Source organism: Camellia sinensis, chromosome 7, assembly GCF_055761805.1.
Source record: "Camellia sinensis isolate YWXY chromosome 7, ASM5576180v1, whole genome shotgun sequence".
Lineage (NCBI taxonomy): Eukaryota > Viridiplantae > Streptophyta > Magnoliopsida > Ericales > Theaceae > Camellia > Camellia sinensis.
The window spans coordinates 182,221,649-182,293,737 of NC_138967.1; the positions used below are offsets into that span (position 1 = coordinate 182,221,649).

Consider the following 72,089-nt stretch of genomic DNA (forward strand, 5'->3'; position numbering starts at 1 on the left):
GGAAACGAGGGATGTGCATGCGCATGCTCGGTTTCCACCCAAAAAGACCATCGTTTTGCTTCCGAATGCCTCTATTTGTACATTTGAACATCAATATTGTTGCCCATTTCCAAAACAACTCTGCTCCACCTTACCAACACTCTACTAAGTTTTGCATCAGTGGCTGGCCGGCCACTGGTGAAGGTTGCCGGCCACCAGCCGTCTATGGAAAGTGGTATGCCGGCCACTGATGCAGAGGTTCATCTTGCTACAACAGAGGACAAAAAGAGCATATACAGGGTATTTTCAAGGGTTGTCTACACAACTCACCCCTTCTTTTCATGAGCAAGTCAAAGGAGTAGTGAATTCGGTTCTCAAATCATCAATGGATGCAATTTCATTACATGATGGCTTGTGAAACCAAGTGTGCAAGTTCAATAAATGCAAAATAAGACACGAACCTCCTCCCTTTCATGAATGATCAAGAGAAGTGGTGACTGTGGAACCTTGAATCATTTCATCACTAATGAGTATGAAATGGTTCAAGTTTCCATGTGTTCAAATAACGTCCGATTGAACACAACTAATTATTATCTTGCACCATTTTAATTCCAAGTTTTAGTTACTCATTTTAATTTACCAACTATTCTTTAATTCCATTAAGTCCAATAGTGAGTTTAAGTCCTCTAAATGGAAAGAATGTTCAAACTAAAAGTTGTTTTAGGCATGAAAAAGACATCATGTTGTTGGTAATGAACCCCAAAGGGATTAAACCATTAAGCATGACACCTCAATCTCATACTTTGAACAAACAAATGATTGAACCACTTTCAAAGAAAAACAAAAGCCAAGAAAGGAGGGAGATTGCAGAGATGATTAGGTGCTGAAAATGAGTGAGAAAAGCATAAATAAATGCTATCAACTCAAACAAGATGGTGTCTAAGGCCTAGAACACCAAACTCGTGAGAACTATTACACTATAAGCATGCAAAGCAAAGCTCAAATGCAACTATCAACCAAAAACAGTCCTAAAACAAGTCTAATACAGCCCTAAAACATGCTGAAATTGAGCTTAAAAAGTCTAGATTAACATGCAAAAACATGGCACAAACGAGGCTAGTAAACAAGACACAAGAAAGAGAGGCCAACCCCTCCAAATTTGGACTTCAAAACATGATTTTGGCCACTGAAAAAGCTCTGAAAATCAGTGTTTAAAAGCTCAGAAAAAGATAGTAAAAGGGTGGGAAACACAAGGGCAAAGGCCTCCAAAACAAGGTACAAAGAAGGGCTATCAACCCCTCAACCTTTAATGGCCTTAAACTCAAGCTTCAACCCAAAAAATAGAAGTTTTATAGCCCAAAATCAGTGGAAAACAGTAAGTAAAATAGAAAGAAAAAGCAAGCAAAGAGGCAAGGCCTTGTACCTCTTGAAGAGGAAATGAAGTCCAAGCAACAAAACCAAAGAAACAACACCCTCAAGAACTCCAACAAGGCTCTAGGATACCTTAGCTCAAGTATGGAGAGATTTTCTTAAGGGTGTATAGGCAAAGGTTGAGAGTGTATAGGCTAAAGTGTAGAAATTTACTAAAGAGAGAAGAAAATTTTTGATCTCAAAATTTTCTAACCTTAAAACATGAGAGAGAGGGTCCCTATATATAGAAAACATGAAATTCCCTCAAGGAGATCCAGTCCTACACCTAGGGATAGAGGCATGCATCTGTGCAAACAACTGACACAGCTAGCATAAAATATCTACAAAATACACTGGTGGCTGGCCGACTTTCGATGGTAGCCGGCCGGCCATCACTGGTGCCCGTCAAGCCACATTAGTGGCCAACACCAGGCCATCAACCAAAAGGTGATGGTCTGCAGCCCAAAAACGGCCACCAGAGGCTGCAAACTAGAAAAGCTAGGCTTGGTCCAAAAACTGGGACAACAAAGGTACAAGGTTTTAAAGGCTCAAAGTCGTGGCATTCCGCTAGGGACTTCGAACACTTGGCAAGCAAATACGTTCATCATCGCGTGTGCATGCGAGGACGTCCAAGTCATAAAGGCCGTCAAAAATGGGGTGTCTACACCTCCTCACCGTATGACCTGTCGACAGGCCCAAAAATCCCAAGGTCTTGCCCCCACCAGATAACAACTTCTCTCCTTTGAAAATCTAAAGGTTACCCCCACCCAAGGTATTGAACCTTAAGCTATAATCCTTCACACTCTCCTTCAGCTTGTCAACCAAAATTGCTTGTAATTTTTCCTTCTCAGTTCCACACCTTGAGCACACAAACTTGTCTTCATCTATCACCTTCTTTCCTTTTTCTTGCTTCTCCTTATGGATTCTCTCCAAGTCAGCCAACAACACAGTTGGATTTGGTGCTTTCCTCTTAATGCTAGCTATCACCATATGGATTGGTGCCATCTCTAGGAAAGGATTACTGTCCACTACCATAACTCCTTTCTCCTTTTCTACATATTTCAGTAACCCCTTCTGTATCAAATCCTACACACAATTTCTAAAAATATTATGCCATTTACAATATTCTTTTCCTACTCTATCTTGTTCTTTTGGAATCACATGTCCAAGAGACAATGTTAAAAATTTATTAGCCAATAATTCATCAAAAATGGCATCAGCTTTAGACAAATCAAAAGAATACTATTTATATATGGGGTTTGCATTTCTTTAGGCTGGCTGAGTTGCTGGCATGTTCACTGGTTTGTCCACTTTCATCAAAGTCCCACAAACCATTGGTATTTTGCCAACCACTTGTGCCACATCCATATCAACTTCTGTCTTTACATTAACCTCTTGGAAATAAGTGCCATAAGAGTTTGCATTCCTATGTCTTTCCTCCCAAAGTATTGACTCATATCTGGTTACCCTAGATGACAACTCAAACAAGTCTCTGAACTCCATTCCCTGAAACTTCTTTCTCAACTCAAAATCTAACTCATTCTGGGCCATTATCATAATTTCAACCTCAGACATGTACATTCGACACCTATTCTTTGCCCTCTTAAATCCATCAGTGAACTGCTCTGCACTCTCAAAAAATGTCTTCCTTATTTCAGATAGATCAACTAAATTCACTTCAGGCTTAGTCCTATAGAACTGGGCATGAAACTGGCTTTCCATCTCTACCCAAGTATGAACTGAATTAGAAGGCAAGTTAATAAACCATGTAAAAGTAGTTCTAGACAAGGAATATGGAAACAACCTCATTTTAAGAATGTCAGTATTCCCTACTTCTCTATGTTGTAAGGTGAACCTCCCTATGTGTTCAATTGTTTACTAATTTTCCTCACCATGAAACAAGGAAAACTCTGGTACTCCATAGTTCCTAGGAAAAGGTTCGTCATCTACCCATTGTAAGTAAAGCTTCCCAAACCTAGGCCTTTCAGGCCTTCTCATCCCTAGACCATAAAGGTCTTGGACAATTGGATAATCTGGGCCCTTTGAAAATTATCACCATGATTAAAAGCATTATACCCCCCATACCCATAGTTATTTTCAAAAGGCTCTCGCCTGTCGAAATGTAAAGGGGGTCCTAGACCCCTTGGCCTTAGGCCATTACCAAATGGTTCATGGTACATGTCGGGTCTATGCATCTCAAGATGTGCACCCAAATTCCCAATATTGTTAACTCTTTGATTTTCATAACCCATATTAGGAACTTCTCTATACCTAACATTTTGGTTTTCAAACCCTTGATTATAATTTCAAAAACCACATTATTTCTTGGCCTCATGTTAGGATAATCATTAAATGCTATGTTAAACAAATTCCTGTTTTCTATACCTTTTTTGGCCACAAAGTGGATTAGAGAAGACATTTGGCCCAAGTTGCCCCCCAAGCCAGTCTCTTTGAATTTTAACATTTGGGGTTAGGGTTTGAAATACCTCATGTGTTCTTTCCTCAGTAGTTGGGTCCCTGTAAAAGGACATTAGCTTACCAGCAGACTGATATGGCATACCAGTTGGTGGCATATTAGTTGACGGTAGCATGTGTGCACCCCATGCCTTTGAAGACACCTTATGTCACACCCTAAACCCAGGTATGACCTGCCGTGGCCCACAAGGCCTTAGCCCAAGGCATACGTAAACCAAAACACAAATCCATAATCACATTGAACAACTATACAATAGTCCAATAATAAATAACCAAACTCAATCCAGCGACATGCCACAAGTATAAACGGCAAAACCAACCGTAATCAATACCATCCAAACTTATGGGATATAAATAGCCCACATATCAAAATAATTCTAAATGAACCTCAATAAAAGAATAAAAAAGAAATATGCACAAACTTGACATAACAATCCAGAAATAAATAAATAAATGTCCTAGAGGTCCATGCAATTGGGTCCCCGCTATGCCATGAGTCCACTCTAAGTCCTTCTAACACCTGGAAATGATAAACAACTAAGTCAACTGATAGTTCAGTGAGTAGCAACATGGATAATAACTATAGTTTTGAAAACAGGGTTCGATTCCAAAATAAGATATATATCACAGAAACTAGATTGGCATATAATTTTGATAAAGATAATATATTTCAAAAAGAAGGTTCTACAATTCAACAGTTAAAATACTCATGTCATTTTCCACTTAAAATAGATTACAACATGAACATCAATAATTTTCTGGGTACCGAGAATAACAAGTAACATGCCACACAGTTCTCAAGGCAATAAGCCCGTTGGATCCAATATCGAACCAAAAGTCATCCTCGGGGCAGCAACCCGGGCCTTTTCTCTAAGACGATCCAATTGAAGGTCATCTAGCCTAGCCTAGGTCTTTTCCTTACAATCGTTGAGCACTAAAGTTATCATGGCCCAACCCGGATCTATTCCCTAATGGCCAGAGTCACCACACACAGTGGAATAATTTTCCTAGACTAAAATATACAGATGGTCCCGATAATCAATAAAATTCAGTTTCGCAAAACATGGTAGCTCACCATTATAAACATGAGACCATAACAAATAGTTTACAGTATGCCACGTTTACACATGTTTCAGAAATAATTTAATTCCATTGATAATATAATAATTTATCAAAACAATTTAGTCCTGAAACAACAATTCAATTTTCCAACAGTTCAGGGTAGGGGAACATTTATAAAAATATGTAGCATGAAACTACTCACCTACAAACGAAATAACGTAATCCTCGAATAGAGTATAAAAGTCCAACTAGTGCCCAGAACCAAGTATGAAAACTACACGTCACTACTAATTTAAAAATACTAAAGAATAAGAAACTAAGTAAGCCCAAACTAAAGCGCACTAACACGGCTCAACCCAAATCACCGTTACTCTTATATATTACCTAAGCTTATGTTCTTCAAGGTCTAAAATCACCAAGACATGGATTCAAATCGAAACTTAATTAAAATTAACTTTAAGATAAAACAGAATTTTAAACAAGCTTTCCCAATCTATTCACTAACTTTGAAAATTACAAAACCCACTCCATGCTATTTCAAAAATTCCAAAACCCTTCAGATATCAACTAATATATCCTAAGTTTCAAACCAAAATGGTTTCACTTGATTTTCTTATCAAAATAATTATTTACAATTAATTATATCTAAACAGGTTGTTTTCTGCTGCACTTTAAAGAAATTAATGGTTCTCTTAGTATGCATGAGCAATCAATGCAAGGCCAAAAATTTAAGAAACTAGACTTGTAACCGGTTCTAATGAAACTAACTTGATAATTTTTGGATTTATACTCAAAGAGAACGACACTTCCGAAGCTACTGTTTTACACTAGTTTTCTGGACAGATTTGAACGCATCAGTTTATATGGATTTTGACTCCCAAAAATTATGAGAAAATTCCAATATGCAATTCAATATGTAATTAATCTACTATAAAAATTTCAATTCAAAATTCATCTGTTTGATATGATTCCTCAATTTTTAAAGTTTGTGGTTCTGTGTAGAATTTTTAAACTAAGAATTTCTCCCATTTTTTCCCCAGGTATCTTAACAGTGTATCTATATACAAAATACATAAACCTACAACCTCTCCATCAATGAACTAAATAATAATAGAGTAAGGATAAAGGATAAAAACAAACAGAAGAAGAAAAATAGAGACTTACCACACACCCAAAAATCCTTCCTAGTTTGCAACCCTTTTTTTTTTTTTTCCCTTTTCTCTCAAACTCTCTCTTCTCTCCCATGGCTGCTGCTGCCGCCTTATATTGTATTAGGCTACCTAGGGTTCCTATATATATATATATCTAAACAAAAGGCTCTAAATTGTTATCTTTTGTTTTATTTTATTTTCTCTCTCCATTAATTTAAATAAAATACAACTATTACTAGATTAAAATATACTAACTAATTTGTCCCCTATTTTTTTTTTAATAATAAATCTTACCTCTAAATTAAATACTTTCACCATAAATTTATTTTAGGTTTAAAATTAATTAAAAGACCCTCCAATAATATTTAATTTGTACTTAAAGATTCACAGTAAAATATTTGAGATTTGTAAAATTATTGTTATCTAATTATTTGTTTGATTTGTACATTTGGATTCTCACATTCTCCCCCCCCCCCCCCTAAAAGAAAAGTTTTGTCCTCGAAACTAACCTGCGTAAATCATGAGAATAGATGTGGATACTTCTCACGCATCTCATCCTTGCGTTCCCATGTCGCCTCTTCAACTAGATGATTATGCCACAATACCTTAACCAATTTAATGGCCTTTGTACGCAACATTTTCTCTTTCGAATCCAAAATCTAAATAGGCATCTCCTCATACGAAAAATCCTCTCTAATCTGAAGCGGCTCATAATCTATCACATGCGATGAACTGTGCACATATTTCCTCAGCATAGACATATGAAACACATTATGCACTCCTGCCAGCCTATGGGATAAAGCAACACGGTACGTAACCTCACCAACCTTCTCTAATACCTCAAATGGTCCAATGTACTAGAACTCAACTTTCCTTTCTTTCCAAACCTGATGACTCCTTTCCATGGTGATAGTTTCAAGAATACCATATCCCCTACATGAAACTCTAAATCTCTCCTATGATGATCAGCATAACTTTTTTGTCTACTCTGAGCAGCCAATAATCTCTCTCTGATGGTGATAATTTTCTATGTAGCATCCTCCATCAAATCAAGTCCTAACATTTGCTTCTCACCAACCTCATACCAACACAGAGGAGGCATATACTTCTCATACAAAGCCTCATAAGGAGCTACTTCCAAACTAGAATGATAATTATTATTATACTCAAACTCCATGAGCAGCAAATAATTATCCCAATTACCTCACCACTCCAAAGCACAAGCCCTCAACATATCCTCAAGGGTTTGAATAGTCCTCTTCAATTGCCCATCTGTCTGAGGGTGATAAGCTGAACTAAAATTTAACCGAGTACCCATAGCTGACTGTAACGCACCCAAAAACTTAGACACAAAACGAGGGTCCCAATCTGACACTATTGACACAGGTGCATCATGCAATCTAATAATCTCCTTCACATACAACTATGCAAATCAAGCTAGAGAATAATTCATCCGAACTGCAATAAAATGTGCTGACTTGGTTAATCTATCAACAACTACCCAAACTGCATCGTGATTACTACTAGTACGAGGTAATCTGCACACAAAGTCCATGGTAACATGATCCCACTTCCACTCTGGTATAGGTAAGGGTTGTAGTTTCCCCGCAGGTTTCTGAGGTTCTATTTTAACCTGTTGACACACCAAACACTAAGCCACAAATCCTATAATATCACCCTTCATACCATTCCACCACAAATGTTCATGAAGACCCCGATACATCTTAGTGCTTCCAGGATGAATGCTGTAACTAGAACTATGTGCCTCCATCATAATCTCCTTTCTCAAATCACCACCAGCAAGAACACAAACTCGGCTACGAAATCTAAGCAACCCATCATCACTAACGACAAAGTTTGCATGCTTACCCTATGCCACCTCTCGTTAAATACGCTCACACTGGGAGTCCATCTCCTAAGCTAAACGAATTCGTTCTCTCAAGGTTGGCTGAACTGTCAATTGACTACAATAAGCCCTATAACCAGGCGTAACAACCTCAAACCTCAAATGTCTCATATCTTCCACCAAATAACTCTCAATAGACAAAGCCGCAACATCTCAAACCATGACCTTCCTACTCAAGGCATCTGCCACCACATTTGCCTTCCCCAGATGATACAAAATATTCATATCATAATCTTTTAGCAACTCAAGCCATCTTCTTTGCCTCAAATTTAGCTCATTCTGTATGAAAATATACTTCAAACTCTTATGATTAATGTAAATCTCACATGACTCTCCATACAAATAATGTCACTAGATCTTAAGAGCAAAAATTACTGTTGCTAACTCCAAGTAGTGTGTAAGATAATTTCTCTCATGTACTTTCAAATGTCGTGATGCATAAGTAATCACATTCCCATGCTGCATGGGCACACATCCTATACCCTGTCATGAAGCATCACTATAAATCACAAAGCCACCCCTATCTGCCAGTAAGGCAAGGATTGGAGCTAATGTCAATCTCTGTTTAAACTCTTGGAAGCTACACTCACAATCATCATTCCACTCAAACTTTACCCGTTTCCTAGTGAGATTGTTAAGTGGCAAAGCAATACAAAAGAATCCTTCCACAAACCGTCTGTAATATCCAGCAAACCCTAGAAAGCTGCGTACCTCTATCACAGAAGTATGTGGTGGCCAATCAACAATTGCTACCACCTTCATGCTATCTATAGATACCCCATCTCTACTCACCACATGACCCAAAAAGGATACAATGCTCAACCAAAATTCACACTTCTTAAATTTTGCATACAGTCTCTTCTCCCTAAGGATCTGCAGTACTACCCTCAAATGCTGCTCATGCTCCTCCTTACTCCTTAAATAAATTAGGATTTCATCAATAAACACTACCACAAATTTATCTAGCTAGGGTTTAAATACTCTATTCATCAAATCCATGAATGCGGCTGGTGCTTTTGTGAGACCAAAAGGCATCACCAAGAACTCATAATGCCTATAATGGGTAAAAGCGGTCTTAGGAACACCCCCATCCCTTACCTTCAACTGGTGATAGCCTAACCTAAAGTCAATCTTAGAGAATACTTGAGCTCCCTGCAACTGGTCAAATAGGTCATCAATGCGTGGCAAAGGATATCTATTCTTCACTGTGACTTTGTTCAGTTCCCTATAATCAATACACAATCTCATAGACCCATCCTTCTTCTTCACAAACAACACAGGTGCTCCCCAAGGTAAGACGCTAGGCCTAATAAAACCTTTGTCTAGCAACCCCTATAACTGAGTTTGTAACTCCCTCAACTCCAACGGTGCCATTCTATAGGGTGCTTTAGAGATAGGTGTTGTATTGGGGACCAAGTCAATGGAAATTTCTACCTCACGGTCTAGAGGAAGACCAGGTAGATCCTCTAGAAAAACATAAACAAATTCCCTCACTACAGGCAACTCCTCTAACTTCTACTCTGGCTGTTCGATACTCACCACATAAGCTAAATAACCATGACACCCTTTTCTCAACATTTGGTTAGCCTAAAGGGAAAAAATTAAACAAATGGAAGACCTTTTCCCATCTCCCTGAAAGAAAAACTCATGTTGGCCCGGCATAGCAAAAACTACCGTCTTTCTAAAACAATCAACAGAAGCATGATGCTTCGTCAACCAATCCATTCTCAAAATCACGTCAAAATTCTTCATCTCTAAAGAAATCAAATCCGTTGGAACAAGATCTACAAACATTCCTTAACACTACTGTTTCTCCTAATGGAGTAGACACAACAATACATGCATCCAAAGGCTCACAAGGAATAGACAAACAATGTAGAAACTTAGGTGCAGCAAAAGAATGTGTAGATCCTGAATCAAATAAAACTCTAGCAAGTACAGATGATATAAGGAGTGTACCTTGCACCACAGATGGAGCAACCTCAGCCTCCTCTCTAGTGAGAGCATAAACACGTCCTTGGTTAGCCGCTGACTTCTTCTCCTAAGTCTCATTCCCAAATGCCTGACCTTGGGTAGTCCCACTTTTGCCATTATTCTGCATCTAGTTAAACCCACCTCTATAAAAAAAGGTCGTCCCTACCCTTGCCCCTGAAATGACTGTGTCGCTGACTGACCTCCCAGTCCCTTAGACCTACATTGTGCAGAGAGATGCCCAAGCTTGCCACACTTAAAGCACATTCGAGCTGTGCCATCACAATTATACCCAACAGAATGTGACCTACCACATCTATCAATAATCCTCCGATTCTGCTGCCTCATGCCATTGCCAACCTAACCTTGGGTGTAAGTCTTCTTACTAGGATTGCTACCACCACCACGCTGCTCTACTTGTCTCTCCTCCCTAAGCCTCTTGTTTTGTGGTTCCTTGGCCGTTTGTTCCTCAACTTTCTTTTCCTCTTCTAATCCCTTTTCAGCTAGTAATGCCTTGCCTACCAATGTGGAATATGTCTTCATCTCCAAAATTGCTACTTTTGCATAGATCTCTGACCGCAAGCCATTCTCAAACAACAGCACTCTATCTTTCTCTATGGCTACCTGATGTGGGGCATACATCGACAACTCTGCAAACTTGGCTTTATATTGAGCCACTGTCATGTCATTTTGCTTTAGATTGAGAAAATCCACTTGCTTCTACCTTCGCACTGCTTCAAGGAAGTATTTCTCATTAAACAGTTCCAAAAACTTGCTCCACACTAGCTTTGTTTCTCTACCCTCATATTGACGCTTCACCATGCGCCACCAATGCTTTGTTTGACCCTTGAACCTAAAAGTTGCAAAGGCCACCTTCTAGTCTGCTGAAAATCCTAGAACATCAAATATTTTCTCCATCTCTAGTACCCATGCCTCTGCCTCCGTAGGGTCCACAACTCCGTGAAATTCTAGAGGTTTTGCCTTCATAAACCTCTCAAATAAGGAACCTCAATCCAAACTTAAAGTTGGTGGAACTGCTGGTTGTGGGGCTACATGATTGTTCAATAATCCCAACAGTGACTATAAAACTTGTGCGGCTAGTGCAGCAAGAACAACTCCTGGTGCTTCAAGGACCACTAGAGCAACAGATGGTGCAATATGGGGGAATAGTGCCCACAACTGGAGTAATGGTTGGCACTACTAAAGGAGGAATAGGAGCAGGGGGAACTCTACGATTAGCGACTAGCTGATCAGTTCCAAAAGCATTTACACTTCTTCTCCTAGGTGGCATCTCTTAACCTTCAAACTGAAATCAAGAAAATCACAACACAAGCTTAAACAAAACTAACTTAACCAAACACTACTAAGGACTATAGGGACTCAGACCTTGTCTAAATGATAAAATGAAAAATATGTAACTCGATAAAACTATAGCTCTGATACCATTTCCTTATTCTATTATTATTTAGTTCATTGATGAAGATACCTGGGGGGGAAATGATGTCTAAAGAATGGAAGAAATTCTTAGTTTAAAAATTTTGTACATAACACAAACTTTAAAAATCGAGGAATCATATCAAACGGATGAATTTTGAATTAAAATTTTTACAGTATATTAATTACATATTATCATAATTTTCTCATAATTTTTGGGAGTCAAAATCCATATAAACTGATGTGTTCAAATCTGTCCAAAAAACTAGTGTAAAACAGTAACTTCGGAAGTGTCGTTCTCTTTGAGTATAAATCCGAAAATTATCAAATCAGCGTCATTAGAACCGGTTACGAGTCTAGTTTCTTAAATTTTTGGCCTTGTGTTGATTGCTCATGTATACTAAGAGAACCATTAATTTCTTTAAAGTGCTGCAGAAAACAACCTGTTTGGATATAATTAATTGTAAATAATTATTTTGATACGCAAATCAAGTGAAACCATTTGGGTTTGAAACTTAGGATATTTTAGTTGATATCTGGAGGGTTTTGGAATTTTTCAAACAGCGTGGAGTGGGTTTTGTAATTTTCAAAGTTAGCGAATAGATTGGAAAAGCTTGTTTAAAATTCTATTTTATCTTAAAGTTACTTTTAATTAAGTTTCGATTTGAACCCAGGTCGTGTTAGACCTTGAAGAACATGAGTTTAGGTAATATTTAAGAGTAACGGTGATTTGGGTTGAGCCGTGTTAGTGCGCTTTAGTTTGGGGTTACTTAGTTTCTTATGCTTTAGTATTTTTAAATTAGTAGTGATGTGTAGTTTTCATACTTGGTTCAGGACACTAGTTGGACTTTTATGCTCTATTCGAGGATTACGTTATTCCATTTGCAGGTGAGTAGTTTCATGCTACATATTTTTATAAATGTTTCCCTACTCTAAACTGTTGAAAAATTAAATTGTTGTTTCAGGACTAAACTGTTTTCATAAATTATTATATTATCAATGGAATAAAATTATTTCTGAAACATGTGTAAACTTGGCATGATGTAAACTATTTGTTATGGTCTCATGTTTATAATGGTGAACTACCATGTTTTGTGAAACTAAATTGTATTGATTATCGGGACCATCTGTGTATTTTAGTCTAAGGAAATTATTCCACTATGTAAGGTGACTCTGGCCACTAGGAAACAGATCTGGGTTGGGCCGTGATGAACGATTGTAAGGAAAAGACCTAGGCTAGGCTAGGTGACCTTCAATTGGATCGTCTTAAAAAAAAGGCCCAGGTTGCTACCTCGATGATGACTCTTGGTTCGATATTGGATCCAATGGGCTTATTGCCTTGAGAACTGTGTGGCATGTTACTTGTTATTCTTGGTACCCAGAAAATTATTGGTGTTCATGTAATAATCTGTTTTAAGTGAAAAATGTCATTTATCATGTTCTTGAGAGACATGAGTATTTTAACTGTTGAACTATGGAACCTTCTTTTTTAAACAGATTATCTTTATCAAAATTGTATGTCAATCTAGTTTCTGTGATATATATCTTATTTTGGAATCGAACCCTATTTTCAAAATTGTATTTACTATCCATGTTGCTACTCACTGAGCTATTAGCTAGCTTAGTTGTTTATCATTTCCAGGTGTTAGAAGGACTTTGAGTGAACTCATGGCTGTGGACTTGTCTTTTTCCCCTGCCTTTCGGAAAAGGGTTGAAAAGAAAGGCCTCACAGTTCAAACTCCCGAGGTTTTGAATCTAGTCTCACAAGTGCAATGTGAAACTGATAATCACCAAAGAGTCCAAATCCGGCAAATCTTTTTGGAAAATCGATTTTGAATCAAATAATTCCAAAATTGGACTACTTTGCCAGATTACAGAGTCGCCACCTAAATATTTTATTTTTGGAGAAATTTAGGAAATCCTAACTCGTGCCAAAGGCCACGTGTCCGTCATCACCAAAGTTGCCTCGGCTCGGGAACTTGGGTACGAGAGGGGAAGGTCATGAATTGAGCACCCCCGCTCGCCCGATCAAAGATCGGCCTCTACTAATCATGATATGAGATGTTATAAACATCATGTGTTCTTATTCCGGTTATTAAGCTAGCTTTACTATGTGATGCACATAAGCAAGTATAGACTAAATTGCAAGAATTGGAACATTTCAAGTTATGTTTGTTTTCGAAAATGGTTTGAATTTGCCACCCTCAAGTGAGCTTAAAAGACGCGGATTTGCCACCTCAAGTGGGCTTAAAAGATGATTTGCCACTCAACAAAGTGAGCTTAAAATTTACATTCATTGAATCGTTCCAATTCAAACAACAAGCCTTTATCCACAGGCATTCATGCAATTTAGCATTTAAGCACATAGCCTCATGGCAAGCATGGGAAATATGGCAATATGGAAATCACACTCATGCAAGTATGCTAAAGCATAAGACTTACCAAGTATTCCGAGCCAAGAAAGAAAACAAGGTTAGAAAAAAAAAATGCATGATTCCTAACTATGTTAAATGACTAATGCAACACATGCAATGATGCAACTAAATGGGCTCGGCTATTTAATTATGATATTTGCAACACTTTGATAGCATGCTTTGAAATACGTATTCAAAGAAGTATGAAAATGACAATGCAGCTTGAATGATGCGCCGAGCCTCGGTGCATGCAAGACAAATGAATGGATGCAAGTATAAGGTATGCTAATCGAAATATGCTCCTAATCTAACCATCAAAAGCGATTAAATAAAAGGAAGAAAAACGTGGGGTTGGAAAACATACACACACGCACGTACACTAATTACAACATTACACCCTCACAAAGGAGGGTCCGAATGAATAAAGAAAAAAACTAATTAGCTAAGCTGAGCTAATTTAAAACTAATCTAACTAAGCTAATTAGACTAATTATTACAAAACCCGAATAAATAGCTAAACTAATTAACTAAATATTACAACACTTGAAATGAATAAATAACTAACTATCTAAGCTAATTAATTAAAAATTTAACTAGGCTAAGCTAATTAAATATTACAAAACAATTCATTATGCTAATGAAACAATTAAATGATCAAACACATTCAATGCGAGCACCAAAGGAGATAGATAGAGGTTGCATGCACATCACTTGAAAGCTACTCTATCTGTCCCAGATTGCCTCTGTTTCACCTTCGGCCACTGCCTCTGTTTCTACAAAACTGCACTGCTGGCCACACACCAAGGGTCGGCCGTGTATTACTTATGGCCGGCCAGGCCCACAGAGGGCTAGCCGTGCATTGATTTGGTGCAAACTCTGTTTTTGTGCTCTAAGGTGAAATCAGTGCAGATGGAGCATTTTCAAGCTCTGTTTGTCCTTCCTTCCTTCTCTGTCATAGGAAAACCTCAAGAGAAGGTTGGGATTAACTTCAAAACCATCAATGAGTGATGTAATCGCTTAATGATCTCGGATGTCATTTTGGACCAAAAATCAATGAATGTAAAGCAAAAGACCACCCTTCCCTTTTCATCATGGAATGAACTCAAGAAGAGGAAGTTGAGATGCTTCAAAGACATCAAAAACATCATAAATTGATGCTTGATGACCCTTGACATAAGAAACTTAGCATAACGTCTAGCCAAGTTCAAGCTATTCAAGCCATTTTCTTTAATTGTGTTGATTCAAATTTTAAACCAATTGTTTTAGGTCTAGCCATTCATTAGTCCATTTTTCCAAATATGATGTTTAAAGTCCTCTAACCGAGAAGTGATGTCAAACAAGAGGTCCCTCTAAAACATGAGAAGGAGACTACACCGTTGACGATGAATCTCCGAAGAGATTAAACCATTAAGTGTAGATCCCCTTTACATGCCTTGAGCAACCTCAATTGGTTGAAACTATTCTCATGAATGAAAGATATGGATTCATTGATTGATTAGTGAATTTCAGCCTCAAAGCATGTGAAATGAACCAAGAAAGCATGTTAAGCAAAAGGTGTTTTAACTATGCAACCTCAAAGGTGTCTAACAAGGTGTGAACCAAATGGAAAGGCTTAGATAACCTCAAAATAGTCCCAAATACATGCAAATCAGAGATAAAACATGCATGAAAAGAGGACAAAAAGCTAGGCAACAAAGATAAGAATTGAAGCCTAATAACAAGAAAAAGGATGGGTGGCTAATCTCTCCAATTTTGGAGCTTCAAAGCATGATTTTCAGCCCTTTTAAACCTCTGAAAAACAACATGAATACCAAGGAAAGAGAGTAAAAAAGAGAAGATTTTAGGTTATGAAATAAAGGTGTATTTCTACCCTTTTGGTAACCCTTCAAACTCAACTCCAACACTTCAAACAAGCTCAAAAACAACCAAAACAGCAAGAATGATGGAGTAAAGAACAAAAATGAAAGCAAGGAAAGAGAAAGCAAGCTTATACCTTTCAAGAAGCAAGCTTGCTCTTAGAGTTTCCAACTCAATTTCAATGCACTCTCAACTTGAATTACACTTCATTAAGATCAACCAAGGCTTTAGAATGATCAATCAAGGTTGTATAGGGCATGTAGTGGTGGTGTAAGCAAACAAGGTTAGCTCAAAGTCTGCCTTGCAATGGAAGAATGAGGAGTCAAGGCTCTCAAGGTGTATATCTCTCTTCTAGATATTTTTTCTACCCTTAAAACAATTCCAGAGCTTCAGTTTTATAGAATTCGAGCTAAAAAGGTAACAAATATCTTCAAAAATGGACAGCTGGAAGCCTCCCGCCCAGAACAGTGTTTATCACCATCAAAGGCCGGCCAGCCGTTCATAGCCATGACCGGCCATCACCAATGCATGGCCAGGCCTTGATGGCCTCCCCTGTTTTTTTGGTTCAAACTCAGCTCAGGGTGAGAAATGGTTCAGAAGTGAGACCCAAGGGTTCAAACAAGGTAAATGTTGAAGATGTGAAGCTATTTCGGAAGCCTGATTGATTCCGAATCGCTGCAAATTCGTAATTCAACTTTCATCATTGAGTGCACTAAATTAAGCATCTAAGTCTTGCTGGCAGTTAAAAGTGGGGTGTCTACAATGGCGTAGTGGGGACTTAATTGCATGGACCTCTAGGACATTCATTTATTTTGTTTTAGATTGTTATGTCAAATTTGTGCATATTTCTTTTTTTATTTTTTTTATTGAGGTATATTTAGGATTATTTTGATATGTGGGTTGTTTATATCCCATAAGTTTGGATGGTATTGATTACGGTTGGTTTTGCCATTTATACTTGTGGCATGTCACTAGATTGAGTTTGGTTATTTATTATTGAACTATTGTATAATTGTTTAATGTGATTATGGATTCGTGTTTAGGCTTACGTGTGCCTTGGGCTAAGGCCCTGTGGGCCATGGCCGGTCATACCCGGGTTTGGGGTGTGACAATTGTGGTATCAGAGCCAACCCATGCACACAACCATGTGGGCCACTTATTCTGAGCTGGCCACAAGTTTGTCGTGGTATTCTAATTGATTATTGACCCTCGCGAGGATTTATAAGTGTGGGAGTTTGTAACACCCTGTCCCACATCGGAAGTTTGCATGGGTGATCTTGGGCATATAAAGCACCACTACCTTGCTACTAAGTAACTTGGACTTAAGCTTTTAGGTATTGTTGGTCGACCCATAGGTTACTTGGGCCAGCAAGTAGTGGGGTGTTACACCTTATGTGCCTTTACTTCACTCTGACTTGCATACTCTATCGATGGAGCTTTCAACACACTTCTCATTTCTCCTATAAGGATCTAGTTCTCTTCCAATGATTGATTTGCCAATGCATCCCTAATTTGAGCCACCAAAACTCCTATGGGAATTCTAGCATGGCCATTTGCCTGGCATTCTATACTGTTTGGCTACTCATCTGGCCTTTATGGGCCATTACCTAGCCAACATATTGAGCACCACCATCATTAGCCATGACCAAGTCATGGTCCACCTTTTCTTCTTCAAACTCAACAGGTCTCTTCTCTGAATGCTTATTAACCTGTTTCTTTGCTTTCACCATTTTTTATCCAAATTATGCAAGAAGGTCCCACTGGGCATGCCAAAATTGTTAATAAAAATTATGTTGGGCCTAGATCGATGGCAACCAAACAATAATTCAAGCTAGACAATTAAACAAAAACAATCAAGTAATTGTGGTACGGGTTCGAATGTCTCAAAAGGATGAGGACTTCATTGGATCAACTAATGGTAACAAAGTAAACAAGAAGGAAAAAAAAACTTTTTGTATAACCTGATGGTAACAAAGTAGACAAGATAAACAAGAGTAATTTCAAACTGAAATCACCAATGTTCTCCCAATTACAAAGTTCAAGTTACAAAGGAAAGAAAAACTACTCCTAAATTACAATGAACGAATCCTAAGTCTAAAAAGCTAAGTTGTTATATTGTTGTTGATGTTCATTCCTTCAAATCTCTGGCCTTTATATCCTCTCCCTTTTTTCTTGGCCCATGATCGTATGACCTCCTTGAGCCTTGTAACTGCCACTGCTTAATTGTTTCAATTGCTTCCTGATTTCTAGGCTGTCAAACTTCTCCAATCCTTCATCTCTTATTGTCGAACTGCTTCCCTTCTAAGTTGCCACATACCTCTCAGTCCATCAATAGATAAAAACTCCCACCTGGCACATTCCTCTTTTTACAAGTCACCCATTAAACCCATGACTTAGCCAGTAACTACTCCATCATCTACATTGTTTAATGCACATTATTAATCTCTCTCATGTCGCTTGCCCACTCAAATAAATGTTGAACCCTCACTTGACTTTGCCACATGTCACACTCCAACTGGTCCACCTGTTGACAGACCCAGCAAAAATTGGTGCAAATAGCATCGTACTAGAATATATTTTTTTTGTTCTTAATAACACGATATTCGTAAAGTCAGGATAAATGCTTCTATAGATTAAGACTTTGGAAAGAGCACATCTCCAAATCTTAAACCTTAACCACTAGACCAACTCTTGAAGAGAGCATAGTGTCACACCCCTACGGAATTCTCCAAAATATTCAGAAGGGAGCATGCAAGAAAGAGAGGTTAATGGAAGAATCTAGAACTCCCTAGCAAACTTTAGAAGACTACGAAGAATTCTAGAAAGATCTAGGGAAATCAGGAACCTATACACTTGTACATATAATTAGATATTTGTATAGATAGTCCTAGAAGGCATTCTAGAACATTCTTGTAGCTTGTAAAGAAGGCTTCCATGGGAAGCTTCTACATGATATTCTCTTAAGAGTTCTAGAATGCTCCTAGGGAGCCTATAAATAAGAGAGGAGCTCATTTGCTCCAATCCATCTAAGAGTTGTAAAGCTTTCTCATAGTGAATACAAGGCATTCTCTCAAACTCTCATTGTCCTCTTAACTTGTCTCTCTTCTAAGTTTGTGAGTTAGGCTGATTTAGCTTCATCAAGTGAAGCTTGAGATTGTCTAAGTGCCGTACGGATAGCTTGGAAATAACCAAGGCCATGACACGTGGTATTAGAGCAGGTTTGTGACAAGAGGAGAAAAGGCAACATGTCTTCTGGCGCTGACGACAATACAGTGACCGAGCAAACCCGTGGAAGGGACAACACTAGCAAGGAAAGGAAGGATAAGTCACGAGATGGATATGATGTTGCAGCAACCATGGAGACTCAGCTGGCTAAGGTAGAGCTTGCCATGGGCGATTCGAGAGAACACCTTGATATGTTGGAACAAAGTTTAGAGCAAGAGGTAGAAGGTCTCAAGGGAGAGATCAAAGAACTCCATGATGGCATGCTTTCCACCATCAACTCCGTGGTGTATGATGACCAAGTTGCCAGTGATTTCTTCCAAGCTAAAGTGTTGGAGATGCTTGCGAGCTTTGAAGCCCGCTTGGAGGAGATGCACCAAGATGTGGCAATGTGCAAGAAGGCCATAGCCCATTCAAATTAGCTACTGGACAACAGCCGCTAACACCCCACACAGTTATATCGGGCTATATAGGAATGAGTCCAGCAGCATTCAAACTTGCCAAAGGTTGGCAAGAGCAGGCCAATGTTGCAAGAACCTACTTGGATAAAGCATCTAAGAAGATGAAGAAATGGGCTGACAAATGAAGACGTGCAGTGGAATTTCAAGTCAGGGACTTAGTGCTTGTCAAGCTGCTACCACAACAATTCAAGTCCCTAAGAAAGGTGCACAAAGGGCTCACAAGGAAATATAAAGGCCCTTTCCCTATAACAAAAAATGTAGGCAAAATTTCCTACCAAGTCCAGCTACCCCCACGACTCGAGATCCATCTCGTCTTCCATGTAAGTTACTTAAAGCCCTATCATGCTGACAAGGAATATTCAAGTCGCGAAGAGTCAACAAGGGCACCAATAGCAATCGTAGCCTCATACGACAAAGAAGCTAAATACATGATGACTGACCGAGTGATTAGAAGACGTGGAGTACCTCCTTGTATCGAGTACTTGGTAAAATGGAAAAGACTACCTAAAAGCGAGAATAGCTGGGAACCAGTTGATACTTTGTGGCAGTTCAAGGAACATATACAAAAATTTCAAGAGGAAGACGCGACAGGTGGGGGAGAAATGTCACACCCCTACAGAATTCTCCAAAATATCCAGAAGGGAGCATGCAAGAAAGAGAGGTTAATGGAAGAATCTAGAACTCCCAAGCAAGCTTTAGAACACTATGGAGAATTCTAAAAAAATCTAGGGAAATCAAGAACCTATACACTTGTACATATAATTAGATATTTGTATAGATAGTTCTAGAAGGCATTCTGGAACATTCTTGTAGCTTGTAAAGAAGGCTTCCATGGGAAGCTTCTACATGACATTCTCTTGAGAGTTCTAGAATGCTCCTAGGGAGCCTATAAGTAAGAGGGGAGCTCATTTGTTCCAATCTATTCAAGAGTTGTAAAGTTTTCTCATAGTGAATACAAGGCATTCTCTCAAACTCTCATTGTCCTTTTAACTTGTCTCTCTTCTAAGTTTGTGAGTTAAGCAGACTTAATATCATCAAGTGAAGCTTGAGATTGTCTAAATGCCACACAGATAGCTTGGAAATAACCAAGGTCATGACAATAGTCTCAAACCAAGACTTAATCACCAAACCAACTCTTGTTAGGATTATCATTTGGGTTTATATATCTTATTCTATAATTAGAATATCTTTAGATTAAGAAGAGAGAGCAATAAAATCTTCTCGGTTCTCTTATGGTGTGCACCTCCTTAGGGTGCATATAATATGCATTTCTATCACAAAATGTGTAACTTTACAATAAAATTTTGTAATATTAATCACAAAATGCGTAATATCATCATAAACTGATGTAATAAAATGGTTACAACATTTCTTATTATGCCAATTTTATAGCATGGTTATGCATTTTATAATTGATGTTATAAATTTTTGAAGTAAAATTACACATTTTGTGGTAGGGTGCATATTTCCAATCTTCTCACATCTTATCTTTGTTTAGAATAAATAGACATAAATTACCTTCTATAATGTTTACAATATGAAGATATTTGATATTTTAATTTCCCAATCTGGATCCCTTTTACCTATATATTTCGAAAGAATTTAATCCATGTGTTTACTTTTGTATTTAAATATAAGATTTAAAATTAATCAGAATACATAATTCATTCTTATGATTTAATTCTCCGAGACAAACACAATTATTTAGTATCAACGGTCATTAACACAACTTATCACTACTCATTAGACTTTCTTCCTTTTTTTTTTAATTATGTGAAACATTTTTAAGTTAGATTTTTCTAGACAAACTTCTGTAAAATATTTTTGAATATTTACAAGTACTTGCAAATTATCGGAGAGTTGAATTCAAAATGTTAAATTTTGTTAAGTCACTCAAAAGTTCACTCGCTTAATCATTGGGCTGTCAATTTAGTTATTAAAAATGTATAGATAGAATTTATTGGAAGTACTATACGTGTTATAGTAAAATTAAATTTATAATATATGCTTAATTTTCAAAGTATATACCTGGCTTTTTCGCTTGTTTTAAAAATTTAAATTTACAACAAAATTTGATTTAAGTCAATTAATATATGAGGAATATCTTTTTTCAGTTAACACATTTTAAAATTTATTCAAATTCTAAATTAAATTTAAATAATTTGTTATTCAGCTTGTTTAATGGCTCTAGGTCAATATTCGTCGTTAGATTCATTTCAAACATAAAACATAGGTAGAAAGAGTAGAAAAATTGAAATCATCTAAGCCGCTGTTTGGGAAGATGGGTTAGGTCGGGTTTGAAGTTATTTTAACCACAAAAAGATAAAATAGACTTTTTAGCCCAATAAAGCAAAACATCACATCCAATACATTCATTCTCTCACAAAAAGTCGAAAAGTCAAAAAGCCCTTTCCAAAGGAGACTTTTTAACCTCAAACTAAAATAATCAAAAAGTCAAAAAATCAATCTATTTCCCAAACAAACCCTATATAAATGTTGATCCTTTCCTTTTCATCAATAAAATTCTCTAAATTTGTTCCTTTGTAGATTTTTCTTAATCGATGACCCAAGAATTGAAATCTTGAACTATTGGGTATGAATGTTGAATGGTCTATTATAAGGACAACATTAACGTTCTATTTTTTTAGATAAAAAATATATTTTTAGAAAGTTTTATTTTTTTTTTTATTTTTTTTTTTTTTTTTTTTTTTGACAATTAGACCTTATACAAGAGGTTAATTGACAGTGATATGTCTGAACAAGTCATAATGCAAATATAAATGCGGTATTAAGAATTGACCCTTTTCCCCAACCTACAAAGAAAAAGAAAGAATTGATGCACTTTAACTAGGATTAGAAAGACACGAAATATAAACATAAATAAAATGATTATATAAATCAAACACAAAGAATACAAAGATTTATAATGTTTATCTCAAAATAAAGTTATGTCCATCGTCAATGCGATTTCACTATGATTTGAAAGAATTACAGTACAAGATTGAAAATTGAAAAATGCGACAATTCAACTATAAATACATAGTATTGGATAATATGACAAAACTGTGAAATACCAAATATATCCTTAGTTGTTAGTGTTTAGTGTTTAAGAGGATCCACACTACCTTAAAGATCATTCTTATATAATAATAATAATAATATAGCTTTTATGGAAACACATTTAGATTAGTACTATTTGATAACATTGTTAGTTTTTTTTATTTTTGTAAACGTGAAACAAAACAAGAAGTATTTTTTAAAATAAAAAATAAAAGCAAAAAGCTTGTTTGAAATGCAGAAATATATTCAAAACATATAATAATAATAAGGGTAAATTAGGCAAATAGTCTCTGTAGTTTACACGATATGTCAATTTGGTTCCCGTAGTTTCAATTTGCTCGATTTTGCCCCTTAATTTAACGGATTATGTCATTTTGGTCTAATAAATAACGGTTGTTAAGTTAATTTAACGGAAGGTCAAATAATATGTCAATTTGGTCCCTGTAATTTACACGATGTGTCAATTTGGTTTCTGTAGTTTCGGGACTAAATTGACACATTGTGAAAAATACAGAAACCAAATTAGCACATTGTTTGACTTTCTGTTAAATTAACTTAACAACCGTTATTTATTGGACTAAAATGACACAATCCGTTAAATTAAGAGGTAAAATCGAGCAAATTAAAACTATAGGGACCAAATTGACACATCGTATAAACTACAGGGACTATTTGCATAATTTTCCCTAATAACAACAATAATTCAGTTAAAGTTAAAGTTTGATTAGTTAAAGTTAAAATTAGTCTTAGGAGTAAATTGAGTTAGAGTTAAAGTTTGATTAGTTAAAGTTAAAATTTGATTAATAAAAGCACAATAATTCTGCACAAATATATTAAAGTTAAAGTTTGATTAGTAAACTCTGAAGACTTAATTCTATTCAAATTTAAACAGAAACTACTATGTTAGTTGTCACATGACATAAAAAATATGTAAGTAATATAATTAGTTAATGATTAAAAAGATATGAGAAAGAATGTTACTTAAAATATTTTAATTAATTAATAATATGTCATTAGACTTGATAATTAGATCTAACTTTGTACAGCAGTGTTCTATTGAATATTGTTGTTTATGGCCTGTTATATTTGGATCAGCTTATATGGACAGTTTAATTGGACACGTGGCCATGGGTGAATTTGACAAGACCTCAGTGGGTAACGTGTTCCTCTAATTTTTTTTTTTTTTATTATGTCACACAACATCGTGGACTGGAACAATGCATCCCCTCATTTTTTAGGGATATAAAAATTTGTGCTAAAAGTGATAATGTGTTTTGATGTATTGAATTTAAAGATTTTGATTTGTTATGATTTGTGCTGAAATTAGAAGTTTTAAGATATTTTTAATTATTAAAATTGTGATCAGGTGCGAAACTAAATAAGTGGTTGCTGGATGAATAATGACTTGGTTGTATTGAGATATTTTTTTATCCTATTGACAATGTTATTATCATGAAAAACTTTTAAAAAATAAAAACTCATCGGGATTAGTTGTAAGAGTTTAAATTAAAAATCATCAAGAAAAATTTCAAAGTTATAATTAATAGGTGACATCTCTGAATTAATGAGCATTTCAAAGTTTTTGTGCTTTTCGTTTCACGTTTACAAAAAAAATAAAAAATTAACAATGTTATCAAACACTAATCTAAAAGCGTTGCCATAAATACTATATCATATAAGAGTGAGTTGTTGGGTAGTATTGATCCTTGCAAAGACGAAATGGTAATTGCAAAAGATATTTTTGGTATTTCACAGTTCTCCCACATTACTTCAATACTTTATATTTATAATTGAAGTGTTGCATTTTTCTGTCTTGTATTGTATCTCATAATCTTATTTTAAGAGGAACAAAGTAAATATTTATATTCTATTTATATTTGTATTTTATGTTTTACTTATCCTAATTACATTGTATCGATTATTAATATGGCCTATGTATTTGCATCACGGCTTGTTTTTACCAATCACTATCAATTAATCTCTTGTACAAATTTTAATTGTCAAAATTTAAGAAAAATAATTTTTTTTTTTTTTTAAAAAATCGTCAAAATAAATGGAGTGTTAATGGTGTGCTTATGGTTCCAATTAATCGTTGTACAATAGTAGACTATTCAACATTAGTACTCCATAGTTTATAAGATTCGAGGTCTTGGCTCATCGATTGGACAAATCAACCGAAGGAACAAATTTAAAGATGAAAAAGAAAGGATCAGTCGTATCATTTAGAGGACTTCAATTTTTGTACTATTTCTATATATGTTTTATTTTTGAAATGAATACTAACGACAAATATAGAATTGGGATTATTAGGCAAGTTGAATAGTAAATTGTTTAAATTTAATTTAAAATTCTAATAAGTTTTAAAACGTGTTGATTTGAAAAAAGATATGCCTCACATATGAGTTGGCTAAAATATGATTGTATTGTAAATTCAAACCTTAAAACAAGCAAAAAAAATTGTAAATGTACTTTAAAATAAAGCATATATTATAAATTTAGTTTTACCGTAATATATGTCGTATTTCTAATAATAAATTTAATTCATACATTTTTTATAACTAAATTTATTAATAAGGACAACCCAATGGTTAAGCGAGTGATTTTTTTGATTAACTTACAAAAATCAAACATTTTGATTTCAACTCTGCTATAATTTGCAAATACTTATATATATCCAAAATTTATTTTACCGAAATTTGGCTAGAAAATTTTAACTTAAAAATGTTTCACATTAAAATAAAATAAAATTAATGAGTAGTTACAAAAGTTGTGTTTAACTTTAGACTATTTTAATGAGGAATGAATATAGATAATCAATGATTGTATTTGTCTCGGAGGATCAGATCAAAATATTGGATTATGTATTCTGGTTAATTTTAAATGTCATGTTTAAATAGAAATGTAAACTAATAGACTAATAGTCTTCTGCAGAACATATCGGGGGACTATTGAAGGGGATGGACAACTTAGGTTAAAAGCCATCTTATCAGTTTTTTTGGATTATATCATTTCTTTATTTTTTTTTTGTACGTTTTTTTAGAAAAAGCCAAAAAGTTGACTTTTAATCTACTTCCAAAATAAGCTTTGTTCCTTTTATGTTTGGCCATTTGTTCACTTTGGACCTTAAAGTTTTTTTTTTTTTTTTTTTCCACTTTGGCCCTTCATGTTTTATGTTTTTCTTAATTTGTCCCTAAGACTAACTTATGTAAAAAATTAGACAGAAAATGGCATATTAACAGTCAAGAGACATAAAAATATTTTATTATAACTCACATCTTTGACAAATTCAAATTTTAATATAATAATATTTTTTTTGAGCACTACTATACAAGTCCAAAAATTAGACCTAATTTTCAAACTTAATGATGTGTCAATCAATTAGGATATCTAAGGTAACACTTTTGCTCTCTTATCTTCTCAATCGTCAACCAATCATATCACTTATATGGGTCTAAAAAATGGACTTGTATATCATTTTCTTATTCAATAACGAATTATGTTGGAGGTTGTACAATGATGATCACTCAATGCAAATTAATCAAACTTCCGCAAAAAATGATTTGGTTAGTTTTAGGCTTAAAAAATTCAATTCAACATAAAAAAATATAATTAAAAAAAATGATTCTACCTATAAAAGTACTCTAAAAAATAGACAATCATACTCAAAAAAATTATAATATTCTGCACCTTAACTTTTATAGAATATGTACAGGCACATCAAATTCTTCATATATATGCAATTTTCAATAATATAACAAGTGTAAAAATCTTATAAATATTGAATGGTTCATTTTGTTTCTATTCGATTCTTTTGAATCTTAGTACATGAATCAAACAATATAACTAATGACTTAATTATTTAGAACTAGAACCTAAACGTCCTCTAAAAAAATGGAACCAAATTGTTCATTTGAATTGGTCTGAATCGATTTACAAATTCCACTTGTTTATTTGAAAACCCTACCAACCTTGTGAGTGTTCTAAGATCTCATGGCAAGAACCAACCTTTGTGAGTGTTTTATAAAAAAAAACAATAAGAATATGTTATAACAGTGGAGTGCATCTCTCTTCGTTTCGAGTGGAAATATTTTAATGAAAGTCAAGAAAAAATATTTTTTATAATCAACAGAAAAACAAACTTACTTTGATAGAAAATATTTTCTACTTTTGAAACATGAAAAATGTTTTTTAGATTAAAATGATGTCAACGCCACCTCACTCCCACTAGTCTATTAGTTTCAAGTTACATCCAAATATAAGAAAATATTTTCTGCTAAAACAAATAGTGCATACAATGAGAATACTACAAAATGGAGATACCATAGTTAGGTCTCACCATGTCAATATATATGTATATTCTTCATACTTCTCTAATTTAATTATGTGCATATGAACATGTTGTAACAAGAAACATTTATTATGCTTTCAAATTGTACATGGTAGCAAATTTAACTAAAAGAGCCTGAACTCTAAAAAGAGGAACTAGTTTATAAAACTTAACCCAGTAGATGAAAAGAAATACTGTAGTCTTTTACAAAAGTGAAGATTTTCATTTTTTTTAAATAGGTTTTGGGGCATATAATTTGCATCAATGCAGTGTATGTTTCTATCGAGCATTCAACAAAGTAATGGTGATTTCGTTGACTGAACCTATTGCTTCCTTGCTTGACGAACCAACCACCTCAAGAACATTCCTTTCGGTGAAGAAGCCGGGTTGTTTGGCCTGAGGCAATGTACGTTCACCAACCAACATCAGAACCACAGATGACATGCTTGGCCTATCCTCTGGAGATTGTTGCACACATAAAAGACCCACGTGGATTGATCGCAACACTTCAGTTAGATAGCATGAGTCCCACAAAGCCTCATCAATCAATTCCAATGACCTACCTTCTTTGTAGAGTCTCCATGCCTGAACAAATGCTCACACAATCACACAGTTGTGAATGTTTTGGAATAGGGGAGAAAGCGGGATTTAAGACAGAATATAAGAATACTTCTAAACTAAGTATGCTTACATGGCCAAGGAGGTTGAGATGGTGATCTGGATGATAGAAACCTCTGTTTTTCTTCCCACTCACAATCTCTAGCACCAAAACGCCAAAGCTGAATACATCTGATTTTGCTGAAAATAACCCATCCACTGCATACTCTGGAGACATGTAACCACTGCAGAAAAAAGTTAAATAAAGAACTAGATTTTGAAGCAATAGACTAAACATGCTGTATAGATTCTTACTATGTTCCAACCACTTTGTTTGTATTTGCTTCAGTCTCATTTTCCTGAAAACTTCTAGCCATTCCAAAGTCTGATATTTTTGGGTTCATGTCAATATCCAACAAAATATTGCTTGCTTTAAGATCTCTATGAATAATTCTTAGCCTGGAATCTTGATGAAGATAAAGAAGGCCCCGGGATATTCCATTAATAATGTGGAAGCGCTTTGGCCAATCCAGTAATGTGCTTCGGGTTTGATCTATCAAAATTTTGTTTGGTTTAGTCCATGCTCCTGCTAATCGGGTGCATGAATTTAACAGGATTCCTCAATGGAAAATCCCAAATTTTGGAAGACCCAAGTTCATGCAAATGCACATGTAATACAAACTACATATAATTTTGTTCCCATAATCAAATAAATCAGAAGAGAGCCAAACCGAAAATAGTTGTGGAATGGTATTATAGTTTCAAGAGAGCCAAACCGAAAATAAAGTAATCCAGGCTTTTGTTGAGCATGTATTCATAGATCAACATCTTTTCTTCTCCTTGAATGCAGCATCCTAGAAGCTTCACAAGATTTCGGTGCTGAAGCTTGGCAATACAAATAACTTCATTCTTGAACTCGTCAAGTCCTTGGCTAGAATTCTTTGATAGCCGCTTCACAGCTATTTCTTGTCCTCCTTCCAGCATACCCTGAGAATTACCATTATAATTGTTAGAATGTTCTTTTAAAACTTAAAAGAAAGCACCCTTTTTCTTTACTAATTATTATGACTTTAACCTACCTTTTTTTTAATATGTTGCTCTGGCTGACATTGTTCCAACTCCCAACATGTGCAATTATGACTAGTGATTTATTTTACAACAATACCAAATACATACTCAAAAGACATAATTACACACATTTATGAAGTTTCATATGTGAGAAAAGATGCATCAAACCAATTGACTTTTCTAAAAACTGAAAGAAAAAAATATTGCAACCACCAATAACAACTTCGTCGTGTAATAAAGGATAGTGAATGTTTTACTATGTTTGGGTGAGTGTGGAGAGTGGACAGATGGAGAGGATTTACGGAGTTAGAGCTTCTCTATAAGATTTTAAATAAGATTACCTTTCATTCCCATCACTCCTAATCAAAAGCTTAGTCTTAATCATTTTTCATTACAGCAAACTCAAAAATAAAATTCTAAAGCAGTTGTATTTATCAAAATTTTACATTCAAAATAGTGAGTTCTGTGTTGAAAGGTTTTATCGAACAATAAGTATAGGAACACAAAATTTGTGGGCCCACACACAGAAATGAATGCAGTGGTGTAGCCTGCTGTAGCACAACATTGTATGCACTTTTCCTTGAAAAAAAAAGTGTTTGTAGCCTTACAGAAAAGCAGTGATAAAAAATTTGAATGGTTTTATGGCTTCTACATAGGCTTCATGACTACATAAGAGTGTCTTTACATGGTTACCTTGTAAACAGGTCCGAATCCACCCTCTCCAAGCTTATTGTTGATTGAAAAGTTACTAGTGGAATTAGCTATTATAGCAAAGTCAAACAATGGTAACTCTAGATCTTCCTTCTGGCTTTTGTCAGTGCAACCTTGTTCAAGGTTGTTCATCAAATTTCCTGCAAAGTGAGGATGAAATGGTTGTAAACACAATGAGAAAATTAGTTCTAACAAGTAACATACCATTACAGACTTTACCACAGAATGACACATCGAACATATACCTTCTTTGTTCAGCTGTGAATTCTTCCTTTTCATTTTTTGGAGATACAAGGTTACGCTCATGCCTATCAGAAGAAGTCCAATTAACAATGCCAATGCCACTGCCACTATCTCCCTTTTCTTGCCTTTGATGCCATCTTGTTGGACTATTGAATCCTCAATCCATTAACAAAAATGGTCAAGTCAGTTAGATAATACAACCATGAAAGAACAAACTTAAATGATTTTTTTTTTGCCCATGAAGCTAGACTTTAGATTCCAAACCTTTGAACATTTCCTATATATTGAAGTTGTTATGGAAAAGGCGGTGAGAAAATAGTTGAAACAGAATAAAAACATAACCACACAAGGATTTATGTAGTTTGCCTATAAGCCTATGTCTATGGGCGAAAAATGACGGAAGAGTTTTACACTCGATGTAAAGTCACTCTCTCTCTCTCTCTCTCTCTCTCTCTCAACAGCCTATTTACAGAAGTTCACAAGATAATCCTAGAACCTTGAAATAATCCAATCATGTCAAAATAGACGCAAATACAATACAAATAGGAAGTTGAACCTATAGGATCGATCCATGCAGGCCAAGGATGGGAAATAAGCATCATTTGGATTGAATTCAAGACACACTGACAACAAGAATCAAAGTCCAAGATAAAAACCAAAATGGACACTTCTTTTTGCTAAACTGTAGTTAGATGTATACTACAACATACATTAGAGTTCTAGAGACCACAAATAAAAGTGAAAATTTTGTTACAAAAGACATTTAAGGACCAATTTCTATCATCGTGAAGATAGTCGCTAAAAGGTCGTCTCAAAAAGTAAAAAATAAGGATTTAGTGGCAAAATTTTAAAAATGTCATTAATAAATACATTTTTAGAGATAAGATAATTTGGTCTCAAAATGATTTATTTTTTGAGACAAAAAATTTGGTCCTAAAAAGATAATAATTCATCACTAATATCTAATTTTCGTTACTAAAAATAATAACAATACTTTTCACAATAAAAATATTTGGTCCCTAAAAAATAATTTTATCCCTAAATTTTGGTCTCTAAAACCTTAATTTTTTGTAGTGGTAGAAATGTAACATAGAGGAAGGTTTTGAGGAAGAAATGTTAGTGTTCAACATATTTAACTATGATTCTTACATATGTATAATATAATCTAATTAATCTGTGCTTAGTATGAATTCTTACCCAACTCAGAGGAAGCCAGCCTTATGTAAATATCTTGCCCATTTTCACTGTACTCTTTCATATCAATCAACTCCTCAAACCAAAGCAAGCAACCACTTCCACCGCCTGTTATATCTAAATTTGCGTAAGCCATACAAAAGCAGTTTTTCAAGCACATCATCTCACATTCCCTCAGGGTCATGCTCTTGTCAAACCAGGAGTTCCGTGTGTCTGGCATCTTATATCGCGAATACTTGAGAAACCCATCTCCGTTACGGCAATCTAATGGTGTCCTCCGAACACACCCATTAGACCAATCTCCATTTCCCCATTCCGTTTGGTTCTTGGGCACAAATTTATTCAAACAGCCACATACTGGCGACTTTTCATCATTACACTTACCATTTGGACCACATAGTTTATAATTATCGCAGTTATCGGTTGGTGAAGACAGGTAAAGGACCCATTTCTGCGTTCGATCAATCCATGTAAAGCGCTGCATAACACCATTATGATTCAGAGCAAACCTTGAAACAACTGAACTGATGAGTTGATAACCATAATACACCTCCTCCTTGGTATAAACCAATCCATATGTGTAGATGGAGTTTGGTTTAAGGCTTGGATTCCCACTGAATCCGAGACCATTCCATGGCCCAGTTCGGAACAGCTCAACAGAACCATTACTCAGAATGTTTTGTGGGTATCCTTGAGGATCACACCGGTATGTAAACTCACCTTGAGCTGGATCATCTCTGCTCTTCCAGGAAGAGAGGTGACGCTCAAGGCCCGTTACAAAGTTCTTGCCAAGCTTCATGCCTGGTAAAAGAGTGTCACATGGATAATCAAAGCTTTGCCACAAAATATTATCATTCACATCTTTCACCACAAGATTTCCTGACTCCATAAGTTGTGCAGCAGGGTCTTGTGTGGATCCTGTCACATTGGGAGACCAAATGACACTGCCGGCACCATTGACAAGGGCAAGAATTCCAGGGTCGATTACTGTTAAGATGCCTGACGAATTGACAAGTGGAATTTCTCTGTTGGCAACCCATACAACAGTCTTAACAGAAATTTTCTTGTACCAGATTCCCAAGTATGTATTCTGGGAATTGCCAGGGCTGAAAAAACCCATCTCAAAGCTTCCACCAGATGAAACAATGGTATTACGGCCTGTAATGGATTGGGTTTTGGTTATGGTGTCTACTGCGTTGGAGATTGTTGAGATGGAAAATAAAGAGAAAAACAAGAAAGGTATTTTGAGGCCTTCCATTGATAGTCTAATGTCTAATTCATGAAATTCATTTGTTTTTATAAATGAAAACTCAAGAACTCTTACAGCACAGTAAGTCTTCAGTTAGACTTTTCTATGGTTACTAACCTACCACCGTTCATTTGGACTAGGAAATCAATTAAAAAGACTTGGAATTGAAGTAATTTAATGCTAATTTGGACTATATTCACATCTTAGTCATTGCGTCAAATCAACAACCTGGATTTCCACATGTAGAGATTAATGCACTCTAATGTTCATAACAAGCACAAATGACATAGGAACAGTTATAAATTACACAGACCAGTGTTTCTTTCTCTTTCTTCTCTTTTTTTTTTTTTTTGGTCAATTTGATCAGCGTAGAAACAACTTGTATTAGAAGAAAATGAAGCAGAATATAACAAAAATCATATGCACCACACCACAACCCCACAAAACACCCAACAACACATGCAAAAATCCCAAAATCTACACCAAAGCAATCAACATACTGACCTCTACACAAACATTTTAACAAACAGATGGTAGGCATGGCACAAATTTGACGCCGAGTCCTCCCTCGTGTACATCTTATCTGAGCTCATATAATTTTTCCTTATAATTTTTATTTTTATTTTATTTAGGAAGTCTGAGCAACACTTTTTGGGCAACTTTTATTTATAATTTATTAGACAAAAATAACTTAAATAAACTAATGTAACTAATTGTCTAAAAATTGATAGAGGGATATTTTTTAATTTTACTTTTCAATTACACCTAGCATCCCAAAGATCAAATTTTCAACACGAGCAAAACAATCAAAGTTTTTTGTAATCTTATTGGGTACCCATAAAATTTACCCTAAAAAAACCGCAGAAAAAGCGAAAAAAAATGGTTGAAATTCATTTTACATGTGAGTCTCAATATAAAATAATTAAATTCAAGTTACAAAATAAAATGTTTGGATCATAAAAAGAACATCAAACTGAACCATCTAATTAGATATTCCAAATCCAATCCCTTTTTGAATGTACAACTCTAGGGTTCCAAGTTATAAGTTTGCCACACACACAAGGGTAAATCGAAAAAATAAATAAATTATGGATTTGTAGTTCCAAAATTTCAGAAAAATAAAAAAATGACATCAACTATGAAGCAGTAGGACCCGAACACATGAATTTTTGGCAAAGGATTTTTTTTTGTTTTTTCCAAATGTTATTCTCTTACAGTTTGTCTGCATCTCTGTCAAAATTTTGGATGTAACTGTAATGAATCCAATTATAATGAGAAGATATATTTTGGATTACGGTGCCCGCATATTGAGTTGGGTCGGATGGCCATTCAACTACCATTCTTCTGAACTTAAAGCGGATTGAAAAAAATAATCTGCATCTATCTTTTTAGTTAATGGATGCAGATTGAGCGGGCCGTGCAGGTTTTCTTAGTTAGCAGATGCAAATTGAGTTAGTCGTGCGGGTGAATACGGATTGATTTGACAGTTCGAGTTTTACTATTTTGGGCTTTTTCCAACTATTTTTCAATAATTTTTCACTATTATGTGCCCTAAATTTTCTACTGTTCATTTTTTACAGTAAAAATTTAACTTTCATATTTCATAAATAGTAAATATAATTACTAAATAAAGGTCATTTTTTAACACACAAAACATAACCTTATTTTCTCAGCAGTGTCGGCAAATCAAGTTAGGCCGAGTAACCTCTCATCCGCTATCTGTCCAAACTTATACTGTAGGAAAATCATTTAGCAACGTTTATAGATACAAAAAAACGTCGCTAATTCTTTTTGTGACGTTTAATACCCAATGTCGAAAACGTAACCATCACTATAGCTTTATGGTGTTTTAAAAATGTCATTATTTTAGTATAGGCGGCATTGATAAAAACGCTGCCAAATGTCCTAATGTCACTATGATATTTAGCGATGTTTTTTAAACGTCGTCTAAAATCTAACTATTAGTATTTAGGGTTTAAGTGGCGTAAAAAACGCCGTGATTATCCTTTTTCTTTTTTTTTCGTTTTTTTTAAAAAATTATGCTAATTTTATGTGATTGAACTAAAAAAATACTGTAATAAAACTCAATAGCACTAATATGAAATAATAACTCTTATTCAAATATCAAATGCAACATTAATTCACTTTCCCATTCAATTTAATATTCAATCACCATTATCCACAAATGATGTTTTACTATTACCCACAAAATAATATATCCAAAAATCATGTTTTAACATTAACCACAAAATAACATATCCAAAAATCATGTTTTAGCATAGAAGATATAGTATTCACTGGTCTACATGCATGCATCAGAACATAAACTGCAATCAGATTCACCAAAATAAATACAAATTGAAAAATTTGTACCCAATACTTATAAACAGTACTTAAAACTTGAAGCAGTACTAACAAGAAGATTTTATCACATAACAAGAGCTAATTAATTAGACTTGATTAGAATTAAATTTAATTAAACTTAATTCTAATCAAGTCTAATTAATTTATTCTAATTATTTTGATTCAAATCAAGTTTTAATTAAATTTTCTATATGATTCTAAATATTCAAATTAGCCTATTGAACTAGAAGGAAAGAATCCCAAAGCTAACTTCCAAAATACATACACATGATCAGGGCAACCAGTTACTCTTTGATAGAATTTGCGATGAAACAAACAAGCCATTGAGAAAAATCTACACATCAAATTTCAATGCCTTCCAAAAAATGAAAACATAAGAAACAAAAACAATGTCAAACAATATGCCCAGTATTTCTATCGAAGCCTTCATTCAGATTTAGCGGTATCTGTAGAACTTGACAAGCTTTTGTTTAGGTAAAACAAATGGAAAGATTAATGTATCACAAGTTTTCAAAGATGCACGTTAGAATATACAAGCAAATTTTGTTTTACTGTTTGGGACTTGGAAAGTAAAAAATCATTTTACTTTCCTCTTTTTTTTAATCAAATTCAAGATCCAAGGATAATATTAATGTAATATAATGAATTAAAATAAGCAACCCAATTAATTATCAGGTCGGATTTGGATAAAAATGGATCCATTGGCAGGCACACTTGGCACCCTAGATGCATTAGAAAATATACTGAGCTCCAAAAGCAACCATAAGTTATTTAGCAGTAGTACCAACATAAATGTGCGATGTCATTGAGGTAGTGCAACGGAAAAGGTGATGGTCAAATGCATCTGCACATATCACATATCATTTTCACTCTCCTTCTCCAGCTGAGTCTCTTTTTCAGCCCACTCACATGGATTAAATGATACAATGATCAAGGTTGTTAAAATCGGGATCCTACGTTGGATCGTTGGAGGTGTTTATAGGATCGGATCGTAGAATCGGATCGAGGATCGTAAGATCCTACCGAAAAAGACAAATTACATAATAATTTAATTTAAATAAATATTTCTTATAAAGTATACACAAAATGAACCTATATTTTATTAAAAAGAAGTGAAGATATTGTGAAAAATATAATACTCCATGTAAAATGTACATATAATATTATGCAATAGAAAACTCGATGGTAAAAGTTCTGTATTTTATCAAAAAAGAAGGTGAAGAATAAGAAGAATTCTATAACAAAATACTTTACAATGTAGAATAATGCATAAAAAGTGATGAAAAAATATTTAACAAAATTGGATATGAAAATAGGTTAAGAACTCAAAAGAGTAGCTTAGTCGAATGATAGGGTTTGTCATTAGCATCACTGGTGGAGCGGATTCGAGTCACAAAAATAATTTCTCCAGAAATTGGGATAAAGTTACAATCATCTTACCCTTCTTAGATTCCACTAAAGCTAAGTTTGTTTTTCCGACTATTTAATTTTCTTAAATTACCGCAATATTTGAATGTTTGTTTCCTAGTTTGTTTTTCTTAGTCTATTTGATTCAATACTACTTAATTTTTATTATTTATTTTGACAACATAAATTGATATTTAGACAACAAATATAAAATTTACAACAAAATATGTCATACAATACAAAACAAGGCTTGTAAATTGGATCGGATAGGATCAGATTCGGATCGGGATTCCATGATCCTATAAAATCCCACAACCAGGTTCGAAAGATCCTACCTATAAGGAGTTTTTTACACGATCCGGATCGATTGCACTCAAATGGATCGTAAGATCATAGGATCGTAAGATCCGGATCGGGATTCTGATAACCATGACAATGATCCCATTTCCATGTATTCAGTCACCATGGACAGCCGAGGAGGCTTTGTGCAAGCACCAACGAATAAAATAACTGCAAAAAAATGTATTATTTTCTTCATATCACTACACTATAATTATTTCTGATATGAACATCAAAAGAAAAAAATTGAGTGTCTTTTCCATTCACAAATCCTACAGTGTAAAGTGTAAACATAATATGGCAGAGTTAAGTTGATCAAACAAATGCAGGGCATTACCATTTGGGTGGCATAGACGGCTGTGTATGAAAAGAAGAAAAGAAAAAGCCAATCGCATGGACAAGAACATAGTTTCGGAGGGGAAATATGAGAAGCTACGATTGCAAATAGATCAATTAAAACAAACCTTAGAATAGATATCTCATTGCAGAAGTCTTCGATGTTCTCAACAGTTAAATCTTGTTCAAGAAAAACTTTAATGGCAACATCTGTCCCATTCCAAATGCCACGAAAAACTTGAGAATGAATATGATTTGCAAAAATTATATGATGAAAAAATACATAGCAAAAGAAAATTGAAGAGAGAATGAATATGAATTTGGCAAAGCTAAAATATGCATTTTTGTAAGCTTGCCAAAATTCCTTCAGCGATTTTGAAACTAGTGAACATGATTTTGAAGAGAGAATGAGCTGTAGAAATCAAACAAAAAGAAACATAAATTTCTGAACGATTTGTAGTGATTCAAGGAAATGAAAGTTAACAAAGCTGAGCTAATTTAGAAAGCAATGCCAACTTTTGGTGATAGTTGGAGACTTGGAGGCTGGCTGCAATGGCTGAGGAACAACTTGAGCAAGGAGTATAATCTAAGTTGTAAAAGGTAATGGAACAAGTAGCTGGTAAGGTTGTCGATGAAGGTAGATACAGAGATTTTGGTAATGGATTGTTGAAATGGTAGGTGAAGATTTTGGTGATGTGAGTTTCAGTGATGGTGGTTGTGTTCTGATAGGTCTGATCCGGGAAAGTGACAGCAGTGTTGGGTTGGCAGTTCAGGTGGTGCCTCTAGTGTGCTCAAATTGATCTTATTGCAAGTGTAGCAGGTTACAGAGAGAACAACACATAGAGAAAGTAGATAGAGGAGATGAAGTATCATAAAAATGTGGCCTGGAGAGGCATAGCAATGGTGGGATGGAGAGAGGAAATTAGGAATTATGGAGGTGGTTGGGTGTAAGAGATGGTCAAATAGGGTGGTTTAAAGATTAATAAATTCATATCCTCTTTTAGTACCACATTTCATGTCAAGTTTAGGTCTTCTCTTTCCCCAACATTTCCATTTATGTTGATCATATCACTCTTCCTTACCCTTGCATCCACAAATCTTCATTGTACATTACCAAAGCCACCAGATTTAATCTCATCTGATAACGCTACATTTTCAGCCCGTCATAGGCTTCCCTCAACCTGCTCCTCCTCCAGGCGCCTCCGAACCATATGCTAATGCCTATCAAGCCATTCCAGGTTCCACTCTCTCTCTCTCTGTGTTCAATTTGAGCGAGTCAACCATATATTGACTCCTCCAGATCTAAATGGTTAAAAAGAAATTATAAAATGCTTCATATTTTTTGGCATTCTTTTAATGGTGTCAGATTTTCAGTCAGACTACAAATCAGTCACAATCGCAAAATCTGGAGATGAAAAGCCAGTGAAGTGAATCATGTTGTTCTTTTTTTACATAGAAGCTGTGGTATTAGTTATGCAGGGGACCGGACCATTACTTTTGGAGCAAATTTTTTTCTTACAGCACTTAAAAGCACAAAATATATTGTGATGCATTAGATAAATTACCTACAAAACTTGAGAATTACACTGTTTAGAGCTGAATAAACTTGGAAAATGAATAAATTTACTCGTCCATAACTGGTTAAAAAAGGGTATCCCTAATCAAAGCATGGGAAGAAAGTGAGAAGTCAAAAGCAGAGAACAAGGGACTTTCTTCAAATTTATGAAGTTATTTCAGAGGTAATGAGAAGTTTTCTCAGCAACCAACCAAAGGACCGAAAGCACAATCTAGAGTTCTGAGATTGTAAAACAAAGGACCGAAAGCACTAACCTCTGATTGAAGAGGACGAAGAGTTCCAAATCCACAGAGATAAATCACAAACAGAACACCACCACTGAGATAAATCACCTATTTCTACCACCACAGTCACTGAAATGGAGTGAAACAGAGCATAAACTTGAATCTCAAATGAATGATAGAACTGAAATTACAGCAAAATCAAGTGCATGAAAGAAGAAAACAATCCAGATTTATATTCTTTAATAATTTTTTCCCAGTTTTCTCAGCAACCAAACAAAGGACCGAAAGCACAATCTAGAGTTCTGAGATTGTAAAACAAAGGACCAAAAGCACTAACCTCTGATCGAAGGAGACGAAGAGTTCCAAATCCACAGAGATAAATCACAAACAGAACACCACCATTGAGATAAATCACGGAGCTGAAACACATTTTGAAGGATTCGATTGGTTTTTCTGAGATTGTAGACGACGGTGCTCCAAATCAAACTTCGAAATCGCAATCGCTCTGAGATGAATCATCGAGCTGAAGAAGAATCGAGAGAGAGAACTTCATATTGATTCGATACTCATGGACCAGAGAGAGCAAGAGAGTGAGAGATTTCAGTGAGTGATAGATTTGAACTTAAAAAAAAAAGTGAATAAAATTTGAACTTCATATTGGAGACGGCGGTGGGTATTCAAAATAAAGGTTTGGAGAGACGAAACAGGGTTCATAGAGAGACAGGATTTGGAGGCGTTTCCAAGCGCCTTCGATTCATAAAACCAATCCATTTGATTAATAACGGCTGTTAAAATAGATTATAGATTATATTTAAATAGATTATAGGTTATAATTTTAATTAAAAGTTGTTAATTTTGGTGTAGTTGCTGGATTTATAGATTTAAATTGTTGAGTAATATTTGTTAAATAAGTTGTGAAGTAATTTTTTTAATTAATTTTTATTTTTTAGGATAAATTATGTTGACACCCCTTGAGATTTATATTTGTTACAATTCTCTCTCATCTTTGAGAAATTATATCTCTTTTTTTGAGGTTTAAAGTTTCATTACAGATTACTCTTTCCAGCAATTTAACTTTTTTAAATACCAATTTTGCCTCACTGGGTAAATTACATTGACACCCCTCACATTTTAGAAATTACAATCCCCTCCCCAAAGTTTAAAGTAGCATTATCAATTGTCCCCTCGGTTAGTATTAGTTGAAAAAAAATTCATTGAAAAAAAAATTAATTGAAAAAAAAAATTATTATTCAAATTTTTAAATTTCTGTTTAAAAACCAAAGTAAGTTTTGAATAATATATGATAAAGAAAATTTTTAACCATCATAGAAAATTTGTACTTTATTTTTTGAACTATCATTTCTTATATTTTAAAATCATACATTTAGACCCTCAACTATTAAAATTTATACAAAAGCTCTCATCCTATGTAGGATGAAAGTGAAGTAATTTTGATAATTGAAGGGACAAAATATAATGTTTTGAAGTTGATCAGATAAGTTAATGGCTCCGTTTGGTAGAACTGTGGGAAAGTGATTATAACTTATAGCCTAACAACTTATAACTTATGGCTGTGAACATAAACTGATTTTTGACTTATAAATTAAGTTTCTCCCTCCCACTTAAAGAATAAGTTGATTTTTGACTTACAAAAAACTATAAGTTATATTGTTAAGCTGAACCAAACATATCAAAATAACTTAAATTAAGCTAAAAGCTAAAATAAGTTAGAAATAAGCCCTACCAAACAGGGCCACATATTCAGAATTAATTGGTGGGGTTAAAGTGCAATTAACCCAAAAAATTATGATCATTATGGTATTATTCAACTTTTAATTACATGACCAATGCATCATTGGCCGCGACTAAGGTGATCCTGCTGTTGCACATTGGCAATTCCATTCCCATCAATTAATGACTGCAAACAAGGCAAGGCATTATTGTATTCAAAATTTACCATATAATATTTTTGTATAATTTAATTATAGAATTAAACACAATTTATTATATGAAATGGAATCTATACATGTAGCTTATATCTCATGTAAAAAAGTTATATCTAATTATGATCGAATTTTATGTATTTAAAAATTTTCTTTATCATTGTAACGACCTGAATTTTTAGACAATTAATTAGTTTGATTAATAATAATATTAAGTCAGTTAACAGTGATTATTAAATTATCGAATTATAATGTTAATAGCATCATGGTTAATACCAATATTATATTCCTTTAAATAAAAATTATTTATCTTTCTGTGATAAAAAAAAATTTATATCTAAATATAGTTGTGGAAACTAAATAAGTTAAACAAATAATAACTAAGTTAGTAAGAGAATAATAGGGAGCAAAATATCTAAGTGACTAGGTTATATATATATATTCAATTGATTTTTATTTTTGTACAAAAAATATAAATAAATAAATAAAATAAAATAAAGGGTTATATATATATATACTAATATTGTATTGGCATCAATTTCAATTCAAAAAAAAAAAGGGTCAAATTGCAAAAAAAAAAATGGCTGACTGCCACTTCTTTTTTCCTAGGCTGCTCTGCTGCATGCAAGGCATGCTTGTTTTCCTAATTTCACACTCAACATCCCTAGAGAAGTAAGCATGGCATAGGATGACAATTCCAAGCAAATAGAAATTTTTTTTTTTTTTTTAGCTAAAGAAAGGAAATAATAAAATAAAACAAAAAGTTCCTCCCATATTCCCTACAAAAGGGACCTCACCATCAGCCATAATACATACACACGTCTGTGAAAGAAAAGAGTGGAGAGAAAGAAGAAGAGAAAGCAAGAGGGAAATGAGAGAAGAGAGGGGAAGAAAGGCTCAACACTTGGGATTTTTCTTCCTTCATTGAGGTAAGAATACTCAACCCTATCCTCCCTTAAATGTTTTTCTTAACTAAATCTATACATTAAAAATATGCAAGAGTGTGTATTGATAATACACAAATGCTCAATGCATGTTACATTTGGATAGAATGATAATCTTATGATTATGTGATTTATGTCCTTCTTACTAGCATGGATTAGATGGTTTAGCTACTGATTTTGCTCCTCATGTGTTCAAATATTCTCTATTGTTTAATTAATCTTGCATGCTTATGAATTTGTGTTTACTCGTCATAAATATTATTTTCTGTTATTACTAATGAAAGTAAATATGAAGGATTAGAGTTTCACATGGGAATAATAGTAAGAAGCATTTTTTTTAGTCTTGCATGTGATTCGTGGTGAATACAAAGTGTGTTTTTCGCAAACTAATGAACTTCTAGCAAAACAAATTTTTAATCCGTTTTGAATAAACCCTAAACAAACTCATGAGAGCACTTTCATAAAATCTGAAACTACTAGAGTTAGTTTAACATGTTTTCATGGTGCTAGAATATTGAAGAAAATTATTTGACAACGTTTCATGGCCTGAATATATTTTTAACTTCATTGCTGTTTGGAGGCAACAGCAATGCTGACTTTACCAGGTCACCGTTTTATTTCATAGAATGAATTTTCAAGTGATTCAAATCGGCAAAGTTAGATTTTTAAGTTACCTTTCAAATGATTTCATAATTTGTTATTAAGCATTGAGAGAGAAACGCCAATTTTTCCAAAATGTGACAGAATCTGTCCAGTTTTCTTATAAAAATTATTTGACCATCTTCCACTGGTTTTCAATCTTCAAACTCTTCTGGAAATATGTTCTAAACTCAAAAATTTAGCAAACCATTCTGACCATGCCTCTTTTCGACACCGTTTGAGGTTGTTTTTTATTTTTCGAATACGGAACACCTGTGTTGGAGGTTAAAGTAACTCACTGTCCTAGAAAACCAGTTTTCTTCCAAAAATTATTTCTCTATTTTCAAATCATTTTTAGCCATGGTATTCTTCTCGAAATATTTTCCTAATTCGATAAACTAACACCAGTTAAAATATTATAATGGTTGAACTTTGTTTAGTATGGGTTTCAAATTTTTTTTGTTTGACCATACAGTGCTTGAAAGAAGAAGTGTGTGAATTCTTAAGAAATCTTGTGATGATTCCTAAGACACTCTATCACATTTATTTTTGTTGCCATATATGATTGTGTTGTGCTATATAAACATTATGTCACTGTGGTTCTCAAACTAAAACTCGCACATGCATAAAAATGTGAATTCGACGAAATAAAGAAACACGAAATTGAGCCGATGATACATTAAAAATTTAAAAGAGATGGGGCGAGCCCGGTTTAGAATCTTGCACAAGTGAGTTGCGAATCCTAACATTTTGGCTCTTATCGGTGTAGGCGATATAAGGTTGGTGGTGCAGGTGTCACAACATAGACCGTTCCCTTGGGGCAGACCGTGATGTCACAACTCGGGTACATAACCCTGGTGCGTGGGCATCATTGGTAGTTACAGTAAGTAACATTTTAATATTTGACCAAGGGGGAGTCAGAATTTCCCGTAGCCATTACTTAGCGGTTGAGTGGAAATAATGCTCCACGGGAAGTTACTTAAACTTATCTGATAAACTAAATCTATGAGAATTTAAAAAGAAAAGTAGGCATTTTCCTTATGATGAAATACTACTTCTATTTGTCATTTTTTTGTTTATTATCTATTGTTATTATTTCAACTGATGACATTCTTGTTATACTTATTAAATGCTACCTGTTATTCTGTTACTACACATTATTCATTAATTGTGAGTATTATTATCGGGGTGGTTATTTCGAGTTGTAGTATCTTATTGAGCTCGTCGCTCATTGGCATTCCCGTTGCCCTGGCGTTTCATGCCAGGTACCGAAGAAACTGAAGGAAACACCGAGGTGTTGGAAGAAAACATTCAGCCCTGATTAGCTTGAAGCGTGCCAAAGTTCCATGAACCATTTTTTCTGAGTTTTCTAGTTTTTCTCTAGTTTCTTTTTTTATTTGTGTACTAAGACAAAATTTTAAGTTTGACTGGAGTTGAAATTTAAGAACTTTTAGTTTTTGTGTTGTTAATTAATGGATGATGGTAAATTTGATGGCAACATTGATGAGGATTCTTAATTAAGAAAATTGATTTTAAGTTTTAAACCTTATTATGATGTCCTCAAATTTTGGGACATCACAATCATATATTATTCAGAACTCACCATTAAAAATTTTCTTTATCATATGTTATTCAAAACTCACGTTGATTTTTAAACAGAAATTTAAAAATTTGACTAACAATTTTTTTTTTCAATTAATTTTCTTTTTTCAGTTAATTTTTTTTTAACTAATACTAACTGAGGGGGCAATTGGTAATACTATTTTAAACCTTGGGAAAGATATTGTAATTTCTAAAATGTGAGAAGCGTCAATGTAATTTACCCAGTGACGGCAAAATTGGTATTTAAAAAAATTAAATTGCTGGAGGGAGTAATCTGTAATGAAACTTTAAACCTCAGGGAGGGGATGTAATTTCCAAAAGGTGAGGGGGGAATTGTAATAAATATAAACCTCAGGGGTGTCAATGTAATTTACCCTATTTTTTATTATTCACTTTCAGTTTTCTGTTTATATTTATAAAATTTTTAAAAACTCAAATAAAAACTTATTTGGTAAAATTTTTTATTTATAAATCAGTGGTCTCAGTTTATAAATTTGGCCAAAAAATGAAAACACAAAAAATGTGTTTCCGTTTTGAGTTTTGAGTTTTTTTTTTTTTTACCACCCAACACTAGCCACCATCCGCCACCATTTTCCACCACCGTCTTCCACCACCACCACCCATCCCCCACCACCACTTGCCACCACCACTCACTACCCACCTGCCACTACCACCCGCCACTACCAGCCACCACCACCACCACCCACCACTACCATCCACCGCCCGCCACCATCACCCACCACCTACTTGCTACTACCACTCACCACCCACTTGCCACCACCAACCACCACCTGCCACCACCAGCTACCCACCACCACCAGCCACCTACCACCCACCCGCCGCCACCACCCACCACCACCACTACCATCACCCACTACCCACCCGCCACCCACCTGCCACCACCACCCACCACCCACCACCACCCGCCATCCGCCACCCACCTACCACCACCACCCACCGCCACCGCCACCCACTCGCTACCACCCGCCACCGTGACCCACCCACCCACCATCACTACCCACCACCCACCCGCCACCACTGGCCATCCGCCACCCACCTGCCACCACCACCCGCCACCCGCTACCACCACCACCACCACCACCACTTACTCGCTACCACCCACTACCCGCCACCGTCACCCACCTACCCATCACCACCACCCGCCACCACCACCCACCCGCCACTCACCTGCCACCACCACCACCATCTACCACCCGTCACCGTCACCCACCCACTCACCCACAATCACCACCCATCCACCACCACCCACCACCACCCGCCATCCGCCAGCCACCAGCCACCAGCCACCACCCGTCACCACCACCACCACCACCACCCACTCGCTACCACCCACCACCCGCCACCGTCACCCACCCACCCACCACCACCAGCTACCCACCACCCACCGTCATCACTTTCCATCACTGTCTTCCGCCGCCACTTGCCATTTCTCACTCTTTTTTATATTTTTAAAATTTTTTAAACATTTTGTCAATTACCAAACGTGTTTGTAGTTTATGTTTTTCTAAAAATAAACAAAAAATAAACAAAAACCAATTTATAAAATTTTTGTAAATATAAACTAAAAACGTAAACGTTACCAAACACACCCTATTTGTCTACATTTCTCATAAAATAATAATAATAATATTCTATAGTCCATTTGGGTCTTTTTCTATTTTAAAAAAAATAAAAAATAAAAAAAATCTAAGGGTATAACCGTGAATTAACATGTCCACAGCAGAATGTGATAATCAAAAGTAAGGGGTGAGCAGCTTCTCAGAATCAGCTTTTTTGACTTAAAATAAGTTGTTAGAATCATAAACTCTTTAAAATAAGTTTAACCAAACAATCCAAAATAACTTTTTAAAAGCCAGAAGCCATATGTTGGCTCAAAAAAGCCCCACCAAACACCCCCAATAAATGCGACATTTAAAAAATACCGTTAATTGTTAGAAAAAGTAATATTTAATAAAACGTCATTAATTAAATGCCATGAAATTCCCGATTTCCTGTAGTATTAGATGGATTGGAAAAAAATATATTCACATCCATCTACTTAGATCATTAAAACCGTATATTTTGTAACAGATTGGTTCGAGCCAATCGATTTTGACGAGTGGATATTGTCACGACCCGCGTCTCGTACCCAAGGGTTAAGTATCGTGATGGCCAGTAACTGAGGTTACTTCTGGCCAATTCTTAAACAAATCAATAAACGCGAGCAAAAGTAATATTTAAGAAAGGGTACCAAAATAATCATCGGAACTTTTATTTTTATAACAAAATGTATTGACCAAGAAAGCCGATATTTACATAGAAAAAATATCAAAAAAATGTTGTGTGTGTCTATTCCGCAGCCCCGCATTTAAGATTTTCCAAAAACTATTTCTGAATTGCATTATTTCCTGAAAATTGGTAAACAGCTATAAGTACATGGCAGAGTGAGAAATATTATACCAAGAGTATAAGGGACATGAAATAACCATGGATAGTTATGTAGCCAAAACATTTAAGATAACTTAGTCGGAATAAATAATCCTTTAAGTAGCAAAACTGAGATTATGTAAATAAATAGCCATAACCACGGTAATTTGGCAAACAAATTAATTAAGTGGCAGAAACTGAAATACAGAAATTATGTAACGATATAACCATAACCACGGTACTGAATAGAACAGAACAGAGGTCACAGAAGTGACAGTCAGAACAGAGGTACGGATTCAAGAGGTGGCTCGTACGAACTCTAGAGGTGGCTCCCACAATAGTGTAGCACTTAGCTCCATATAGTATTTTGCTCCGCACAAAACAGAGGTCAATAGATCCATGACAAACAGAGGATCACAAAGTAGTCAAACAGAGGCCAGTGGTTATTTAAGTCCCCCAAAACGTGGGACTCCCATGGTGGTACTTACAAAACATAATTGTTTATATAGTTATAGTCAAATATTCTTTAAAATATAAACAAACATATCCATAGATTTCATTTTAATAAATAGGGTTCAAAAATTAAACTGCATAACTGAAATATTAATCTAACTTAATATAATTTATAATAACTTATAAAACATAATCTGTATAAAATAAATATTGTAAGTCAAAACATATGTAAAATATATTATGGTGACTCAAAATACAATATAACTCTCCTTAACTTTAATATCTCAGTCTTTTTTTTCACTATTAAAAACCCTTTCGCCTTCCACTATTTTTTCCCTTCCTTCTCTCTTTTCTTTCCCTCCTTTCTCTCTTCTTTCTTTCCTTCTTTTCCTTTTCTTTCCAGGATCACCACCTCCTTATTTATTTATTCCTTATTTCCCTTATCTTTCCAGGATCACCACCTCCTTATTTATAAGGAGGTGAGAGCGTCAGTTGGCCAATTCCTCTCTCCAGATTCGTTCACTAATTATATAGATTTATACTTATTATTAACAGATATTTAAAATAATTCCACTTTAATTCAATTTTTTAATATAATTATATAAATAAATTAATCTTTAATTAAATTACACTCTATTGTATACCAACAGAAAATTAATTACTTATTTTACTATTACACTCATTATTATTATTTATTTATATTTTGATCCCTAAATTCATAATAATTATATTATTTTACAAAATTACACATAATAATACAAAATAGATCATATATTTTTTCAATTGTAATTAAATAATATTAGTATACATTTTACAGAATAATTAAAAATCTGGGTTGTCACAATCTTCTATCCCTTTAAAATTTCATCCTCGAAATCTGTCAGGTGCGTAAACTATCCACTGCGCACTCTGATAAATATATATTAGATGATTAATTTGATCGAAAATATTACCTCAAAAAAGAACTTTACCAAAAATAATACACTGTCTAGTTGTCAAAAATTAATTTGGACCAAAATGAGGAACAATTGGTGACTTTAAAAAACTTTCACTTGTTTTGTTTACGATAAAAATAAATAAAAAAAATAAAATGAGAACACAATGACAAAATCAAATGCAAGAGTCGAAAAAATTTGAGATGAACTTTTCATTGGGGAAATAGTTTCAAAATTAGTATATTTAAAATTTGAATCCACTTTATAAAAGGTCGAAATAAATTTTTTTTTGAATAGTGAACTGAAAATTATATATATTTAATTATATTATAATTTTTGTGGGTGCTTGAGCCCGACATCCTTTGTTTCTTTTCCTTCTTTTGCTATAATAAATATAAATTATATCTATTATCCTTCACAAATTATTCACACAAAAAAAAAAATTAATATATATATATATATATAAAATCATATAAAATTATAATATAATTAAATCGACTAACAAAATATAATATTTAGGTACTAATTACCCGCTATCCTACTTCTTAAATGTTCATGTGTCCTATGCTCTAATGATAATTTTTTTTTTTTTAACCATTGCTCTGATACCATTTGTCACGATCCGCTCCCCGTACCCAAGGGTTAAGTATCGTGATAGCTAGTAACTGAAATTACCTCCGGCCAATTCTTAAACAAATCAATAAACGCGAGCGAAAGTATATTTAAGTAAGGGTACCAAAATAATCATAGGAGTTTCTATTTTTATTACAAAATATATTGACCAAAAAGGCCAATATTTACATAGAAAAAATATCAAAAAAGTGTTGTGTGTGTCTATTTCGCAGCCCCGTATCTAAGCCTTTCCAAAAGCTATTTCTGAATTGCATTATTTTCTAAAAATTGATAAACAGCTATAAGCACATGACAAAGTGAGAAATATTATACCAAGAGTATAAGGGACACGAAATAACCATGGATAGTTATGTAGCCAAAACATTTAAGATAACTTAGTTGGAACAAATAATCCTTTAAGTAGCAAAACTGATTATGTAAATAAATAACCATAACCACGATAATTTGGTAAACAAATTATTTAAGTGGCAGAAACTGAAATACCGAAATTATGTAAGGATATAACCATAACCACGGTATTGAATAGAACAGAACATAGGTCACAGAAGTGACAGTCAGAACAGAGTTACAGATTCAAAAGGTGGCTCGTACGAACTCTAAAGGTGGCTCCCATAATAGTGTAGCACTTAGCTTTGTACAACACTTTGTTCCGCACAAAACAGAGGTCAATGGATTTATGACAAACAGAGGACCACAAAGTGGTCAAACAGAGACCAGTAGTTATTTAAATACCCCAAAGCGTGGGACTCCCATGTGGTACTTACAAAATATAATTATTTATAAGGTTATAGTCAAATATTCTTTAAAATATAAACAAGCATATCCATGGGTTTCATTTTAACAAATAGAGTTCAGAAATTAAACCACATAACTGAAATATTAATATAACTTAATATAATTTATAACTTTTAAAACATAACTTGTATAAAATAAATATAGTAAGTCAAAACATACGTAAAATATATTATAGTGACTCAAGGTATAATATAATTCACCTTAACTTTAATATCTCAGTCTTTTTTTCCACTATCAAATACCCTTTCACCTTCTATTTTTTTCCTTCCTTCTCTCTTTTCTTTCCCTCCTTTCTCTCTTCTTTCTTTCCTTCTTTTCCTTCTTTCCAGAATCACCACCTCCTTATAGCGTCAGTTGGCCAACACGTGGCCCAACGCATTCCTCTCTCTAGATTCGTTAATTAATTATATAAATTTATATTTATCATTTATAGATATTTAAGATAATTACACTTTAATTTAATTTTTTAATATAATTATATAAATAAATTAATCTGAAAATCTAAGTGATTCGTGATTAGATCAAGATTAAAATATTCCAGATCCCAAAAATCCAAAACACACAATCTAAATCAACAAGCACTTACGAAAGTGATTTAGATTGTTTGTTTTGTCAGATTAAATAATAAATCGACACAAAAGATTTTTACGTGGAAAAAACCACAATTGGACACCTCCAACTGTGATTAAAAAACCACGGGCGAAACGCCATAAATCAATCCACTACTGAAGTAAAAAGATTACAAAGATATCTTACAAATTACCCAACTTAGTCAATCTGTCTTCGAATCTTCTGTAACTCTTTTTCACGACTTCATCTCGGAACTGATCAATCTTGAAGTTGATTCCACAACCTCACCCACATATAGAATCAAACACCTTTCGAAACTATATGCTAGAATCTTCGGAATCCACCGAAGAGAACTCTCTCTTGAATTTAAAGAAACCAACTCCTTGATGTATGTATTTTAGATCCTGAGTGAAGAACTCTTCTCAAGACATCAAGAAAAACTCTCAAAAATCTCCCAAGAAGACTTTAAACACAACCCTAGTTTGTTTTGATCAGATCTAGGAAAACCGTACCAAACAAAACAACGTTAGCAGCTTTAAATAGGAATCTGAATCGCGATCTCCGCTCGAGCTCAACATAGCCCGCTCGAGCGGACTGAACAAAAACTGCATACGAAGAAACAGAGATGCGCTCGAGCGTAGGAGTTGCCGCTCGAGCGTCAAATCACACCTTCCAGTATCTGTGCTTGCCCTGTCAAACTACTGTGACCTGCTAATCTACGCTCGAGCTCAAGAGTCTCCGCTCGAGCGGACAGTACAAAAACAGAAAAACATAGTTTTGAATCAACATAAGATTTTGTCTCCGGATTTGACAACACAGGGACCTAACAATCTCCCCCTTTGTCAATTCCCGGACAAAACTTTTCTAAACAAAAGTCCTTAAACACAAGCACTAGACAAAATTAAAAAAAACAGCCACAAAAACACTCAATCCACAAAAACACTCAAAATAACTCTATAAACAACCAAGCTTTCCAATCTTGCCATATAGCGATCCATCAATCCAATTCATCATCCACCATTCACCTGTGAAAAAAAAAACGAGCAACATACCAGAAAAACCAAAACTTGTGGAACTATATAAGAATATAACAAAATGTATCCATTCAATAGAACCAACGAAGCAAAATATCAAAAGATCCATGTATCAGAACCAAAAGACAAAACGAAACAAAATATATCAACAATATCCAAGAACCATCAACAATAACAATATCCAAGATATCAACAATATCCATGTACCATGTACCATCAACAGAATATACCATCAATATCCAGCAAAGCACAAATGTATCCAAACTCTCCCCCTTTTTGACCGGGAATGAAGAAAGCAACAAATCAAGCACCGGATGGAGGAGGGGGCGGCTGAAGCGTCAGTAAGGAAATGATGTGATCCAGCTGCGAAGTAGTGTGCGCAGCAGTCTGCTCCAGCTGACCAAGACGACCATCAAAGGCGTCAAAGCGAGCATCAAGAAAGTCTAACCTCCGAGTCATAGCCTCCTCAAAATGCCGAAGCTGATCAGGAAACGAGCTAGGTGGAACAGGTGGAGTAGGATCCTCCTCACCCCCGGCGGTAGCAGCATCATATTCAGCCTCCTCAGCAAGACCAGCAGTGGTACCTGTAGAAGGACCAGCCCGAGAGGACTCCCCCTTAACATGAGCCCGACTCTGTGATACAGTTTTCTTAGTGAAAGGGCGAGAGGGAGAGGCAAACTCATCATCATCGAGGATAGGAGTCCCAAGGTCAGACAAAAGTCGGTTGATCAAGCAACCGTAAGGAAGGCCAAGCTTGGAATGGCCATGAGCACTGATCATCTTGGTGATAATAAGAGAGGCAAGATCAATAGAGCGGTGATTGGCAATACAAGACAGAATGAATCCTTGGTCTTGTTTGACCTCGGAAGAATGGGTGGTGACAATGATGTTGGCGCAGACAATCAAATTAAGCAGTCTGAACTCCGGAAGAAGTTCAAACTGTTTAATCAAACCGCCTTTAGGCCAATGCCGGGCAACACCACAAAGTTCCAAAGACACCTCATCAAAGTCACACGTAGGACGATCAGGTACAGGAAACGGATAGTATTGAGGAAAAACTTGCTCAAGCTGTAGAAGTTGGCGAATCAAAGCAGGGGTGACAGATATGGATTTGGACCTAACCCAAGTGGTGAAAGATGGCTCATAATCCCGTATACCCTCCATATTACAGTAGAATTCTCGAACCCAATCGAGATTCTGACGCCCCGAAAATAATAAAACATGGTCACCACCTAGGGGGTCGAACAAAGATCGAATTTTGATGGACTCAAAAGTATCGGGTTGAACATTACGTTCTAAATGAACGGTTCGAGTCACAAATGATTTATGGAATGACTTGGATTGAGAGGCCGACTGAAACCTCTCAGGGTTATAGGTAGGGCGAGAAACGGTGGCCTTGCGGCGTTTCGGAGCAGGAGCAGACATACCGAAGAAGATACTATTACACCCAATCCAAACCCCAACCCAAACCAAAACAAACCAAAACAAAACATTAGTGCAAGAAACAAGTCAAAACAGGGCATAACAAAAAAAAACAGGGCATGAAAGCATGGTAGTGAAGAACTCATAATTAATACACAGAATGTGAGAGAAATGGCACAGGATAAGTATGAATCATGAGTAAATCACAGCAAAGTAACTAAGCCCAAATTGTTACCCACACAAAGAGACCTCAACAGCCCATTAAAGGAGGAACACAGATATCTTCAAAATACCACAGACACAACACAAGAAAAAAAACACAAAAAAAAAAACAGACAAACAGACAAAGAAAAAGAGTGTGAGAGAGAGAACCACAGACACGACACACAACCCCCCACAAAGCTATAAACCCAACAACCAATCGAACCAAATTAGAACAAGAAAACGGGAAAATAAGAGAGGATAAAACTTACCAAAGAGCAAATCAGTGGGAAGGATGATGAATGGGAGGAGAATCGACCACAATGCAGCCACACGACCAACCCTAGATCGAGAGAATGAAACAGGAAGAGAAAAAAATACCTCGAAGAGTCAAGAGAGGGAGTTAAGTATGAAACAGGTCCGCTCGAGCGTACTGAGTACCGCTCGAGCGTACAATACTGCAAGCAGACTCCCGCTCGAGCGCGCAAAAGTCCGCTCGAGCTCAAAATACCATCTCTCAGAACTGTCAAAACACGAACAAACTGCTGCAAGAGTGAAAAACACGCTCGAGCGTAAAACATTCCGCTCGAGCGGAACAAAACAAAAACAAATCTTTTTTTTTTTTTTTTTTTTTTTTTTTTTTTTTTTAAAAAAACAATCCAATATGCAAAATCACGAGGTGAGACCTGAAACAAAAATAGATGATCAGACTGAGCCAAATGAATACTAAGATGAAATAATCCACAATTCATGAATCGTGTGAACTTGCACCTTTTTTATTTTAAAAAAACGACACTAGAAATCATGAGCATAGCAAAAAAATATAATCAATGATCATAAGCTACATGAGAATGTACACCTCAAAATCCCAGATGAGAGCTCACATAAAAAAGGTGTGTGTGTGCAATCCATGAGAGGTCACTGAGCTAGAGTTAATCCTAGTAGTGATCGGATGGCTGGACCTCCATCAAGAGTAACTCAACAATACAGTGAAAAGTCAAACCACTAGGAATCACGGGGTATTTGTTGAGTAAATGCGGAGGCTCCCCCTCAGTCAAAGAGTCCCTTTTTGTTTCTTTCTTGTGGGCACTCACTGGTGGCTTTCACTCTCAAGAGTATGGAAACCAAACCAGAGAAGAATGAAATCATAAAGGATGGCCTGGTTGGTGCCTCTGAGGTAGCCTTTTCCTAATGCCCGGACTTCAAGGAACTGAGGGAGAAACCGTGGAAGTGAAAACAGATGGTGGATGGTTAAGAGACTCAACATCACCCATGATATGCTAGTATCGGTCAATTCCACAGTAAAAGTACAAGAAACACTGTTAGTGGTCCATAGAGAACTTTGATCACATGTGCGGAAACCCCTGCAACAATTAATCTCAAGGATGTGTACAGAATGAGATCATGAGGTTAATGAGCATGGGCATTCAAAATGAGCTATGACCAATGAACAATGAGATCTTGTAAGCAGCATGAGTAGTGTATAAAAATTGGATGCAAGTAAACAGATATCAGTGATAATGAGATTATCACATCCAAGCATTCATAAGGCACAAACATTTACACCTATTCAAGAAACAAGTAACACTCTAGTGATCGAGCATGACACCCAAGGTCTTTCTAAGGAACTCAAACCGAAGAAGATCAAGGGGTTTTGTAAAAATATCAGCTTTTTGATGCTCAGTGGGAATATGCTCAATAACAACAAGGCCCTCTTCCACTAACTCTCGAATAAAATGATGACGAATGTCAATGTGTTTGGTGCGAGAGTGTTGGACAGGATTTTTTGAAATGTTTATGGCACTTGTGTTATCACAGAAAAGAGTAAGAGTGTTCTGTTCTATCCCATAATCATGAAGCATTTGCTTCATCCACAACATTTGAGCACAACAACTCCCTGCAGCAATGTACTCAGCCTCAGCAGTGGAAAGAGAGATGGCATTCTGCTTTTTACTATGCCAAGAAACCAGATTATTCCCAAGGTAAAAACACCCCCCGGATGTACTTTTCCTATCATCAGCACATCCTGCCCAGTCGGCATCAGAAAAACCAGTAATTTCGGCTGTAGTGTCAGTGGAAAACCAAACCCCATACCCTAAAGTCCCATTAACATACTTGATGATGCGTTTTACCGCAAGAAGGTGAGACTCTTTAGGACTGGCTTGGTAACGAGCACAGACACCGACACTGAAAGAAATATCAGGACGACTGGCTGTAAGATACAAAAGACTCCCTATCATACTCCTATAAAGGGTAGGATCAACATCAATACCAGAGGAATCTTTGGAGAGGTGAAGACTGGTGCTCATGGGAGTGCGTGCATGCTTGGAAGACTCAAGACCAAACTTAGACACAAGATTTCTCGCATACTTAGACTGAGACACAAATATACCTGAAGAAGACTGTTTAATCTGAAGACCCAAAAAATAAGACAACTCTCCCATCATGCTCATCTCAAACTCATGTGTCATACAATCCAAAAAATATTTCACAAGATGTTCAGCAGTGGATCCAAACACAATATCATCAACATAAATCTGAGCAACAAGAATATGAGACTTAGTATGTTTCACAAACAAGGTCTTATCCACACTACCCCTTTGAAAATCATTGTCAAGAAGAAATGTAGTAAGTCTATCATACCAAGCTCGAGGGGCTTGTTTCAACCCATACAAAGCCTTGTCTAACTTGTAGACATGATTGGGACATTTAGGGTCCTCAAACCCTTTTGGTTGCTCAACATATGCCTCTTCTCTCAAGTACCCATTCAAAAAGGCACTTTTCACATCCATTTGAAACAATTTAAAGCCAAGAAAGCATGCAACACCAAGCAAAATACGAATAGATTCGAGACGTGCAACTGGGGCAAACGTCTCATCATAGTCAACACCCTCTACTTGTGTGTAGCCTTGAGCAACCAACCTAGCTTTGTTCCTAACAACTGTACCATTCTCATCAGATTTATTTTTAAAGATCCACTTGGTACCTATCACATTCATGTCTCTAGGTCTGGGAACTAGAGTCCAAACTTTGTTACGTTCAAATTGACCTAATTCTTCATGCATAGCATTGACCCAACTATCATCTAGCAAGGCCTCTTTAAAATTTTTAGGTTCAATTAAAGAAACATAACACATATGTGATACCTCATCCCGAATCTGTCTTCGGGTTTTCATTCGATCCGAGACACTTCCAATCACCTGTTGAGCTGGATGATTTAGTTTCACCCTAGCTGATGGTTTAAGCTCAGGACTCGCAGTGACAGGGGCAACAGGAGTTATGTCCCTTGGAGCACTCTTTGGACTTGACCTTACCTGTGAAGATGGTTCTGTAACCATTTCTTGTGATGGGTCCACACCTTCTCCTTGATTTTGTGATTCCGTGTCCATGATTGGAGACTCATCATTATCATCCTCATTTGTTGCTGGAGTAGGTGCACCTGTGTCATCTATAACCACATTTATAGATTCCATTAAAGATGAAGTTCGCAGGTTATAGACTCTAAAGGCCCTACTAGTGGTTGAATACCCTAGAAAAATACCTTCATCACTTCGGGAGTCAAATTTGCCCAAAGGCTCTCTATCTTTGAAGATGTAACACTTACTCCCAAAAGTTTTGAAGTATTTTACATTAGGTTTCAACCCCTTCCACAATTCATATGGAGTTTGTAAAGTGCCGGGCCTTAAGTACACGCGATTTATGACATAAACAGCAGTATTTAAGGCTTCAGCCCAAAACTTAGGAGGAAGTTTCTTACTAAGGAGCATGACCCTAGCCATTTCTTGAACAACCCTGTTCTTCCTCTCAACAACTCCATTTTGTTGTGGAGTAATAGGAGCAGAAAATTCATGCTTGATTCCATGCATATCACAAAAATCCGAAAACGAACTATTTTCAAATTCACGACCATGATCAGTTCGGATTCTTATGATACGCCCAATGGAAACACCCTGTTCATTTTAGATTTTAGGGACTAAGGCCTGGAAAGCATCAAACGTATCAGATTTTTCTCTTAAAAAATTTACCCACGAAAATCGAGTAAAATCATCAACAGTTAAAAAAATGTATCTTTTACCTCCGATGCTTTCAGTGCGAGTAGGACCCATTAAATCCATGTGAACTAATTCAAGAGGACGTTTGGTTGTAAAGCTGTTCACTTTTTTATGAGGAGCACGGGTTTGCTTTCCAAGCTGACATGGTCCACACACATGGCTCAAATTCTTACCTAGTTTAGGTATTCCCCTCACAAGCTCTTTGTTGGCAATCTTAGTTAGGTCATTGAAATTCATGTGACCTAATCTTTGATGCCACAAATCAATGTTACTAATGATGGCAGAGTGACAAGTGAGATCATTAGTTGTAACAATCCCATAGCAGTTATCAGATGTGCGAACCCCATGTAAGACAGTATTTCCTTTTTTATCCAAAATTTCACATTTATTTTTAGAAAACAATACTTCATGATGGGAATCACACATTTGACTAATGCTTAAAAGATTTGCTTTAAGACCATCAACTAATAAAACATTATCTAGCTTGGGAAGACCAGCAACACTTATAGAGCCCTTACCAATGACTCTCGAAGTGCCACCGTCTCCAAAGGTAACAATTCCTCCTTCATATTTTTCAAGGGAGGTGAAGTAGGATTTGTTACCGGACATATGACGAGAACACCCACTATCAAGATACCACATGTGTGAATCACGTGCTTTTAGAGCAGTGTGAGCAACAAAACAAGTCAAATCCTCTTTTCTAATCCAAACCTTTTTAGTCTTGGTGTTCAGCCTAGACATGTAAGGTTGTCTCCTAACCCAAAAAGTATTAGAATTTCTACCCTTTTGAGACACCTTACCAAAGAGTTCAAAACAGTAAGGACGAATGTGGCCATACCTACCACAGTGATGACAAATAAAAACTGGTTTTACCTCCTTTTTGTTGATTTTACCAGCTTTCGGTAGACGGAGAGAGAGATCAGCCTGGTCTACCTTCAATTTTCCCTTTGCTTGAGTCTTCTTATCATGTGAAGTAGAGGCCTGTCCCTTGTGTGCTGTTGCATCATAGCCTAACCCGCTTTTGTCGCAACCCATTTGTTGAGACCCGAGGATGTCTTCTAAGGATTTTGAACCTTTGTTCCACATGGCAATAGTGGTTCTAGCAACCCGAAGCTCTTCATCCTTTTGACAGATTATCTCTTCCAATCTGGCTTGTGACAGCTCAAGACTTTCAAGCTTTTCTTCAAATGTGGAATACACCTTCAGAAGTTCATTCCTTTCAGTTTCAGAGGATAGTAATTTTCCACATAAGTCTTGCCTGTCACTCGAGATCTTGACAATATTCTGCTTTGCTGCTACAAGTTCTTCTTTCAGCCTGACATTCTCACTCTCACATGTCTTGAGCTTGAGAGAGAGTCTGTCGTTGAGTTTGGACAAATTCAAAGATTCCTCGTACAGCTTTTCGTAGGCTTGTTGTAGTTCATCGCCATTGATCTCCTCATTATCCTCAGATGTCTCATCATCCTCTTTTTGCTCTTCATTCTCCTTTGCCTCCTCCAATCTTGCAACTAAGACTGAAAAGTCGCTGGATGGTGGTGAATGTGAGTTTCCTCTTTCATGGAATTGGCTCAAAATTTCCCATGCCTCTTTAGCCTTTGTGCAACGAACAACCCGTTGCTGTTCTTCAGCAGAAATTGCTCTACGAATAGTGCTAAGGGCTCTCAGATTGCTCGGACTGTCAACACTTTCTGTATCTTCTTCAATGGCCTGCCAGCCTTCTGGATCAAAGGCTCTCAGAAAAGCCCTCATTCTGATTTTCCAAAACAGGTAGTTACTCCCATCAAAAGTAGGAGCATGATGCAAGTTCTGACCACGAGCTAACTCCACTGGCTTTGGAAGAGTTTGAGTGAACGTGGACCAAAAAGCCATAAAAGCACTATCCCCGTCTTCTCCAGATTCAGGTTCTTCGGGTTCTTGCTCCGACCCGCTTTCATCATCCCAAGTTACAGTGTAGACTTTCTTTCGATTCTTTTTCGAAGGGCATTCAAGGGCAATGTGACCAAAGCCTTGACACTCATAACACTTGACCCCTGGTCCCCTAACAATCTTTTTTTCAGTAGTTTGAGCAAATTTTGGTGGAACATTTTTGGGTTTGTCATTACTCTTATCTTTTGAAATAGGGGCTCTGAAATTCGGCTTCTTTTTCAAAAAATTTTTAAACTGTTTTGTAAGCATAGCCGTCATCTCAGACTCTAAATCAAATTCAGTCTCCGGAGGTTTTGCAGTCTCATGGGCACTCGTGAAAGCCATATTTTCTTTTTGCTTTTTCTTAGAAATTTGGTGGGCTTCATAAGTCTGCAAATTTCCAACCAATTGATCGAGCTTGAGGGTATCAACATTCTGAGCCTCCTCAATGGCTGTCACCTTTGGTTGGAACCTCTCGGGAAGGGACCTCAAAATTTTTCCAACAACTTTTGCTTCCGGGATTTTCTCACCGAGAGTGAAACAGGAATTCACGATATCACTGAGTTTTGCATAAAATTCATCGAACGTCTCATCGTCGCGCATAAAAAGGGTTTCAAAGGCGGACGTGAGACGTTGAAGTTTTGCCCTTTTAACAGAGGTGGTACCTTCGTGAATCGTTTCAAGAATATCCCACGCCTCTTTTGCTATTTCACACGTGCAAATTCGACGGAATTCTTCAGGTGTGACAGAGCAGAAGAGGGAGTTGAGAGCTTTGCTGTTCCAACTCGAATTCTGGTAATCGATTGTGTCCCATTTATCCAGGGGTTTAGGAATATCACTCCCATCAATGGTGATTGTAGGTTCACTCCACCCAAAGATTACGGAGTGCCAAACTTTCTCATCGATGGATTTTAAAAATGCTCTCATACGAGCTTTCCAATAAGAATAGTTTGTACCGTCTAGTAAAGGGGGTCTATGAGTGGAGTTACCTTCACGAATAGAATCCATGATACTAATCACACAAAATCACACTCCTATAGTTTTGAAAAAACAAAGAGTGACCCGCTCTGATACCAATTGAAAATCTAAGTGATTCGTGATTAGATCAAGATTAAAATATTCCAGATCCCAAAAATCCAAAACACACAATCTAAATCAACAAGCACTTACGAAAGTGATTTAGATTGTTTGTTTTGTCAGATTAAATAATAAATCGACACAAAAGATTTTTACGTGGAAAAAACCACAATTGGACACCTCCAACTGTGATTAAAAAACCACGGGCGAAACGCCATAAATCAATCCACTACTGAAGTAAAAAGATTACAAAGATATCTTACAAATTACCCAACTTAGTCAATCTGTCTTCGAATCTTCTGTAACTCTTTTTCACGACTTCATCTCGGAACTGATCAATCTTGAAGTTGATTCCACAACCTCACCCACATATAGAATCAAACACCTTTCGAAACTATATGCTAGAATCTTCGGAATCCACCGAAGAGAACTCTCTCTTGAATTTAAAGAAACCAACTCCTTAATGTATGTATTTTAGATCCTGAGTGAAGAACTCTTCTCAAGACATCAAGAAAAACTCTCAAAAATCTCCCAAGAAGACTTTAAACACAACCCTAGTTTGTTTTAATCAGATCTAGGAAAACCGTACCAAACAAAACAACGTTAGCAGCTTTAAATAGGAATCTGAATCGCGATCTCCGCTCGAGCTCAACATAGCCCGCTCGAGCGGACTGAACAAAAACTGCATACGAAGAAACAGAGATGCGCTCGAGCGTAGGAGTTGCCGCTCGAGCGTCAAATCACACCTTCCAGTATCTGTGCTTGCCCTGTCAAACTACTGTGACCTGCTAATCTACGCTCGAGCTCAAGAGTCTCCGCTCGAGCGGACAGTACAAAAACAGAAAAACATAGTTTTGAATCAACATAAGATTTTGTCTCCGGATTTGACAACACAGGGACCTAACATAATCCTTAATCAAATTACACTTTATCGTATATCAACAGAAAATTAGTTACTTATTTTATTATTACACTCATTATTATTATTATTATTTATACTTTGACCTTAAATTCATAATAATTATATTATTTTACAAAATTATACATAATAATACAAAATAGATCATATATTTTTCCAACTGTAATTAAATAATATTAGTATAAATTTTATAAAATAATTAAAAATTTAGGTTGTTACAGATATTTGTCCACCCTTACTTTGAACTTTGTCATTGCCCTACATTGGTTCCGTTTGGCGTAATTATTAAAACAGATTATACATTATAACTTAACAAATTATAGATTATGACTTTAATCAGAAGTTATTAATCTGTTTGGTGTAATTGTTGGATTATGGATTTAAGTTGTTGAATAGTGTTTGTTAAATAAGCCGTGAAGTAGCTTTTTCAATTAACTTTTACTTTTTGTTATTCACTACTTGCCTACATTTCTCATAAAAAAAATAAAATAATTTATAGTTCATTTGGGTCTTTTTTTATTTTTTTAAAAAAAAATCTAATAATATAACCATAAATTAACATGTTCATAACAGAAACTGATAATCAAAAGTAAGGGGTAAACAATTTTTCAGAATTAACTTTTTAGAGTTAAAATAAATTATTAGAATCAGAAACTGTTTGAAATAAGTTTAACTAAATAGTTTAAAACAATTTTTCCAAAATTAAAAATTATAAATTGACTTAAAAAAGTCCAAACAAACACCCCATTGGGAGAAATATTACTTGAAACATGCAACCCTTGAAAAGTGCATTATATGAAGCAACAATGATTCATCCCACTAAAAACATCACCACTAATAGCACTAATGCATTAAAAAAGTAAAAAAAAAAAAAAAAACACAACTCCAAGACCAAAACATCACATCATTAATGGCGGGACCCCCCAGCTTCAAACACATGTCAAGTCATCCCTCTTAATGCCAACTTCTAAAATTGCCATTTTACTCTTCTAATGTGCAATTATTTATTTCTAATATGTCACATCTATACTTCTACATAAAAACACAATTCAAAAGAAGTTGTCATGATTTTTGTACATTTAAAATAATCCTATACATAACTGTCATGTTTCTCAATCTTAACTGCTTCAAATATTTGCCATAATTAATTTAAATTTTACACACAGTGCATGCTTACACTTTTAATATATGATATATCTACAAAAAATAAATAAAATATCGGCCTCATTTGGGAAGTGGCTATTTTAGTTGGCTATTTTAGTAGGCTAAAATTTTTGTGTTTAGAAAGATGATTGGATTTTTTTATGGTTGGATATGATGTTTGTGAGAGAAAAAGTGAAATAATTATGGGTTTAATGTGATATTTTGTCTTATTAGCTATTTTAGCCTATTTTGTCTTTTTGTGATTTTTAGCCTACACTAGGCTATTTTTTTTCTTCCCAAACACCCCCTCAACAGACACTCATATCAACCCATCAAACCCTTCGTTTTCCCTGTACTAGACATGAAATTGAAGATCTTTGGTCCAAAGGGTTGGATTCCTACTAATCTCCCTGAAGTGAGATATACCAATAAAAATAAAAATAAAAATAAAAAATAAGTGAGACATATCTTTGATTCGAATATGGTAATTTTCTTTTTCAATTAATACATTTTAAAATTTATTAAATTTAAATAATTTATTATTCGACTTGTTTAATAGCCCTACTTCTATAATTGTTGTTAGTTATTCATTTCAACCATAAAATATAAATAAAAATAGTATAAAAAAAAAATAAAGACCTTTAGTAGTACCATCGGTCCTTTCTTTTTCATCTTTTAATTTCTATCAATTTATTTGGTTGGTAGATTTTTTTTACTTGAAGAGCCATGACCTGAAATCCTTTAAATCATGGAGTGTAGGAGTTCAAACGGTACGATTCAGTCAGTATTAAGACAAAGTTAGCGCCAAATCCAATTTTTTGATTTGATGGTCAAAGAATCCACACAAATGGTAAGTAACGATTTAGTTTTATCGGTTTTTGCAATTTGGTAGAAAGGAGGAATTTACACAACATTTTAAAGCATTAAACAGAAGAAAAAGTTTGAAAGTTGTTATATAAAATTTCCATCCCTAGTTTTTATCACAAAAAATTTAAGGGAAATTACAACAGAAAATCAGGTATTGTCCCTTATAATAAAATAAAATTTAAGTTTTTAATTTTGTCAATTGAAATCCTAATTTTATTTATTTATTTTTAATCTAAACTATTTGACTATTTTTGTTAAGTAAAACTAACAAAACAAATGGTATTTTAGTCACTAAACTCAATAAAAAAATATTAAATAAAAAAAAAGTATTTTAGACATTTTATGTACATCTACATTGAATTTAATGACTAAAATTTTTAATTTTTTTTTATCGGTTTGCTTAACGAAGATAGACAAATATTAAATTGATAAAATTATAAATTTATGATTTATTTTATTATAAGATCAAACTTTAGAGTTTTTTTATTTTTTTTATTTTATTGTATTGATCATTTATCTTCTATGCTTAAAGAATTAAAATATAAAATATTTAAATATAATATTTACTTTGATTGACTCCATTTCGATGAATTTTTAGCTAAGGATTGGATTTCATCAATTTTTCTTATGAATAACCAATGATGTTTTGTTGAATGAAAAATGAATGAGAGCACTAATTAGTGTTATCACTAATGATGTGACAATGGGTCCCACCCGCTGCACAGTGTTGTTGTGTCAGTTTTTTTTTTTTAAAAAAAAAAAAAATTGGATGCCGCATCATTAATGGTTGCTTTAGAGCACCACTTTTAGTGGTCTCTATCATCGCCCAAATTGAAGAATTTTGTGGAACTGTGGTTTATTATTTTTTAGGTATGTAACTCAAGAAATTTCTTATTTGTCCAATTTTTAATGAATCAAGATAATCATTTATTCCGGCATTATCTGATCTTTCACGGTAAGATAGAGGTGGAATTTGGGCGGGTTTGACCCGAGCAACCCGAGCTCAGTCCAAATTTTTTTAAGGCTTGGACAAGATATTTTTGAATTTGGTACAGGTTTAGACAAAAATTTATAAACCCGAATTAAATTTGGACGGGTTTGGATAAAGATATCAAACAACCTGAGCAATCCGAAGCCTGAATTATATATATAGATAGATATATAAAAAATTATTAAATATACATATAAATTATTAGTCATTACATGATATTAAAATAATTTAGATCATTAAATCATATTGAGGCCTCGTTTGGGAACAGGCTAATTTAGTAACTTTTTGGCTGTTTGGCTAAAATATGAGCTAAAAAAAACTAGTATGTTTGGGATGACTTTTTGGCTTTTTACGAAAAGATGTGTAAAAAGTGGAGAGAAAAGAGAATCTTTGACTTTTTGGTATGGGTTGTTGGCTTTTTGGCTGATTTAGTAACTTTTTGGCTGATTTAGTAACTTTTTGGCTTTTTAGCTAAAAGGGAGGGTTCCCAAACGAGGCCTGAATATATATTATATGTACAAGTAACACAAAATTTTACATTTTTTATTCCCACTCATAAATTGTAAAGAATATCATAGCTATATCTCTTATACATTATATAAATTATTTGTTTTGATATTATTAATGATATTCTTAAAAAAATGTAAATAGGGTTTAATTTTAATAAATTAATAATTTAGCTGCAAAAAAAAAAAAGAAATTTATGTACATTTCAACAACTCAGGTTTAATTTGGATCGGGCTTAGGCAAACAAATTTGGGTTACAATTCAGGCTTGGGTGGAGCTAGGCAAGTATCAGCACGACTTGAGTTTGGTTTGGATAACCTCCTAGCTCGACCGAGCCCCAGGGTCAGTCCAACCTTCGATGAGGCTTAAAGCAAAATCTCAATTGGAGGATTTTTTATATTTAAATATTTTACAATACAAATTTTGGGAGTTATTTAAAGCCTTTATGAGGGTTATGAAATGAAAAGAATTGAAAAGCACAAACTATCAATTAAATATAATTTATAAATTCAAAGTGAAGATCATGTCAAGAAAAAAGTGAGAAAAATTGAAAATAAACTTGTAAAACATATTTTAAATTGATGGAGGCGTTTTTCAAAATAACTCTTTTTAAATTAACAGATTGGATAATTTTAAATTTTGTGTAATTTCTTTTCAATGTGAACCTTCCAAAAAAATAGAATGGGTACTTTATACTAACAAAACCTTTTAAAAAATATACATATATAATTGTAATTTCTTTAAATTTTGGGGCCTTCTTCACAAATTGGGCCTAAAGCCTTTGCTTTTGTGGCTTGGCTATTAAGTCGAGCCTGCCGAGCCCGCCTAAGTTGCACGCTTACCGTAGGAGGAGTTGATTAGGATTGTTTGAACAATTCACGTAATCATTGGCCTCTTACCCATGATTCTACGTAGCTTTGTTGAGATCAAATTAGCACGAAATTAATACAGTTGACAGGTGCAATCAAACCATCATGCTCCATTTCTTGTGGAGGTAAATATTTTTTGCATTTTAGTTTGTTTTGATTGAAAAATATATTTTTCTTTTAAAAGATAAAAACCGTTTTACGAATTAAAATCTTATTAATGCCATCATATTATTACCGCCACCATCTCACCTCCACTATCACACCACCAATATCACTATGGTCGTTGTCACCACCACCACTTCCATCAAACAAAGCGTTACATAATATAGTTTTTATGGCAACACTTCTAGGTTAGTGTTTTTGATAATGTTATTAGTTTTTTTTTATTTTACAAAAACTAAAAACAAAATAAAACTTATTTGATATGCACAATTGTTTTTAAAACATAAAATAACAAAAATAAAAATATATGCTTGATGAGTTGTTGAAAGTTTGAGAAGTGGGGGTTATAATGACTCGGATTTTAAATTAACATTGGATTAATATATAGTTGTGCCCGTCACCTTAAAACTTGTATGGTTGTCGGATTCTTGATATTGATAGGTTGGCAAGTGAACTTTAAATATTATAATTGAGGACCCTTGGGTGATGTTTGGAACTTTGATTGAAGTCTTAACAAGGTATTTAGATAAGATTAGATAAAAAGCCCCAAGTTTGAGTTTGAGTTTTTGACCAGCCATCACTCTTTTGCCATTTTCTCCTTCCATACTTTGAATTTGAATGTGAGGCTGGAACCATTGGAAAGTTTGTTTCCGGGGCTTCAATTTGGACACAAGAACGACTTAAAACGGAGTCCGAACAAGAGAGTTACACCTGTTTGAATTTTGAATTTCTGTGCTGAAAGTATTCTCGCTCGAGCTAGATTTTCTTCGCTCGAGCGACCAAGTCGCTAACAGACAGTATAAAGTGATATTTCGGCCCCAAAACTTCATTTTTCATCCTCTCTTCTTCTCCCCTCTTCCATGTCCGAAAACCTAGCCCCCAAAACTTTGATTTCATCCATTCTTACCAACAATCCACCATGGATCTTGCATCAAGGTTCAAGAACAAGCAAGGATCAAGGCGTTGGCCGATTATTTTGGGGATTTCATTGAAGTTTGAAAATGGATCTTCACCCATAGCTTCCAATCTTGAGGTAGGGATCCTAGTTCTCTTTCAATGCTTACATTAATAGATAGATTTGTGATATTTTGGAGTATATAAATGCAAAATCTACATTTTGAGCATATAGTGTTAATCATGAAATTTTGGGGATAGGGTTTGAAATGTTGGGGTTCTATTATTGGGTTTAGATTATGGATTATGGATTATGGACCTAGGGTGTATAATAAATGGGAAGATTGGAACAAAAAGCAAAGGTTTAAGAAGTTTGAATTTTTTTCTTGAAATTCTAGATTTTCTAGAAAACCCTAAGTTGATTCATGATGATAAACAATGAGTTTGCCCAAATTGAAAGTAGAATCATGAAATTGAGGTATTGAATTGTATATATACAAGTTTAATTGAATTTTGAAAGTGTTTGAAAATTATGTTAAAAATTAGTGATTGAACCTTATTTATGGATATTGTAAATTATGCTATGATATGAAATGAAACTTGGGAAAAAGGATTAGTTAATGATATGGATAACATGAGCCTTGGGATGAAATGATGAAATGAAAATTTATGAGTACACTTTGAATTATAATTAGTGGTGTTGAGTTAAGATATGTTGAATTGTGGTGATTGTGTGGAATTGTATTGACTATGTTGATTTTGATTTTTGTGACCTAAAATGTGGAGTTTTCAAAAATGGGTTTAATCCCAAATCATTTTTCTAAACACTTGTGGGTTTGCTTGGTTATTAAAATCAAGAGAATGATTTAATGGGGTTTCTTTATGGGGATGGGAAATATTTGGTTTTTGGTGAAAACCCTAGACATTCAGGGATTTTTGAAAAAAAAATGTGAAAGATGTCCATACAATTCCTTTCTATCTTGAAATCGAAGTGATTGATTATAAATTCCATAATGTGTTTGCAAGAATGGTAATCTTCTATTTATATACATATTGAGATGGAGGAAATTGTGGTATGAATGGATGGTTAATGGTGGGTTTGTGAAGAATAATGAAGGAAAGAAATGAGAAATTTTGAATGTGGCATTATTGTAGAAATTTTGAACATGAAGAAATGTTAAGAGTTATGGGAATTATTGCATTGCATATAATTTCATTTATTATTGTGCATTGTAGTTCTAAATCGAAGAGATTTGCATTCATGACAGAAAATGATTTGTATGAGATATATGGAAATGTGTATGGGGTAAATACGTTGGTAAGTCCGGATAGGGGGTGTAAATGAATTTGATAAGTTGGCCTGAGTGTCCAGGGTGAAAGACCCAAAAGCCGCGCGGATAGGTGTCGAGCCTTCCGGTTAGCACCGGTAAAAATGACAGTTTGGTAGTGCTTGTTGAGCCTACTTGCAAACACCAACCTAGGGATTACCAGTGTCGTATTTACCGCCCCTATTGAATTAATATTGGAAGTTTGAAATTGATGAAATCGCGTGATAATGTTGAGAACATGGCGATTTTGAAACAATGTATTGAATTGAATATTTTTCCTCATTGATTACCCTTGGCATAGCATTGCATTTACATTTACTTTTGTGTTGAGGAAAAAGCATAACTATATATACTTTGTGAGAATTCTCTTCAAAACATGGAAATTAATTACAAAAAATAGTTGGTTTTCGAAAATGAATTGGGTGCCCGCTATCCTGCCGTAGTAAGTCGGCCAAGGTGGATTGTGTTGAGCTATGTGTTGAGAAGTGTGTTGAGTTGATGATGTTATTTGTTGCTTGTGACGAATTTGTGAAATTTCATATTGATGTGTAGTTTGGTTCAAAGAGGAAACGTGCATAGGCATTATTTGCAAATGATGGAAACCAAAAATGGATATGGGAATTATAGACTATGATGGTAAACTTAATGAAGTAGTTGTGTTAATAAAAGTAAATTGTGAGCGTTGTTCTATAATTAAATAAAGGATTGGATTGAAGGGGTTATTAATATTGTGTTATCTTGAAATGAAACTTTGCGGGTGTAATTAACGGTGTGAATTGAGTACATGAGAATTGTTGGCGAGTCAAAAAGGAACCTAAACTTAATGTTATGGGGTTTTAAATTGAAAACGAAGAGTAGAAAAGAAGAATGAAAGGAAAAGAGAAGTATTAAAAATGGAAAATTAAATGAGAAATATTTTGGGGATTGGTTAATAACCTTTAAATGATGTTGTTTCTTAAATATGGTTGTTTCACAAGGATCTATAGTTTTCTAAAGTTAAGGGATGATTTTAATGGCTGAAGGTTTTTCTTAAAAGTATTTCAATAGTTTTTGAGAAAAAGATACCTTCTGATATTTTGAGATTATGAAATGTCACCCTACTATATGGTATCGCCCTGCATGCATGATCATTTCTATCTGTGTGTTAGTTATTGATTTAGAACTATGAGATTCCTACTGGGCATTAGTGCTCACCCCGTTGTTGTTTTATCTTTTTACAGGAAGAAAGTTTGGATTATTTGATTGAAGATTTATGGAGTTCTTGAGTCCATTTGTATAACTTCATAGTAGATATAAAGGAAGTAGATTTTGTATTTGTATCTATTTATTTTTAGCACAGTAGGAGATTGGCATGTATGGTTGTCATTGTAATATTCATTGAGAGAGAGAACATGTGTTATTCTATTTCTATTACTCAAGTGTAATAGATATTTGTATATGTGTAATAAAAAAAAAATGGACCTAAATTACAGGCTTTGGTAATGTTTTCGAGTAATAAAAATTCGGGGCGTGACAGGGGTTGTCAAAAGTGGAAGAAGGTAGTAACCAATAATGGGGATGACTTCTGCACCAATTGTTAAATATAGTAAATATATATTTTATTTATCATACATACCATATTATATTTATTACCATACTTAGGATTACTATACTTAGATTTCTCTTCTTCTATATAAAGGAGTCTTGTATACACATAATATTGAATATATACATAACATAATATTCTCTCTCTCTCTCTCTCTCTCTCTCTCTCTTAGATATTGTAATATAATATCAGAGTTAAGTACCTACTAATTTCGCTTCACTGACGAGCGGCAGTCTTGCCTTGGTCGCCTGCCGGACCTCAACTCAATTCACTATCATATTTTCCTTTCAGTATCATTTCGTGGTGATTTCCTCCTTTGTTTGTTGGTTTCTCTATATTCCTCCATCACCAACCAAAGTTTCGCTGTATCTCCCAACTCCAGCCATCGCCGCTGTCTCACCCTACTGCCCACAAACCCATCGCCATCTCAATATCATACTACATGTTTTATTATTTTTTTTTCATTAGCTTCAACAACAAAACCAACATAACCACCAATTTTCTATTTTCTTCCGTACTTTATCATATAAGTTTTGTTACACATTTTTTTATATTTTTTATTCCTACCATCACATGGGTTTCCTTCACCAACCCATTCGAATTTTTTTTTTCTTTCTAAAAATAAAAATAAAAACAAAAAAATCTTTTTATATAACATGAAAATATTCTCTTTTCCGCTCCACTCTATCCCTCTGCTTCAACCTCAAATAGGTTTCTATCTTCAACCTTATTTGAGTTTGATGGGGGTATTATACCTATATCATGGTGAGCATGGTTATACACCATGCAAACCACCCAATCCGCCCCCTTGGCACACTACCTAAGTCGTTGCTTTGGCGCACTCCCTAAGCCGCTCCCTTGGCGCAATACCTAAGTCACCCCCTTGGCGTATTTTTTGTTTCTTTCCAAGCCGCCCCATGGCGCACTTCTTTATCGGTTGCCATCATCGTTCAGCATGATGTCATAAGTTATGTGTGTGCCACGTTTGCTGGTTCAACATCCAGTTCTTTTTCAGTGGTTCGACACAACCAAAAATTGTCTTCCGGGCACACCTTCGCCGCACTTAGACGGTCCGACATGACTTCACCAAAAACTATCTCCCGATATTAGCTTCGGCCTCTGATCTATCGCAAGCGCTCATGTGCTTCCATCCAAACTTTGCAATCTATTGCCTCAAATCTATCCATATTTTTAGTTTTATTTCATGTTTTAGTTTGTCTCTCCAAACTCAAGTTATTATCCTTACTTTAGTTTAAATGGAGGTGTTAAATATAGTAACTATATATTCTATCTATCGTGCATACCATATTATATTCATTACCATACTTAGAATTATCATTCTTAGATTTCTCTCCTCCTCTATAAAGGAGTCTTGTATACACATAATATTGAATATACACATAACATAATATTCTCTCTCTCTCTCTCTCTCTCTCTCTCTCTCTCTCTCTCTCTCTCTCTCATATTGTAACATGGTAGCAAAAGTTTTCTATTTCACTCCTCCAAATTAATCACCAAAGTGCTAAAAGTAAATAATTTTATTTTATTTTTTTGAGGAAGCTTAAGATGCATCATAATATTAACGAAATCGCAAGAGTGAGTACATTATCACAATACAGCATTACAATGAAGGATTGAAATAAATATTGCACAACCAATGTACTATCACTATGAATAGTGGAGAAAACTTCCATCAGCAACACCTGCGAGTACCTACACATTGGTTAGAAAAAACAAAAGAACGTACCATACGTCGCAGGTCAATACGCCAATGAGAGCATCATCTTAAGAGAATGCGAAAAAGGCTCGGGTCTTCCTGACTGTCTTCTATGCAATGCACTCTTTTTCGCTTGACGTGATCTATGATTTGAGAGGATTGGATAACTTCCATTGCATTGTGGATGTCCCAATGCCGGATCAAATTTTTCCATGCTCATTTGTGCAAGTTCTAATTTTATCCAAGGTAAAGAATTTTGATTAAAAGATGAAAGTAAATTCACTGAAAATAAAAAAAATTTACTCACTTTTTTTTTTAGATAGGGAATTAAGTCACTTATAATTTGTAAATTGAGCCAAAGGAGGCATTAAATGTTGGTTAGTCATGTGTTGGTAGCCAAACATAGATAAAGTCAGGCCATTCATTTTTTTGAAATTAAATATAATGAAATAATTTGTTATGATTAATGGATCAATCTGATTTATTTATTTATTTCTGAATGATTTACCTACACGAGATTACAAAATTAATAAATCAAATTATTGAAGTAAGATTCATGATAGATCTCATGTGCAATGGTGGAGCTAGAAAATCAGTTTAGAGATGTCACCTATTAAATACAAATTCAAAATGTGTATTCTTCTAGTCAACAATGATAAAATAATGGATAAAAAACAATTTTAGTCTCTAAAGTATGCACTTATTGTTATTTTAGTCTCTTGAATTTTAATTTTGTCATTTTAATCCTTAAAGTTACTAATTTGAGTTATTTTGGTCCTGAAGCTAACGTATGTTTCCCTTACTAAAGAAAAATCTATTTTATCCTGTTTTTGCAAGAGCAATACTGACCAAGAGAGACAGAGAGAGAGAGAGTGACCGAGAATGAGAAAAGGGGAGATTGAATGTAGGGTTTTAGTTGCTTCAGAAATTGGTGAAGAATCTAAATTCATTTGTGCTTGCTTTATTTTATTGGGGAAGCTACAAATCAGTGGGGTTTTGGAAAATATTTACAGATTAATGAAAAAATTTATGAATTTAATTATTAATATCTATAAACTTTATCATGAGTTTGAATTTTTTTTCATAAAAATTCACTATTTTATTTTATTTGTCACAGCTTCTAACCAAGAAACAAGTGGGGTTGATGTTGGTCTTTCGGGATAATTTTTATTTGGACATGGAAATAGGCCATGACTTTCTGTCACATATTGATCTTGGGTCATATGGTGGGGTTAGTACTACTGTTGGTGAAAGTCATGTCCAGAGGGATGATTTAGGCTTAGGTGAAACTGAGGGTCACATGAATGAAAATGATACTGAGTGCCAGAGGGATGAAACTGATACTGAGGGCCAGAGAGATGAGGGGACTAGAAGAGAACATGATTCTGATTTGGATTCAAGTGGCTATGAAGGTTGCATAGATGACGAATATGGCATATGTATTGATGATGATAAACTATATGAGTCTAACATAGATGCAGATGTTGAATGGTCTAGGGTGAAACAGATTGTGCAAGGAGAAAATTGGGATGGTGGGGTCTGGAACTTTAATGATGAAACTGAGGAGAGTGACATTAACTCTGATTATGGGGACTCAGATGAGTAGTTGAGCTTGGACAGTTCATCTGATGATGACACATTTAGCACAGAAGTTTATGGAGGAACTCAGAATCAATCCAAATTGGCCTGTCTCTGCCATGAAGCAAAGGATTAGAAAGCATTTGAAATTGGATGTATCAACAAGTCAAATTTATAGAGCCAAGAAAAGGGCATTTCTAATGATTCATGGAACCGATGCTAATCAATATTCCAAGCTTTGGGACCATTGTGAAGAGTTGAGGAGGACAAACCCTGGCTCCACTGTGGTGATGGAAGCACCAGATGATGAGGAACCTAGAGAGCCAAAGCCAAGATTTTTGAGATTATATGTTTGTTTGGAGGCTTGCAAAAGGGGGCTTTTAGAAGGTTGTAGACCATTTGTTGGTCTTGATGGTTGCCACATAAAAGGTACACAGTGGGCAATTGTTGACAGCAATTGGCATTGATCCCAATAATTGCTTATTTCCAATTGCATATGCTGTAGTTGAGATTGAAAATAAGGCCTCATGGGAGTGGTTCATTGGGCTGGTTCTCCAAGATTTGGGTATTACTCCTCAACAGCAACTTCACTGGGCCTTTATAACAGATTAACAAAAGGTATAATACTTATTATTAATTTTTACCTTTACCTTGTATATAGCATTTACTTCTAAAATTTGATTTTGGTTTCCATTTGACAGGGTTTAATTCCTGCACTTAATGAATTAGTCCCAGAGTCGGAGCATAGGCATTGCGTGAGGCACCTACACAACAACTTCAAGAAACAGTTTCCTAGTTTAGCACTGAAGGATAGGATGTGGAGATGTGTCGATGGCAACCACAACACAAAGGTTTACAGC

At 35.0% G+C, this 72,089-nt stretch overlaps 2 protein-coding genes across 4 annotated transcripts in view; one reads left to right on the forward strand and one right to left on the reverse strand.

Annotated features, from left to right (window-relative positions):
• Positions 1-26,798: 26,798 nt before the first annotated feature.
• LOC145789193 (G-type lectin S-receptor-like serine/threonine-protein kinase At4g27290) lies at positions 26,799-38,769 on the reverse strand. Of its 3 annotated transcripts, none has more exons than XM_082880061.1 (9): positions 38,453-38,769; positions 38,068-38,145; positions 30,546-36,072; positions 29,351-29,494; positions 29,088-29,245; positions 28,103-28,313; positions 27,642-27,879; positions 27,421-27,571; positions 26,799-27,314 (listed from the first exon to the last, which is right to left on the reverse strand). In XM_082880061.1, exons 3-9 carry the CDS (start codon positions 31,798-31,800, stop codon positions 27,009-27,011), a joined length of 2,463 nt encoding a protein of 820 aa, XP_082736187.1. In that variant the 5' UTR covers positions 31,801-36,072; positions 38,068-38,145; positions 38,453-38,769; the 3' UTR covers positions 26,799-27,008. The 3 variants fall into 3 exon arrangements, with proteins under 3 accessions (XP_082736187.1, XP_082736186.1, XP_082736188.1); XM_082880060.1 differs by lacking the exon at positions 38,453-38,769 and adding an exon at positions 38,375-38,410 and having other exon boundaries at positions 38,068-38,166; XM_082880062.1 differs by lacking the exon at positions 38,453-38,769 and adding an exon at positions 36,366-36,447 and having other exon boundaries at positions 38,068-38,166.
• Positions 38,770-71,282: 32,513 nt separating this feature from the next.
• Positions 71,283-72,089, forward strand: part of LOC114261011 (uncharacterized) — a 1,610-nt gene continuing 803 nt past the window's right edge. Inside the window, exons 1-3 of the mRNA XM_082881441.1 lie at positions 71,283-71,658; positions 71,735-71,823; positions 71,931-72,080. Of these exons, the coding sequence (XP_082737567.1) occupies positions 71,283-71,658; positions 71,735-71,823; positions 71,931-72,080 (615 nt within the window). The remainder of the gene's footprint in view (positions 71,659-71,734; positions 71,824-71,930; positions 72,081-72,089) is intronic.

Excerpts from the sequence above, each read along its gene's own strand:
- LOC145789193 (XM_082880061.1), bottom strand. The coding sequence starts at position 31,800 with ATGGAAGGCCTCAAAATACCTTTCTTGTTTTTCTCTTTATTTTCCATC. Across the intron at positions 29,246-29,350 it reads TTCACAGCTGAACAAAGAAG|GAAATTTGATGAACAACCTT; the intron begins GTATATGTTCGA and ends CTCACTTTGCAG. Across the intron at positions 28,314-29,087 it reads GATTCGGACCTGTTTACAAG|GGTATGCTGGAAGGAGGACA; the intron begins GTAACCATGTAA and ends GGTAATTCTCAG.